General features: G+C 44.5%; 1 long non-coding RNA gene across 4 annotated transcripts; it reads left to right on the forward strand.

Moving 5' to 3' along the window:
• Window positions 1-26,404: 26,404 nt before the first annotated feature.
• LOC105068936 (uncharacterized) lies at window positions 26,405-42,931 on the forward strand. 4 transcript variants are annotated; one of them, XR_012501424.1, is made up of 7 exons: window positions 26,405-28,557; window positions 28,649-28,964; window positions 29,323-29,374; window positions 30,470-30,626; window positions 30,962-31,068; window positions 31,946-35,028; window positions 37,710-42,931. It is a non-coding gene; the product is annotated as an uncharacterized LOC105068936 (long non-coding RNA). The 4 variants fall into 4 exon arrangements; XR_012501422.1 differs by having other exon boundaries at window positions 28,649-30,626; window positions 37,710-37,847; window positions 38,132-42,931; XR_012501423.1 differs by having other exon boundaries at window positions 28,649-30,626; window positions 31,946-32,079; window positions 34,920-35,028.
• Window positions 42,932-72,089: the final 29,158 nt, after the last annotated feature.

The raw sequence follows: 72,089 nt of genomic DNA on the forward strand, positions 1-72,089 counted from the left end.
TAGAAGGGGAGGTCATGAGAGTGCCTTTGCTTTGAGGATTATAAAATCACATTTCCTACTTCCTACTAATGCCTTAAAGGAAAGGATGGAAAGACTAAGATAGTCCGGGAGGGGATCGAACAGGCTTTTTCTGTAAGATCTTCCCCTCAAGCACTTCTTGGCAAGAGCCTTTTAGCTCAGCCATAGAGCCTTCAGAAAAACTACGTGGGAAAGAAACGTGGACTCGTATGACTTGTTTTTTCACTTAAAAAGTTGCTGGATATTCCTCCCAGTCCTTCAATCTTACAAATTATATGAAAAAAGACAATAGCACAAGTAGAAATGCGCCTCTGTTTTGCCACGGACTAGCCATGCAACTTTGGGGAAATCACTTCCCACTTGTAAAATGAGTCCATCTCGTCTCAAAGCCCTCTGTTCTCTAAGCAGAGCTCTAGAAGGCTGACATCGCATGCCGGCTGGTGCAACTCTACAGCACCCTTCTGATCTGATGGGTCAGTGCACTCCAGAGACATCATCTGAGATGTGGTGAGACGTTCTGGGGCTTGCAGGACACCCACATGTTTGTGACTTCACTGAAGGGCTTTCACTATTTTCTTTCCTCCAAGGCACATGAATTTTCTGGCCTCTGACAACAAGCATCCTCAGACAGCATGGTGAAGAAGGCAGCAAGAAGGGCAATAAACAAACCCAAGGACAGAAAAGAAAAGGTCAGCATTCATAGAAAGAAGAGGAAGTGATCAACAAGAGGAAGTGAAACCCAGATGCTAGCTGGACAGCAGAACATGAAGCCGTGGAGGGAAGTCACCTTTGTAAACTGAAGGGCACAATGTAACTTTCTTGGTGGTATTAATATTAGGATGCTCCCTGAGATGAGAGCCTTAGCTCAGGTCTCTTAAAGAAAGTCTAGGACTTGGTGGCTCTTCAGGAGGCCTGTGTCATGAACCTTGTCACCAAACAGAGCTATTCATAGTCCCAAATTTGATGCCCCTTCTCAATCCGAACCCCATGGATTAGCTTGGGATCTTTCTAGAAATTGGATTCCTGGAAAAAGTACTGCAGTTGGTCAGAAAGTCTGAGTTGGAGTCTTAATTCTGCTGATCATAGGCAGACCACTTATATGCAGAGACTCAATTTCCTCACTTGTGAAATGGACAGATTAACACTACTCTGCCCGCTTCCCCGAGTGGCCTTGAGGATGAGCTGAGAATCCACTGAATGAAGGTGGAGGTTGTGCTGCAGGAACCAGGGCTAGCATCTCCCCATGCGCCAGTTGTAATGCTAGGCTCAGGGTGGCATTCTTACAGGTAAGTTAACAACCAGAGTGAATAAAACAAAGGCGGTGCCGCTCTCTACGTCTGTCATCAAGCAGTCAGTTTGCAAAACTGACTTTTTGCAAATTTTGCAAAATTTTGCTGACTTTGTTTTTGTACTGTTCCTTTAAGTTTCAAGGAACAGGATCCACAGATTCCTTTCCCTGCATTAATCCTGACACCCACTAGGTGCAAGCCTCGTACTCAGCACACACAGCCCTCGGAGGAACCTCTGACAGCCACTGCCAGCGTCATTACTGCTATCTTTTTTCTGCTCCATATACTCAATACAGCAACCAAAAAGCCTTCCTGTGCTTGATGAGGTGTTTTCCCAGCACCCAACACATGGGAGTGTGTGCACGGTGAAGGGCTGTTTGGGGTCTTGTGTGCTTATTAGTTTAGTAATTGGAATACACAACGTTCTTCGTGCCAAGTGTCCAAAGATGTGCCACTAAAGTCTTCCCATTGGGCACTGCTGGCTCAGGAGGGGAGTCCTGCTGGCACAGGGGGCTGGAGCGGAGGAGCTGGGGGTCACCCTGACCCCTGCTCCTAGGTCATCCCTTCCCTGTCCACAATCAGCGGACTTGCATTTCCATGTGAATGAGCCCAGGGAAGAGAGTGTTTCTGAGTTTTATGGGTCTCTCATTCTCTTCTTTTCTTTAAAAATTGGGCCAGAAACTCCAGTCCTTTCAGCCTTCTTCCTCTCCCTGGAGTCCCGCTGGTGCGCCTTCCCGCTAATGGGGCTTTGGATCTTGCCAACTCAAAATGAACAGCAGGTCCTCCGAGCTGCATCTGGGGCGTAATGAGGAGCCCTGAATGAAGACGAGAATCAAACACGCATTGAACATTTTCAGTGTTCAGCCAGCTGTCCCTGCCCCACCCCTCGCCATCTCCAGGTCCTGAGCCCAGTGCCAGCAGAAGGTGACCCGCCAAACTGATACCCTGTGTCGCCTGGGGAAGAGCACGCAGAGGGGACCCAGAAGTACACTCTGAACTCATTTTCTCTCTGCTCAGCAGCTGCCAGAACACGAGCTGAAGCACGGGTGCGAGTGGAAATGGGAGCAGGGTCCACGAAACTGAGCAGAATGAAAAGCCTGGGGGGTCGGGAGTGGGAAGTCTGGCACAGCGTGGGGGCCTGAACAGCCACCCACCGTTAGGAACTTCATTCTACTCTGCGGGCAGGGATTGGGAACGTTTATGAGCTTCCTTAGCAAGAAGAGAGCCGGGGAGGGTGAGTGGCAGAGAAAACATGGGCCCCCAAGTTGGGAGACGTGGTCCCCGGTCCTGCACTGGGACAAGTTTGCTGCAGGAATTTGCATAACTTCTCTCCGCACCTCAGCATCCTCCCTCACGTGGGAATCCAGGCTTTAGCTGCTGCACCAGCCCACGGTGAGGGCTCTGGGAGACACTGCCTGTGGAAGGGTTTTGTCAGCCGAGGCCCATCAAAGATGAGATATTGTTAGATGATGAAAGGTTTTTCCAGGCAAATGGATTGGTTACAAATCTGAAGGTAATACAAATCAAAAACAGATGCACAGACATAGAAAAACTATGGTTACCAAATGGGAAAGGGTGGGGAAGGGATAAATTAGGAGTTTGGGATTAACAAACACACATTACTATGTATAAAAGAGGTAAACAACAAGGACCTACTGTATAGCACAGGAAACTAGATTCAGTTTCTTATAATAACACATAATGGAAAAGAATCTGAAGAAAATACATATGTATGCATACGTATAACTGCATCACTTTGCTGTACACCTGAAACTAACATTGTAAATCAACTACACTTCAATAAAAAATAAATAAATAAAATTAAAAAGAAACAGCAGAGATGCCAGGTAGGGTTGAGGACCCAACTGGAAAAAAGAGAAAAGAAAGAATGAAATCTGGAGGTGGTAAATGTAGCTAAACAGCTGGGCGGGCATGAGAGCAGGAGCCCCTCAAACGTAGAGGGCTCAGCTAACGAAATCAACTCTCAGTATTTAAAAGGCAGGTTGTTCAGGACCAACTGAACAGAGTGATAGTAGTAACGTGATAGATACCCATGTTGTCAAAGAGCATGTTGACAAAGGCTCATCAGAGCTTGAAGGCCAGCAAACTGTGGCGCACAGACAGTGCGTAGCCAGACCTCCCCGGGAAAGTGGCAATGGAGCCATGGTGGCTCCATTCTCTTTGGACCCCACAGCTACTTCCTGCTTTGGTTTCAGTTTCACCAAACCTCCTTCTGATCACGTCCTGACTTGCCTGGGGATTTCTCACCAGGGACAAGTGTGCAGACCAAAGAATTCGACAATTTTCTGGAAGGCCAATATATTTTTTTCCTGTAATTATTTATCTGTCTGTCTCCTATGACTAATTCATATAAATCACTTCCCTCTGGGTGCAATTCGGGGCACTGAAACGACCTGGGGGAAGGCTGAAGCTCAGGTCCCCAAGGACCTGCCAACTTGGACAATTCCTGGGTGCCTAACTGGCATCTCCTGGACTACACCACCCCCCTCTAAATGACAGCAGCTTTGAAAACCCAAGAAACTGACCAGCACCAGGTCAGGCCCTAAAAAGCTGGAGAAATGGGAAAGGGGAGAGAGGTTTCAGAAAGGCCTTATCGATGATGTACATTTGAGTGGGCGTGAAGAAGCAAAAAGAAGTCGGGCATCAGTGATGTCTCCACGTGTTAGGAGCAGCAAACCAGGATGGGGGTAAGGAATTGTTCACATTATGGAGAGTTGTGCAGAGTGTAAGGCGGGCACAATGTTGGCAAATACCGCGTATAGGTTACTTGTCCTTCCTCCTGTGCTCATGGAGTTGTCACTAACCAGGGTTGCCTATCTTTCCTTTTGAGAAACCCAAAACATCCCAGGAACCACTCTGATAGGTCAGAGCTAGTACAAGAGGTGAAATCATGGCATGTCATCTCGGAGCTAATGGGTAAAGTAGGAAGTCACGACAGTCCCCGGTTAATCTCTGATAGTAACCTCGGGCAAAGGAGTTTAGGCAAATTCTGGACTCCAGAAAAAAAAAAAAGGCAGTTGACCTTCTCTGATATCTAATTTCCAATAAAGATCACAATAAAATGTGGAAAGTTCTGGTATTCCCCAGGTGTGCTGTGTCTGACCGTATTTCCTGTCTCATCTGTGAAGGAGGAGAGAAATTTTTTGATATGAGCCGAAGCTAGTGATAAGTTCAAATACATACAAGCACCTACCTGTTTGAAACCTAGTTGTCTTCTTAAGTTTAGACACCCAGGAAGCTATTACATGACTCTCTGATAGAGATACTTTCTTCTACTGCTTCCGTACACACATCCCCATCCTTGTCCACGCCATCTAAACAGACAGGGAGCTCTGAGTGTCCGCAGAGACTCCTGTTCAGGAAGGTGACCCCAGGTTTTCTTTCTGTCTGAATGGCTGTGGTTTATGTCATTTGTGGTGAGAGAGAGAGCCCGTTCTAGCTCATTACAATAGGAATGGAGCCCCAGTCAATGGCAATCAAGTGTGGGATGACTGTGATGAAAAACACTCCACTATGTGGTACCATGGGGAGAAACTCTACCCAGCGATGGTCCTTTCTATTGGACAGTGACAATGATTGACAACGATGCTCTTAGGGAGTATGCGAGCTGCTCACAGAGAAGGCAGGTCACAGGAGCCACTAAGTAACCTGAGTCATGTCAGACAGCTTTACGGCCACCCTGGGTCCAATCTAGACCTTCTGGACCAGGCTGTGGGACCCACAGTGACTGTGGGACAGCTGAGCACTCCTTACTTCCCTATAAATTCCCACAACAAACCTCCATTGCTTAAGGTGATTTACGTATGACTCTTTGTCGTAATCTGCAAGAGCCTGAATAATATACCATGTTGTGAAATTCAGAGCATTGAAAGATTTCAAAGGTGTTTTGAGATGTCATTTGAAAACCATAAAGTATTCTGATAATTCCACCCTACAAAATGCACCCAGTAGTTTAAACCTCATCTAAAGCATCACAGTATTTGGAAAATGAAGTAAATCACGAGAAACCTATAAATATTGGTATATAGACATGTATATGACACAATATTTCATGAACAAAGCGGTTTGGTGTTTTATCATTTTGAAGGATGAACAAAGGCTACTTAGGCCAAGATGAGCAGGTGGCAGGTGCTCAATATTTCAGATGTGTCCCAGACCTGTAGCTCCCTTTCCATCTGTACTGGTACAACCTGCTTCAGGATCTTGATGTTTTGTACCCCTATCTTACACTATAGACGTAGTGGCTAGTTTCCCTGAGTCTAGTCTATGTGTCCTCCAATTTGCCCTGCAGGCCAGGACAAGCCAGTCATCTTTTAGAATGACGTTCATGTCACTTCTTTGCTCAAAACCTCCGTGGCTCCCCATTTCCTATCATGGCTCATTTATAATCTTCTTTTGGGGTTAGTAGGAACTCTATCATTCAGCCTCACTCCCTACCATCCCATACCCTGGTCCATCCCAGTCCAGATGACTCTTCATAAGATGCTCTGTTTATTCCTTTGTCTCTGTCCCTACTCTTGGTGTTTTCTCCCCTTGGCATGGAGTCCCCCATTCATAAATCTATCCCATTCTATCCCAAGACTAGCAGATGTCCCATCTTGCTCAAGAAGCCTTCCCTGATCACCTCCAACCCTCCCCGGGCTCCCCCTCCAGGAACTTCACAGAGCTCATCCTTTTAGCTCACAAATCTACTCTGCCTTACAGAATCACTGCTTTTCTTTGTGGGCCAGTTTTAGCTCCTGGACGAGATAGTAAACTCTTTGATTCTGAGCATGAGGAAACGATTTTCTTATTGACACTAAACAAATATCCTGAGTGTCACCCACCACCCCCAGAGGCAGCTTCAGAAAACAAGACTGCAGTAAGAATCTCGTTTTACCAAAAGACAAAGGGAAAGGCTTGTTTCAATCTCCTCTAGTCAGCGTCCAGCTTGCTAAGTAAGAACTAGTGAGACAGCCCTTACCGCCTCTGGGCTTGCCGCAGCACTACGATCCTGGGTTTTGTTGCCATGCCTGGGTGTAATTCACACTAAGGTGGAAGGAAGCACATGGATAACTTAGAAAGTGACCTGGGCTATGCAGTCAATTTCAGAGTCCCACCAACCTTCAGCTCTTGGTCTCCCATCTGGCCAGAGAAGTAGCCTCCCCTGTAACCCACCAGGAGGCCTGACTTGACCCCACCCTTGGCTTTGGTATAATGTTTCCAAAGCACTGCCTAGTTCCTGTCAAACTTGCCAGTTGGCTTATAAGGTTTTGTTATGTATGTGCTTTCTTTTCCCTGGTTAACCTTGAAGTTGAACCCAATTTTGTTTTGCTACTTTTGTTCTCAGCTGATGCTTAAGACTCTTCGAGCCTTTTATTTAGCTGAACTTGGGTTGTTCTGTCCTAGGAGCTGTCAACACCCTGCTCCCCATGCCCCGTGTGGGCCATGGTCTCTCCTCCTTCCTTAGTGATGTTGCAGGACCGCTGTGAACTATAGGCAAGAGAACAGATGGTGTTCTACAGAGCTTAACTACCACAAGGAGGTTATTAGAGAAAGGGAGGGGCTGAATGGCTAGACATTAATTCAGCGGAGGTATTGTAAAATCTGGAACATCTTTTTTTCTTCTGTTTAGCATCCCCCAAAGCCATTTTCACCACAGTAACATGATTGACAAGCCTACTTCTCGAGCTTATAAAGTCTGCCTTGAAAGCCACCAGCAGGTCAGCTTCATGTGTGGACCTGCAGGCTGTTGAGGGACTGACCTGATAATGCCTCGGAGAGCACCAGGCATGAGGGTGCATCCTAATTTCAGGCATATCAGCTCCACTACTAACGTGGATTTGGAGACCCAAAGTTTAAAAAGTGCTCTTGAGAGGTGCCGCTGTGGGCCAGGCGCTCCTGCAATAGTAAACGTGGGCTCGCGGGACACTCTAGAAGAGCGCTAACTATCAATGAATGAATGACCCTGGCTTGACTTCTGTGACATAACGCATCTTCTTTGAATAAGGGATTCTCTTTACTAAAATAAAACCAGCCAAATAAATAAATGGAAGTAGACTCTCGCAGGCAAAATAAGTTGGTTGTCAGATAATGCTGATTAATAGTAAAACAATACTTCCTTCCTCTGACATTGGAGGGGGCTCTGCTGAAAATCACGCCTCGGGCATGTGAAGGGTTTGGTGTCAGTCATCTGTCCTCTTCCTGGGATGTGTATAATGAGACGCTTTCAATTCTTTCTTGGAAGAAAGTAGAGCTGAAAGAGAAGGGTGCCAGGTTGTAAGTCCCAAATCAATATAAGAACAACTTCCATTTCTTAAGTCTCTTCTACGTACTGAGCCCATTCACAAGCTTGAGGTGATTTGCATATATGTTTTTCAGTCCGCAGAACAGCCCTACAAGGTAGATGTCCCTGGCTCTGCTCTACTTATAAGAGAATTGATATCCCCAAGGTTGCAGAGTAAGTGTCAGATCTGGATCAGTCTGACTCCAAAGCCCTTGTCTTCACTACCTCCCAACCCCTAATTAAAAGAGCTCTCAATGCCCTGGTTGTGCTTCGCACTGCCATCTGGCACATTTTTAGAATTCTGAAGCCATTCTGCTTAGCTGCAGCAGCATTCACTATTCACACATTTACATTCTAAGAACAAAACCAACAAGACAATACAACGTGCCTCAGCAATGTAGTTCTGAGGGTTCTTAGACGATGTGTTGTGGTCTTTTAAGGTGTTTCAATGTCTCCTGCCACCAATGACCGCGTACTTCACCACTGACTGTGACCACAAGGACTCTCCACTCCCTCTGACCCCAGGTCCCTTCCCATCCAACAAACCTCTCTATACTGCCATGTTCCCCTCCTGGGGCAAGTCGGAACTCCTGAATCTGCTGACACCACCTACAAATCCCAGAACTGTGGGAACTGGAAATACTCAGGGAAGAAATAATTCCAATTATGTGTAAACAATTCCAGCAAATACTATATAGACAGATAACGCGGGGAAAGGCATCCTAGGTGGGAACAGCATGTGCAGAGGCACAAAGGTAGAGAAGAATACAGCGAATTTGGGACATTAGTGGTTAGTACAGCTGGAGCTCAGGAGATGTACTGGAGAGAAGTGGAAGACGGGGCTGGAAAATCAGGCAGAGGTAAATCTTTTTAAGCCCATGCTGATGTTTTGTTTCATCCTGTAAACAATTAGAATCCAATCAGAAGGTCACATCGGACCTGTACATACCTGCTAGGTGATCGTGAGATACCACTTAATATTTAAATAGGAAAAAATGTATCCAAAGAATAAAACAATACTAATATCAACTGAAAACCTTTTGCTAATATCTGAGGACCAATGAAGTTCCAGTGATGTCTACAAATGCCTTTAAAAGTTGTCTTAATCAAGTCCCCATGAGCATGCATATAAGCTAGAATGGCAGATACGCCGAGCCCAAGCTGCCTCACCCCTCCTTTGCCTGTAACATTTATTCTATTAACAGCTAATATTTATTGAGTATTCTGTGCCACATACATTGCTAAGCACTTGGCGTGAATTATCTCGAACAACCCTCATAATAATCCCATGAAGCAAGTGCTGTAATCTATCTGCATTTTACTAGTGCGAAACACACCCGAAAGTGATTAGGTAACTTGCCCAAGGTCACCCTGCTAAGTGGCAGAGACAGGACTCGAATTTCCATCTGATCACAACAGCCATGCTGTTAAGTACTCTGCGGTCCTGCCCGTGGCAGACATCACTAATCGATCACTGCATTCTTTCTCACTCAGCCCAGACTGGGCCTCCCCACTTCTTTTAGCACAGTGCTCTGGGAAACCCTTATAGATACATCAGAGTTGGCACATGGCAGGACTAATTGCTGCCCTTGGCCTCCACCCTCGCAATGTCATCTCAGATGGAGCCTCAGATTCTGATTCAGCACTTGTAAACCTGAACAACATCAAAAGCTGACCATAGATTGTATTCTAATAACTTTCATTGGAAGTTTTACATTAGAAAGCCCCCCTAGACTGCTAAGCCGTATTAGTCAATCTGTTCGTGTGGGAAAGTGACAGAAGGAATTCAAACTGTCCATACGATGCCAGCATGAGTTTGCTGCCTTTAATGAGAAAGTTGCAGAAGTGATTCCAGAAAGAGACTATGACTTTATGTGACATTTTCCTCCATCTAGATTGTTTGAACTAATGTAGAAACTAGAAGCATTGCTGAAGACTCAAGGTTTATTTGAATTTTGGAAAAGGTTAATACATTTTTAGGTATTTTCTATAACACCTTAAAGGCACCTTGTCATTCCATACAAAGTGGCAGGAAATTGAGCATCCACATTAATCTTATGGATCCCTTTAGGCAGACAGCCGTTAATGCACTACTTTCCTTTTCTCTCCAAACTCCACAATTTGCCCTCAAGTATTTACAATGCACAAAGGATGTGGTGGCTTGAGATGGCTCAGGAATGAAGAATGGTAAGTCCAGAGCTGGGAGGAGAGGAGAGGTCTGCCTGGACCAAGCAGGGGCCTGATCCCCCGTGATGAGAGGGAGCAGGAGGACTGATCCCCTGGAGTTGAGGCTGGTCCTGGAAGGGCAGCTGGGGGCTCCCGGAGTGGTGTCGTGGGTAGCACAGCCATTTCAGCCTCAGGGCTGCAGCAGGTGGGCAGGGAGAGGAGCCAGTCAAAGTCTGGAAGCCTGTGGTTACCAGGTAGGCAGAAGGTGATCCTGAAGATTTTCCATCATAGGCTAGAAACCCAACCAAGGCTGAGATGTGAGGTCCAGACCCTCATCCCGGGGAGGGATGATGGTTGTAGCTAAGTGAGGTACCAGGCTGGACACTCAAGGAAGTTCTCCTTAAAGAGAGACGACAAGGGAGAAGCCAACAACAGGGAGCTCAGGTCAGAATCCCAAACATGTGGACTAGGACAATGTGTGAGGGGCGGTGGGGCAGAGAGTGATAACCCGGCATTTGTTCCTAGGGTACTGGATCTTAGGAAGAGCTGACCGTGCCGCAGACTTTGGGACAACGTGGGAGCCCAGGAGCCATGCCTGCCTTCCTGGTCTGGCAGTCTGAGCTCACGCCCAGCTCCCACAGGATGACAGGCAATGGCTCTGATGAATATCTCATCTCTTCGAGGACTGTCTCAGCACCCAGGGGAAGACCTATTGTGTGGTAACAGGGAAAGGAACTGACATGTCATAAACCTGCCAGATGCTGAGTGTGAAATACCCCATCTTGTTTAATTCTCAAAATACCTCCAAAATGTTAAGATCTGCCCAAGATCACAACTAGCTGGTGATGTGCCCAAGATCTGACTTCACGTATAACTCCAAAGCCTTGGCTCTCTCTATTGCTTCAAGCTGCTTCAGGAAGGACCTGGCCACGCGCCGCTGGAAGGCAAGAGACATGACGACGAGGCAAAGGGATCTGATTCAGTCATCATCTTGGGGTTTTTAACCCTGGCTACACATCACACTTTTCCGGGAAGGTTTAAACATGCGCACACACACATGGGCACACACACACACACACACACACACTTCAGGACTATGCCCAGAGATTCTGATTTAACTGCTCTGTGATGGAGTCAGGAGATTGGTGTTTTTCTTTAGAAGCCCTCCCAGGGGTTCTAAGGTGCAACCAGGGCTGAGAACCATTGACTCCCCTCGCTCCTGGCCCTTCAAGGCAGTCAAACGCACCCAGGCCTGCTGGTCAGGGGAGGCAACCTGAAAACCCAGGGCTCAGTTCTTTCCCTGCCTGTTTCTTTTATTTTGTTCTTGTTCCTCTTGGCTCTCAGGGCCTGTGCTGCCTTCTCAGAAACACCTAGCCCCTGCTCCAGCTGGGGAAACCAAACCTTGTCCTCTGCTCTAGACAAGTAGGAGCCCGAGTTGCTGGACATGGGCGGGGTGCTGTGTCCTGGAAACTGGTGGTGCTGGGGCTCCGAGAACCTCACAGAGGGATGCAGGGCATGGAGGGGAGGGGAGGGGTTGGAGGGGAGAAGTGGAATTAAGCCTGGGAGAACATTTCAGAGAGCCATCATCAAGGCAGAGGACCTGGGCCAGGGGAACCTAGGAAAGAGATTCAGGGCAAACAGCACAGAGAGGGGAAGCGTTGGAGCTGAGGTCAGGAGGTAGAACCTGGAGAAATTCTTGGAGGTGGAGACACCACCTGCAGCTGCTGCTTACTTACCAGGAGCCTGAAACCGAGGGCCTGGCGCGGTCATCACGTGGCCTGGCCTGGACCTATCTGTTCACCTGCCGAAGCTCAAGGAATTTGTGTGCTGCCTCACCGTCGGACAAAAGATTGAGCTGAAGGGACAGTGCAGGTGGATAAGGGAGCCCAAAGCCAAATTCTGGAAATGAGCTAACGTGGAGACATCTGGTCTCTCAGCGTGTTGGTTCCCAGTTGATCCTGTTGAATTGCTAATGAGAGTTGCCTAGATCAGCTCCATCCAGACCTCACTGAGAACTTAGAAGAAATAGATAAACCTACTCTTTGCTTATTTTATTGCAAAAATGGGTCTTTCGCCAGCAGCTGTGAGCAGGTCAAGGAGGGGCCCACCACCGGAGGGCTCGGCCTGGCAATGCCCTTCCTGGGGCCAGGCCTGAAGTCCTTTCTCTGAGTTCACAGCTTCTTGCTGCCCTTCATCCTCTGTGGTTTGGTTGCCTTTCATTCCCAGCCACGTTTTAAGCTAAACAGACCCTTCCTTTCATGGAGCAGCCAGGCCCTGGAACAACAGAGACTCTTAAGAGGTATCTAGCCCAGTTCTTCCTAAACCTGCTTATCATCAGAGTCTTAGAGACACAGCAGATCCCTGTGTCTCAAGGGGGATTTACTGAGTATGAATCTCTGGGGGCTGTGCTCCCACGCATCTGGGGAATTTCTCCTCCAAACTGACACCCACCCCAACTAGCTTGAACAGAGGAGAATCCACCTTCTGTGTGTTGAATCCACAGCTGCCTTTCATGCCTCTAAATGTCACGTGATCTCTGATTCAGGTGCAAGTCTGGTGCGTGGAAGAGTCACAGCTCTGGTGGATACCTGGTGCACCGACAGTCATTTGCCTCTCTGTCTCCTAAATCAGAGTTTTTGACATCAACTATACAGTAGAAAAGTGATTAAAAGCATTTAACTACCCAGCTGCTGTGTCTGTCTCTAAGACAGCATCTTATTGGGCAGTAAAGAGTAAAGGGAAAAACACTGAATTTTGAATCAGAAGATCCAGGTGTTGAGTCCACACTTTCCCATCATTAGCGGATAACGCTGGGCCAATTATTTCTCTCTTCTGAACTTCAAATTTACCACACTCATCATAGAGTGAACATTTATAAGGCAGTTACTATATGCCAGGCACGATGCTAAGCACTTGACGGACAGCATTGGCTTTAACGTTCCCAAAGTACCACTACATAGAAGAGAAAACTGAGTCTCAGAAAGGCAGCCACTCTTGCTGAGTGACCACAGTGACGCCTGCCCTGGGTACCTCACGGGGTTACTGTGAAACCGTTGGGAGTTGAAGATGCGATGCTTGCCCTGGGTATGTTTCTGCCCCCAAACTGTCAGTTACTATAGTCAAGACCGTATCTTACTTGCCTTCTGCTCCATCACCCAGCACTGCACATAGCACATCTGTAGACAGTTGAATGAAAATGAATAAACGATTTTTAAAAAAACAAATTAACATTTGAATGAAGCACTATATAAATGAAGGCCCTGTGCTCAGCCTACTGCATCAGTGTGACAAAGGCCCCAGAGATACCTGTGCTGTATGTCCACTGTGGGCACCATGTCACCAGGGTGGCTGGTTGGGAGTCCTGTTTACACAAGATCTTGATAGGGCTCCTTGAAGGAACAGTAACCAGACATTTGGAGAGTGTTCAGCCCTGTGGATCTGGGCCAGCTCTGCAAGCTTTCGCCTTGCCCACCTGAACACATGCCCCGCAGCAGGCCCCTGATAAGAATCCCAACATCCTTGTCTTGGGTTTCTTTACAGTCTCCTCCCAGATCCCATCTGGCCTCCTCACACCCACCCTCATGCCTCTTCTCCTCCAAGGGTCATCTCTGGCCTGACCCTGCCTCTCTGGTTCTGACCTTGGCCGTCCTCCTGTTTTGCAGCAGGCATTCACCCTGCACAGTGCATCTGTGGCGGCTTCTCTGGAAAAACTCCCTTCTTGTTCAAGCTTGGCCTCCATGTCCATTGCTCATAAGGCTGATTTTCCCATTATGCTTGGTCAGGCTTCATGGATGGGAATCAGACACCAGACTGAGACTCCTGGTCAAAACTGGAGCAAAGTCTCACCTGTGTTCTCAGAGAGGGCTTCGGGGTGGTCTGGGGACTCACCCTGGGACTAAACAGAGCTGCTGTGCCCAGTCTCGGTCCCCAGACGTAGACGCTGATTGAGTCTTGGTGGGAGGGACAAATTCAGATGGGGTACAACATTGTATCACTCCCATAGAGTGAAATCACTCAGAAATACGCCCCTGTCCCAAACCCTTGGAGGGGGAGGGAGAAAAGGATTCCCTAGAACACTGAAAAGCATTCAAATGAAAAACTTGGCCCAGTGGCAAAATTGGAAGAATGGGAGTAAGATCTCCCCAATTTAGGGTCCCATGAAAATAACACTGGAGGTGCCTTAGTGCGAGGAAGCAGCAGAGAACCGGCAAAGGCTATGGTAATGTGGAAAGAGTGATAACGACGTGGAGATAAATGGCAGAGCGAAAGGACCTGCCTGCCTCACAAAGCGGAGCTAGGTGGCATGCATTTAGCTGCTATAAACCAGGAATTCTCGGCCAAGTCAGCCACGGATTAGCAGCCGAGGCCAGCAGGTGGCGTTAGAGTAGAGCACTTGAGCGGCGGCGCAGCCGTGGCGAGGCTCCCACAAGGGAAGCGGGGATCTGAGGGGCTGAGGGTCCAGCAGTTCCATGGGTGGCGGCCCAGAGGCGAGGGCATGAAGACATACTTTGGTCCTCACAGTGTTGAGTGTCCTGGCCCGAGCTGGAAGCTAACGGGGGGCATGCTGTTCTGGCTTCATAGTGACAAAATTCCCAGCAGGCCTCTAGTTACTATTTCAAACAACTGCCCTGATGTGATACCGGGGAACTCCAGGGTGTCGGCACCCTGGTGGGGGGTTGGGGGTGGGGAGGGGGCTGTTTGTTGAGAATTCCATACTGTGATCCCACACTGGGTGAAATACGTAAAAAAGAGCCTAGCATAGTGCCCTGCACCCAGTAAAGGTTAGTTTTCCTCCTAACGTCTGCCTCCAGACTCACACCCGGGTTGCTCGGTGCCCGGCAGAACTGCAGTGCTCCTGGCCCCACAAAGCCTGTAGCCCCTCTGGCCGGAGACCCTTTTGTCCCTGCGCCTTCGTTGTTCCAGATTTCTCACTGTAAGGCCTGGGCAGCTGCCAGGGGCCACCCCGGGAGCTGGAATCTCAGCTCACAAACAGTGCTACACGGCGGCCTTCAGCCCCCTCCCCGCTCGCTCCCTCGCTGGCCCCAGCCCCATTCCCTCCAGTCCTCCTGCCCTGCAAACTCCGGGCCCCCTGCCCCCCACCTCCTCTTCTGCAGCAATGTGTTTCTAATCTGCCCGGGAACAGTCACCACGCTCGGTATTCCTGCCCGCTCTAATCAGCTTCGCCTCTGGGCCTCGGCGTCCCGGGGTGTGTAACCCAGAGGCTTGCACGGAGGTGATCAGATTGCAGGGAACAGTTTGTTTTCCTCCCTGCCTCCGCTTGTTTTCTTCAGAGGCGAGGGCCAGCCCGCGGAGCTGTCTCCCCACCCTCGCGCACACGTGGTCCGCCTTCGGCGGGTGCGGTGAAATGCACAGCGCGCGTGCACAGGGCGCGTGCACAGCGCGCCGGGAGGGAGTCTGAGACCGAGGCCGGTCGGGTTTTCCAGGGAACGCGAGGTCGCTACCGCCTGAGGGAGAGTGGAGGAGGAAGGCGGGACAGGAATTCGTGCAGACCGGTTCTGGCCAGATCTCTTAAACTGTTTTGTTCTTGCTCTGCTGCTTCTGTCGTGGTTTTTTTTTCCCCTTCTGTATGCTGAGCTGTCATTTCTTACTGCAACCAGGTTCCTAAGAACTTCTGGTTCCTCTAGGCAGTAAACACCCGTTTCCCAGGCCACACTATGGCCCCTTTTCTTGTTTTCTTCCAACATGCAATTTTGAAAAATGAGAAAAGTGCAATGTCAGTGACAAGGGCAAGATTTAAATAAAAGGGCTATTAAATATGATGTTTCTTGAATCTGATACCTTCTTCAATTTTATTTTCTTTTTTCTTGTTCTTGGCAGCGTTAGACAAGAAATCAGCTGGGGGGCAATACCTAAAAAATGTTCACCCTTTTGGAGCAGTATTAAAATAAATATTTTTAATAAAAATATTAAACAGTTAATAATTAAAGCATGGGCATGTTTATCTGTAGAAGGGGTCATAGTTCTTTCTGGCTGCATTAAATTTTCCAACAAGAGTCGGGAACAAGGTGACTAGGAATGTGATACGTGAGACTGGCCTCCCAAAGGATCATGAGGTCAGCTGGGGGTGAGTTTGCCTCTGGTACCCCAGCCTCCAGGGTACTTGTCCAGGCAAATGTCAGCTCGCTGACCAGAGACGGCTGTGGCCTATGGCCAGCAAGCCTCAGGTCCACTAGCCTGCTTTGACCATGCCATGCACACTGGGGTTACACTGAATGCTTTATCACTTGGCTGGAAGCAGATTTTTTTTTTACTTAAATTATTTTTCTTCAGAAGAAAACTTTACAGGTTCCCTTTAAGTACAAAAGGAAGAACACTTCTGTAAATGAAAAAGGAAGCAGAAAAATAGAAAAATGACAACATGAAATCATGAAAACAGAGCAATGTTATTTTTAATACCTTGCATGTAGCAATAAATCTAATCAATTTATGCAAATAAGTTCCTCGATGAGAAAAATGGACTGGGTGGTAATCTTCCTGTAATAAAGGAATATTCAGCTCAATGTGCTAAGTTTTCACAGAGGATGTGGGGCTAGGTCTGCTAGCGGCAGTCCTGTGGGCGCAGCATGGATCTGAGCATGCCTGGGTCTGAGTCCCAGCTCCCCATTTAGGAGCTGGGAGACCACAGAGGGTCAGTCTCTCCACGTCCCTGTGCCTTAGTTCCTTGTTTGTCAAATAGGGCTAATAATAGCGCCGATCTCAGAGCTATGTCTGACGATTGCATGAGTTAATACATGAAAAACACTTACGAAACTGCCCAGCCTGGCACTTAGTAAGCGCTCAATGACTGTTAGCTATAATAATAATTAGTCGTCATAGTATTAGCATGAGCAGGATTCATGGACTTAAAATTCATACTCACTAGAGTATAGAGTCAGAAGGATTGAAAAAAATTTTTTTAAACTGTTCTCCCTGGCGAGATTGGTTACTAAAAGTCCATTTCTAACCAAGATGATGAAAGTGACTTTGCCCAACGAAATTCTCTTTTAATAAGGACTCTGAAGCAATCTCTAAAATCTTAGGATGTGTCAGGTTACCTGGTAATGTTTGGAAAGTGTTGGAAAATGGGTTCCTCATCTGTTCCCTGCTGCATCCCAGTCCTGAAAAATAGTTATAAAGATATTTTATTTCATCTTCCAAGGATCCGTATATAATATTCAAAACAATTTTCAGTTAGTTATTCAAATGAGTTTATAACCATTTGGTTCAGATAATGAAAATATCTTCTGGTATTTAAAATGAGTTGAATGCTTGGGTTAGCTTAGAAGACACCATCCCTGGGTCCTTGGTGTACTATCTGATGTCAGCTACAACCTACTGAGGATTAACTCTGTGTTGGGACAGAAGAAATTATTTAATTCTCTTAATAACTCAATGACATACATGTTCTTTCTCCATTTTACAGTTGAGTAAATTGAGGCTCAGAGAAGTCAAGTGACTTAAGATCAAACCATTAATGATGGGTTCAAGGCTGGGGTTCAGGTCTATTCCTGCTCTGCCTCCCGTGATTCCCCGCCTCAGTGGAATATCCCTTCCTTCCTTCCCTCTGCCCCTTCCTCTGTTTCTGGTAAAACCTGCCCTTCTGCTACAGCTCCCACCTTTCCTACCTCTTTTTGTTTTCCAGCAAAATCGTCTCTGCTGGTCTAGATGTCATATTTGGGAAAAATGGAACCAGCACATAGTAGGTCTCTAAGACATGCATGAATAAATGGTAAGTATAATTGGAAGTTTCTTTTGTTGTAAGTTCCTTTAGGGCAAAAACTTTGTCTGATTTCTCTCTATCTCACTAGAGCCTAGAATAGTGCCTAGCACATAGTAGATGCTTAAAGAGTCTTAGTTATTGAATGTTTGGTACAAAGGAGCAGAAGGAAAGCTCACGAAGAAGAAATGAATTTGGGTTTTATTTTTCATGCCAAGGTTCAAATGCATTTAAAAGGAAAAAAGTTGCACCAAATCCCAAATATTTTATTAAACCCCTAGGACGTCTCAGCCGTGGGAAGGTCTTCTTGTTACATCTCACTCCCTTCCTAGTCTTACCTCATTCTGGAAGTTCTTCAATTACTGGGAAAAGTTCTAAAGGCAGAGGACTGGTTGTAAGGAAATGGGCAGAGACAAGAGGCAGGAGTAGAATTAAAATAAGGGATGCAGCAAAGAAATACAAGAGTAAGGAACAGCCTCCATTTCTTCCCAGGGTGCCAAGGCGGACACCAGGTCCTACCCCCCGCCCTCCCCACCCTTGCTGGTGCCTTGGCTTAGTGAGGGGCTCCTGGGACCTGGGCTCTAAAGCTGGAGGAAGATTGAAAATTGGGATTATTATTGTCACTATCCAAGGTCACCTTTCTTTCTGACTGAATCTGATTTCTTTCAAGTCTTGACTCTTCCTGAGTGCTGGTGTTTCTTTTCAAAACTATTGGGATATGCAGAGTCAGGGGAAGCTTGGGGAGGACGCCTCTGAGGATGGCTGGGTTCGGTTTAAGAGGAAGATGCGAGGGGATGGGAGCACTTGGGGCTGGAAGGAGGTCTCTTTAGCAGTGCTCTCCCGGGCACTGGCGACAGAGGTCCTCATGGGGCAACTTATCCAGGGAGGGTGGATGCTGTTCTAAGAAATGAGCTCACAGTGGCCCCCGAGAGTCCTGAGGGGCCCCCGCTTCACGTTGCCATGGAGAGTCTCATTGCTCCATCACAACATTTCCCCAGACGTCATCTGACTTAGGACGAAGAGCTCTTAGAAGGGGAAGGAAGAGCTGGCTCCAGTCCTACTGCGTCACTGGGGTTTGTTTTTGCTCTCTGTCCACATTTCTTTAGAGATTTTCAGGACCTTTCCTCACAGCCTGTCTCGGAGTAAATTTGGGGTTATGGGATTCAGCTTTGCATACAGCGTTTCCAGATAGGGTCACGTGGTCCCTAGTCTTGGCCATGTCTCCAACCCACCCATTACTCACCTTGTTCTCCATGACTCTCAAGACTCTGTGCTTTGGTGTTTTTCCCCTGCAAGCAGTTTCAACTGTGTCTTCTTGCCGGACCAGCCACAACTCCCTGCTGTGTCACTCTCAGCTCAATATCACACCCACTCAGGCCTTGTTCTTTCAGCCTGGCCCTGACACTCCTCTCATAACTCATTTATTCAGCTTTCACCTCAAAAATCTCCAAGTCTCAGCCCAGCCCTGATTACAAGACAGGATTAGTCTTGTGTGGGTTTTTGAGCTTGACAATTGAAGACTTGGTGTACCGCAAATCAGATTCACATGTGGTCCGGGGCTCCCAACCCTGCAAGGACATGGGGTGACAGCCCTCAGGTGTATAGATGAGCACCTTACATGTAAAGCACACACCTTATGAAGGCAAGCTCTGATATATTTACTTACTCCTTTGAATCTCTCAATTCTTACCATCAGAAAGGTCACCCTGAGTCGGGCCCATGGTCCATCCAACTCAGGTCATAATGTTACAGCAGAGGGCAGGCAGATAGCTAGATATGAGCAGGGAAAGGGGGACACAGACCAAATGGCAAGAATTGGGCAGAAAGGAGGGGCACAGGCCAAATGCAGGGAACCATACATCATGGAAGCACCAGGGGTTCCTGGGCAAAGAAAGAAAAGCAGGAACCTCTGGGCTGATAAGTGGTCACAACTTTGGGAGTGATAAGTGGCCCAGAGGCCAACAAAGAAAAGTGACAAAAGGCAGGAGTCTCCAGGGTCCGAATGTAACCTTTTGCTCATTAGGCCCTCATTTCAATAAAATGAGCCTTGCAAATCAGAAGTACCCATCGTGCACTGACGCCATGACACTTCCGATCCAGACTAAATAAGGACAAAAATTCCTCCTCCCCTCAGGAAGGTGGAGTTGGGGTGAAAATCAGGGAACATGACCCCAAACCCTTCCTTCCCCAATGAATATTCCGCGAATTCATTTTTACACCCTATGTATCCAGCTTGCCAAAGAAACTCAGGGCAGCTGCTCACCTGAGCCTGCCCGCTCTCCCCTTGAGAGTATACGATCCATCCTTTAATAAATTCTCATTTTACTTTTTTAACCGCTACATCTTGTCTCTGAAATCTTTCTGGGATTGGACAAGAACCTGGAACACGGTTACATCCACTGGCAACGGTAGCTATTAACAGCCAACTTCTACTCCACAGTGCTGCGTTCTGTTAAGCCCTCCTCAAGTGTTTTCTTACTTAATGTGGCTGTTCTCGTCCCAGTCCATTTCCACCATTTTACAGATGAATCTGGAACCCGAGGAGACAAAGTAATTTGCCCAAAGTCACGTGTCTGGCATGCTACAGAACAGAGCTTGAACCCAGAGCTGTCTGAAGCCCAAACCCAAGCTTTTAACTGATTATTTTAACTCTGGGGCGGAGGCCTTTTAGGGAAAGAATCGTATTCTTTGGAAGGAACTAACCACATAAGATTGGAACTGGGCTCTACTGTTTAGTTCTCTCAACAACCATGGCAGTTTTATTATCTGTAAGTTAATTAAATTCCTCCTGAATCTCAATCTTCTGCTTGCACAATGTCTTGAGTAGAATGGTTTTAATCAGACTTGCCTCTACGTGCTTCCTCTTATTTGAACGAATGCTCCAATCTCCAGTCTAAAGAAGCCCTTACTTCGAGTACGCCAAGATCTGTAAATTCCAATTTTTGCCCCCTCATAGAAACTACTGATTTTCTTTAGATTTATTATATCATGTTTTAAGGGCTCATCTTCCCAGGCCCCAAAAGTCATTTTTTCAGTGTTTCTGTAAGGCAGCTCTCACGCGTCTCCTCCTGACCCCACGCTCCAGGCAAACCGACAGCTCCGGGCTATTCCCCGCCTAGGCCTGCAGGTTCCCGCGGCCCTTCAAGCTGAAGCGCCCTTCCCTTTCCCCCACCTGTTCCTCATTTCCTCACGGCCAAAATCTCTACCTGATGGCTGGCTCCAAGATGACCCTCCTCCTTGAAGTATTTTTTTAACGCCCCCAGATGGAAGTGATTTCACTCCTGTGTGAAATAACCACAGAACTGCATACCCTTCAGTCTTTCATATGGGACTCCTCTGTTTCTCTCTTGGATTTTGGTTACACTAAACATTCCATATTTCTCCTTTTAGATTATAGCCACTTGAGGGCAGGGTCCGTATCAATTTCCTAGGAACTTGTATGCAATTAGATTTCCTAGGAACTTGTGTGCAATACTCACGCATTGGTTCAATGCATGTATGCATCTATAAATCAGTGGTTTCGCTTGATTTCTTTTCTGGAACATTTCTCTTTCTTTATCAGATTTGATAGCCCAGCTGCCTGAAGCATTCCATGTGCTAGGTGGCTGTGGGTTTATACCCGGCTAAGACAAAAGTTTCTTAGTTCGCATCTGACGATCTCCAACATTTTATCGGTCATTTAAAATTTCAACAGCCCATTGAATCAAAGTGTTCTTGGAAATGCTGAGACCTTTCCTGGATCAGAATTGGGAGCTTTTTTCAAAATGGAGTGCAGCTTTTCCTCTTGTAAATGTATTACTTTGCTTACCTTTAATCTGAATGTACTTTACATACGTGATGAATATTGCACTGAGCACTCTTTCAAATTATGTCTTACACAGATATTATCATTCATTTCTTATGCCGTTACTACCAGCAAAATCTCAAAATTACAGGCACTTTGGTGGCCAAAGGAATTGAACATCCTAATTGGTATCCTCCCAAACTTAAACTCTGCAGTGAGCCGGCCTGAATCTCTGGCTAATGTTGGAACGCAGAACCATCAGCCATGGAGACAACACCGATGTGTACTGGCTAAACCTGCTCTCCCTGCACATACACCATGAATAGTCCGACTAATAGTATTCAGAGTGTTGTGTCCCCACGTGCAGCTCATGTACAGAATATTGAAAGGCGCAATCTGCAAGGAATTTAGAGTCCTAGGAGCTGCCTTTCAGACCAAAAATTGCTCCTTATAGAGCGATCTGAGGGTGTGCCAAATAGAAAAAGAAATCATGATTGTCTAATGGCTAAGCCACAATCATGTGATGTTACCTGTGTGAATACCTTCTTTTGAGGTGATCATAGTACTTGTCAAATAAGGGCTTTCAACTCATTTTAATTTCTAGTCTATCTTGTTACCATAGAGACGAAATTTCCCTGTGTCACATAAATCAGGATTCCAAAACCACTCCAGAAGCAGCAGAACCCAAAGGTTAATGTGCAAAAGGAATTGCCCAGGGGGCTTTTGTCAGAATACAGTCCCCAAGGCCCCACCTCAGATCCACTAATTCAGCATCTCTGGGGCTGAGGCCTCTAGTCTGTATTTTTAAAAATGCCCTTCTAGGATTCTGATCAGTGGTCCTGGGACCAGACTTTGAGAAAAAAAAAAAAATTGGAAATGATAACGGAGAAAGATTGTGAGGGGGTTATCTCAACATCCAGGGCTGACAGAACAGAAAGGTGCTTACTTTTCGTTAGTTGTGGGGTCAGCGCAGGGCCCTGCCGCCACCCTTCTCAACACCAGAGCTCCTTGCCTGGGCCAAAATGTATAATGGAAATGCCAAGGGCTGATGGCACAGGAAGACCGAGGTCCTTGTCCATCCAGCTGTGAGATTTTGAGAAAGTATTTTACTGCTCAGATCATCATTCGTGAAGTGAGAGGTGGACCTGGTTATCTCCACGGGTGCTCAGTTAGCCCAAGAGGTCATTCAGCAGAGGCCCAGGCAGTGCCTGGGGAGCTCTGCCATCCAACAAAGACGGACTACCAGCCACATGTTCAAGTGTCAATATCTAGTAGCCGTATTTCAAAAAGTAAAATTAATAATTAATTTTATTTAACCCCTCAAATACTATCATTTCAACATACAATCAATATAAAATCATTGAGAGATTTTATATTCCCTTTTGGTACTAAGTCTTGGAAATCTGGGTGTGTTTTACACTTCAGCACATTTCAGTACAGATCGACCACATCGTGAGTACTCAATAGCCATCCGTGAACGTGCAGCGATAGAGCAGGGGCCTGCAAACCATGCCCATGGACCACATCTTGTCTGCTGCTTGTTTTTTGTATGGCCGATTAGCCAAGAGTGGTTTTTATATGTTTAGTTATAGAAAGAAAAAAGTCCAAAGAAAATTATTTCATGATACATGAAAACTATATGAAATTTAAATTTCAGATCTACAAGTAAATGTTCATTGGAACATAGCCATGCCCGCTTGTTGACATATTGTCTATGGCTTTTTTGGTACAACAGCAGAGTTGAGTAGTTGTGACACAGACATATGACCTGCAAGGCCTGAATATTTGCAATTGGGTTCGTTACAGGAGAAGCTTGCAGGCCCCAAAGAGGAAGCATCAGAGCTGGCTCAAGAGGGCTGGCTGTGCCATTTGCATATAAGCAGGGCTTGGCTGGCTTGACTTAGCAAGCCCCAATCCAAAGAGATGGGGGCTGGGCGGTGGAGGTTCAGGGGATCAGCCAACAAAACAGAGCCCTGATGGAGATGCTGCAGCAGAAAGGAAAATCAGGCAGGCCTCGCACAGGGGCTTGGAATAAAGCAGGACATCCTAGAGGGTAGGATACTAGACAAAGGCCAGGGTTAGAAGTGGTACCCTATGGAAGAAGGGGCTCTGAAGAGGGACGTGAAAAACTTGAGAAGATTGACCCATTATCCTGTGGGAGGAATTGGGTTTGGGCCTTAACTGAAATGAGGACGTAAACCAGCAGCTGTCTGCTCTTACTATCCCTTTCTTGTCTTTAAAGGTCTGCTCTTATCTGGTGGTTAGCTTATTTAACCTCTTTCAAAGCCTGTAACTTGACGTGCATCCTCCGTTGACTGTCATGTCCGGCTCTGGATTTGAATTTGGCTGGTTGGTTGGCTGGCTGGTTGGTTTTCCTCTTGCCCTGGCTGGGTATCTGGATGACTGAGGGGCAGCCCACCCCAGGACCTTCAATTTAGGAAACCTTTCCAGGGCTGTAATTACCTGCGATGTAGCTCCATCAAAGGCATGTTTTGATCCATCGACCCCTCATCCTGGCCCAACCCTTTCAATTCCTGTAAGTCACCTTTGGGTAAAGTAAAGATAATATTTATTAATTTTTCTCTTTTAAACAATTGGAAAAATATGACCAAGCCTTTGGAGGGGGAGGAACCTTTCCCTGACCTCTTTGATCCACTTCCTTGTGAGTTATAAATTCCTGGTAGTCTTTCTTTAATGTGGTAGCATTTTTTTTTTTTTTTTGCTGTATTATTCCATAATTGCTCTGAACCCCTCTGACCCAATCATTTCTGCTTTCATTCATTTTTTAAAAAATTCTTTTCAAGCCCTTCCATTTCCATAAGCTTATTTTACTCTGAAAAAATAGACCAGTATTGTGTGGAGGGTGTTACCTGTTACATTTTGCAGATTCAGAAACTGAGGCCCAGAGATACCTAGAGCTTTGCTCAACTTTACACAGCCAGTTAGTGGCCAACATGAGCTAAATATAGTCTTTTGACTGCTGGGGTCATGAGCTTTCTGCTGCGGTTGACCAGCTGCCTATTATTCTTACTTTCTTTGTCTAAATAGTCCTTCCTCTCAGCTTGTTTTAACGTTTGTCCACTTTTTCTTCACCCCTCAAGTCATCTTCCTCCCTCCCAGCCACACATACATCATGTGGTCTCTGAAGCAGCCACGCCCGTCCCTGGCCCCCCTCAGCATCACTCTTTGCTGGACCAATGGGGCCACGTCATTGAGAGTCTCTCTTCTCCCCTTCATGCACTTGGCCCCACACTGTGCTCTTTCCCCACAATCTTTGGAGCCACAACTCATTTGATGATGTAGGAAAGAAGGTCGCCCTTGTCTCCTCTGGGAGAGGGCATCAACCTGAGATGCCCAGAGCTGAGGCTTCCAGCAGGGTTCTCTTCAGCCCTAGAGCACCCCCAGTGAGCTCCCAAGGTACTGGAAACTTTTCAAAGCATTCAAAGGTCAGTGTCAGTGACCTTGATTTATTTTTTAATCATAAAATGTTAAAGCTAGAAGATACTTGAGAGATGATCGCATCCATCCTTCTTATTACAGATGAGGAAACTGAGGTCCAAAGAGATGTCTGAAATTCACCCCCCATCTCATGTTTCATTTCATTTGGGAATGAGCGTCATGAAGTCCCTTAATGACAGGAACATCTCAGTTGTAAGGGTTGGGACTCCTTGGTTTATTTTATCTTTAAGACCTTACCAGATCTCCTCTTGCTTAGGTTCCTGGGGTATCTCCAGGTAAAATGCAGGACCTGGAAACATGAGAACCAAATTGCATAACATTTTTTTCTGAGACTGATCTTTGTCTCTTTTTGAAGTAGGTAGTAGTTCCACTCCAAGTTTTTTTGCGAGGGGTGGCGGGGCAGGCAGGGGAGGTAATGGGTTTGTTTGTTTGTTTGTTTATCTAATGGAGATACTGGACTGAACCCAGGACCTCATGCATGCTAAGTATGCACTCTACCACTGAGCTCTACCCTCCCCTCTCCACTCCAAGTTTTCTATACATCTCCTAAGATTACCTAGTCATTCATTCATTCATTCATTCATTTAACCAATATCGGTTAGGTTAGGCAATCTCTATGTGTCAGATATTTTTCTAGAAATGAAAGTGATAATTCTTCCCTTATAAAACTTACCATCTGCTTGAAGAAGAGGACACTCTAGCAGGAACCATTATACAACATGGAGAGGTAGACCTGGGGTGCAAGGGAACACTCAGGGCAGACACCCCACCAAGACCTGGGAGGTGAGCCTGTGAAGGGGTAGTCAGGAAAGATTTACACAAGGAGGCGATTGATTACCAGGTGGAATTTGGAAGGGTGGGTAGAAATGGGCTACTTTCATTTATTCAGTAAATATTGCACCAGGCAGCATAAGAAGGCATCCCAAATTCAGAGTTGACAGAAGTATGCAAAATCCCTGACTCACTACCCTCACAGTGTGGTCAGGAGTAAGACAATAAAAAATAAACAAATGTTGCAAAGTGTGACATGCTAGGGAGAAAGGAGAAGGGTGCTGATATAGAGAACAGGACGGGGCACGTTAGAGTGATCAAGAAAGGCCTCCCTGAAGAGCTGATGTTAGATAGGACCTGAAAGATAAGAAGGAATTAATCATGGGAAGCCAGGTAAGAGCTGCTAGACTGGGGGGCCTGGATGTGCAAAGGTCCTGCAGTAGAAAATGGCCAAGTCTGTATAGTAACTGCAAAAAGGCCTTTGTGTCTGGTGTAAGGAGAATATGAAAAGGAGAGGGGCATACTGTCCTGCTAGCGGGGAGAGCAGGGGCTGGTACATCCAGGGCTCGGTAAGCCAAAATAGAAGTGGGTGGCAAGGACTTTCCAAGCAGGGGTAACCCAGGTAAAAGGCCACAAATGGGAAAACAATGGCAGGGGAGGGATTGGTACGTGAACACGGCAGTCCACGGCGTGGGGGCGTAAACTCCCTACATGGCATGAGTTAGGCTCCTAGAGGCCTCTGTCATTCCTAAGTGGGTCTAATAAACCTTTCGAATAGACCAAAACCATCGGTCATCTCCAGGAATCATTTGAATGGTCATTGTTTGAGCCTTTCTCATCAGTGGCTGGAGGCAAAATTTCAGACAGCAAACTAGAGACAGCAGCTCACCCAGTGTACCGAGCTGGACAAAAACAAACTCTGCAGTCCCTGTGAGATAAGTAGGAATTCAGAACCGAGACTGACAAGGACAGCTGGCCAGCAGGGAGACAGGCAACTGGCCAATGCTCCGTGTTTGGATGACAAGGGAAGAAAGAATAAAATGCAAGCGAAAACAAGGACTCTCTCTTCAAAGAGTTGGGAAACACCCTCTGCTTCCCTTCACTTCCCAGCTGGGGAGGGCAGCGGCAGCAGGACAAGAGGTCAGGAGGAAGCATTCAGCCCCGGACACCCAGTCTGCTACCAGGAGACTTGGTGGGGCGGATGCCACCGGGCCGGATGCCGGAAACGGGACACACAGGATGCGGTGCCCAGGCCCCTGCTGATGCCAGGGCCTGCCCTAGAGAACTGGACGTCAGCAAACAGAAAACCATTCAGACCCTGCAGCCGGCGGAGTTCCCATGGCAACCAACTGGTCCCCAGCAGCTCCCCATCCCTTCTCTTCCTGGGCTAAACTTTCCATTTGATTACTTTGGGTAAAGTACAGGTTGGACAAGAGATGCTGGAAGGGGAATGGATATCGAAGTGGGTGTTGAGGGTGGGAAGATGAAATCTGATTTTCCCATTAAGTCTGAGAATGAAAAACTAGTAAATGTCTGGGCAAAGATATAATCAGGCTGTGTTTTTTGTTTTTGGGTTTTTTTTGTTGTTGTTGTTGTTGTTTTTTTTTTTTTTTGAGCCTGACTTTGCTTCTAGCTCTGGCACTTGCCCGAGGCTTTTTTTTATAGCTAAAGGCCACTGATCATTGCTTCCTCTTGGCCCTTCCCTAGCCATCAGTCTTGCCTGCTGGAAGGGATGCTCTGTTGCCCGAAATTGTTCTCAAGTCCGAGCTGGCTGAAGTCCCTCTGTTCTTTTTCAGTGGCTGACAGATTAAGGGAAAGGGAAAGGCAGCCTGAGAATGTTAAAGCAAGTCAACTCCAAGTTTAGGAGTCATTAAGCTTTCAGTGGATTTCCAGAATCTGCCCTTTTCACAAGCACCCGAGTCTGTGCGGGTTTTGATGGATGCTGGACATCCATTATAGAAACACTGTTCTCAGGGATCACCTAGACTGGAATATAGCCCAGGCCATGGGGTAAACACGCTTCCAAGCATATAGCTGGATTCAGGCTGCAGGGCGTGGTGTACTCCTCCGGCCGTTCGGAGCTGCCAAGTATCCTTCAGCACCTCTCAGCTGACACTAAAATTTTTCAAAAGAAGGAGGTTCTAGGTCTCCTCCTAGTGAAATGTGTGCTCCATTCCCTCTTCCAAAAGGAGTCCAGGGGCTCTAAGAACAGCAGGGTTCATGCAATGCTTGACTTAGATTTAAGTGGGTTCACTGGCTGTCATTTCTGATTCCAACAACCCAAATAAGACCCAGGGGAAGTCACGTGAAACGAACCAGAAAGGGAGCAGAAATGAGCATGACTGGAATGCTGGGAGGAAGCCCTCTCATGCTGGAAATGGAGGAAACGTTTGTGTTGACCTTGCTTTCCTCTCCAGTGCTGATTAGTTCTAAGTGGGGCTGTTTTTATTTTTGTGTGCAGTGAATATATTTTGCTTTGAGCCTCATCTGGCCCTTGGTTTCCCCACCATGTAAGGCAAAGAAATGAAAGAAATCTTTAAAGGAATATTTTAGTTCTTAAAAAAAACTGACTGAGAAGAAATACACAGTACGGAAGAAGTGGGACGTGATTGAATCTCTGCTCTGGAGACAAAGATGAGTGGTGACTTGTGGAGCAAATGTGCTGCCATCATGTATTAAAAGTTAATGTATAGAGATTCCCCTGAATGGACCATCCACTACGGGTTGGAAAACTAAACCCTTACTTTTATGTTACCCTGTATGGGTCAGGGGCTGCTTTGAACAAAGAATGATGATCATGTCACGTTTCTTCACATCCATTACAGTATTCAGCATAACGCTGGCCATCTAGTAAGTAGTCAAAAAGCCAGTGTTAATTGATGGGTTTTAAGAAGTAATTTTGATGGAGCGATACCCTCCTGTGATGCACGTAGTGAAGCGTTTAACAAGATTTGTAAGCAAATGTTTTTCGGAAACCAGTTGCTAACTGTGTTCTCTACAGTGTTCTTTCTGTGAAAGCAGGAGATACCTATTCTGTGATGTGGCCAGCGAAGTGTTAACAGGACAGGTAATAAAATGTTTCTTACAATCTTAAAAAAAAAAAAAAGAAAAAGAAAAAGTAATTGTGACGCTTCTAATGTGGGAATGGCTCTCTTCAGGCTACACCTACTGGATAATGCCCTGCGGATGAGACGACGAAGAAAGAGACCTGCAGTGTTTCTTCTGAGTATTGCTGCATGCTTGCAGCATCTGTAGTAACTCTCCGGAGATACTGGTCCAATAAGACCCTTCCGAGGCCTCTGCAAGACTGTGCCCGACCACAAGCTGGGCTTCTGAGTTGAAGGATTAAATGAGAGCAGTACGGAAGAGTGTGGAAGAGCGAAGGCTCCGGCCCCTCCCACCTCAGATGGAATCCCAGCTCTACCTTTTATTAGCTGTATGGCTTCATACAAACTGCTCAACTGGTCCTCACTGGTAAAATGGGGATCATAATAGAATGGGTCATAGGGTTATGGCTGAGGATTAAATGAGAGAATGCACTTAGAGCATTTAAGATGGCCTGCCCCATCATAGGAGTTCAATGATGTTAGTATGTTAGCATTGGTAAGTAGTGATCAGGGCTGGACTGGCTCACTAACTACAGCCACAGCTTAGACCCCCACAGACAACCCCGGGAGGGGTCCTACCTTGTCTACATCTCCCACCCAAACCACTTCCTACACCCAAGTTTGTCACTGAATCATTGAGTATAGTGACATCAGATACATAGGCATGAGGACTCATTGCCCTGTTTCTGCTCCAGTCTCATTTCTAACAATTCTGTTCTGTACAGATGTCCTATCCACAGTCTCTCTGAGCAGCCAGACCATCCAGAACCTGGACAAGTAAGGAAAAGAGGGGAGTGGCACGTAGCACAATGTCTGCTCTAGAAATCGCACTTAGATTAGATTAATGCAAATGGGGGCTTTTGAATGAGGGAAACAAAATAATTGAGAAACAGGCACATTCCCTTCTGTTTCCCACTAACAGATGGTAAAATGCAGCCCTGAGAGAGAGGAGTCAGCTTGCTTCCAAGGGAAGCTGGGTCCTATTTCTGGGGGTAAGGACCAAAGGAAACAGATCAATAGGTTTTGCAGTTTGGCATTACTTAAAAAAAAAAATTTCTAACCTTTTAAAACTTCCAGAGTCAGCAAAAGAGAGCCAGAGAAGTTAGCCACCAGACAGTTTTGGCTATAGGATTTTTGATCCACCGTCTCCAGGTCTTTTATGGACAATAGCTTTGTAGCCTTATTCTCTCTGCTGCTGGTCCAAAATGGGCATTATACAGAAAATGCCAGGGGTGAAACATAAATATTTACATATATTTAAAATAACATCTGAATGTATACATACAATGGAATATTATTAAGCCTTAAAAAGGAAGGAAAGTCTGACATACACTATGAGAAGGACGAACCTTGAAAACATGCAAAGTGAAATAAACCAATCTCAAAAGAACAAATATAATTTTCACTTGTATGAAGTCCCTGGAGTGGTCAAATCTGTAAAGACAGAAAGTAGAATGATGGTTGCCAGGGGCTGGAGGAAGGGGAGAATGAGAAATTGTTGTTTGATGGGTACAGAGTTTCTGTTTGAGAGGATGGAAAAGTTCTGGAGATGGATGGTGGGTGACAGTCGCACAACAATGCAAACGTACTTAATGCCGCTGAACGGTACAACTCAAAATGGTTAAAATGGTACATTTTATGCTGTGTACATTTCACCACAATAAGAAACCATGTGAAGCATGAAGAAAAATGATGTCCAGGTAGTGGGTGAGGTTTCTGCTCCCCGCTTTGCCGGGGCAGCTCTGCTCCAGGTCTATTGTATGATAGTTGCCTGTTTTCAGTCTTGCAGGCAGATGGTACAGCGAATGTTTTTCAGTGGATGTCGCTGGAGAGATGCAGAATCTGCTCTGACCTTCCGGTTTTCCTCACCAGTTCTGACGCCTGCTCCTCTTGAGGGCTCTGCTAAGACTGTGGAAGCAACAGAAGCGGGACAGGGTGGCTGTAGCACGCGTGTTTTCCTGCATAGCATCTAGCAGCGGACTTCCTAAGAGAGATGGAGGTTCTTGGAGTCACTGGGTTCCTGCAGCGGGTAACTAAAAGCATTTCTCTCCGATTGCCTAAATAAACAATAGACTCGTCACTTCCCCACGAGGTTTGGAGATTATGAAATCAAACTTCAACTTTACATTTCAGTAGCTTTCAAATCATTTTGATTGCAACCCCGCTGTAAGAAACGCCTTTTACATCAAGACATACTGTGCGCATTCGTATTGCTGAATTTAAATGACTGAAATGACAGTTTCACCAAATAATACTTGTCCTTGTCACACGCAAGGCACTGGAATGTTTCCCCTTCTCTCCTCAGTTCTTTTCTACTCCATTGCATTTTTAAAATGCTAATTGTACTCCATTAAATTTGTGCAGGGTCCTCTAATGAGTCTTGATCTGCAGTTGGAAAAATACTGCAATGTATCTGCCTCTCCAGCCATTGGGTTGATGCTAAATAACTTGCCCCGGGGAGCTAACCGCAGGTGAGACTCTGCTGCAAGAGGCGTCTTCCGGAGGTCAGTTTCTCTTTGGTCTCAGGGAAACAGCCTGATGTGGCAATACAGGAACCGACTGCAAAACAAGTGTGCATGAGCCCCCGGCCACAGGCAAGACTCAGTGGGAGAGGCTTGGATCATATGGGTGTTAGCAGAGCCCACCCTTCTCGGACACCACCACAAAGAATTATCAGATCAAATCTAATTTGGGTGAGCAGGGAAAAGGCAAAAACAGGAAACTCTGTGGAGTCTTGCCAAACGTGTCAGTAGGAGGAAGAGTCCACAAACTGTCCGCCAGCCTTTCAGAGGGAAGTTAAGAGTCAGGTAATGTTGGTGGGCACATATGGTGTCACTTGGATTTTTCAGAGCCTCCAAAACCCAATTACCATCCCGCTTCTGACTGCAGCTTTCTTGCTCTGTTGTCTAGGGATCTGGGAAACAGAATATTGCAAGCTTGTGTCTGTTTTGGGGGGCTTTTTCTGTGCATGTCGGAGAGCTCTGAAGGAAGGTAGCCCCACGGAGGGAGGGTGTGCTTACTACACACTTAAAGTCCAATCACAGATGAGAGGAATTGCCATTCACTGAGATCATGTGGGAAAGCACAGATAATGTTGTGATCATGAAGTACTGGGCGTCATAAAAACACCTCTTATTTTTGGCAGATTATGCTGAAATGACTCATCTTCCAGGGCTCGGAAACTAAACTAGCAATTTATTTTCCAGAAATGAAACAAAACAATGCCTGTCCATACAGACTCCAGAATACTCCCTAATGTGGTATAGAGGTTTACGAAAGTCATCCAACACGTGTTGCTTGCGGCATCCTCGGACTTCATCTGAAGTCCTCTTCTGTCTCCTCTTTCAGCTCCCCTGCGCACAGATGTGCCTGCTAATGTTAGAGGTGGACCCGTCTGTGCTGCCTTACACAGGAACTTGGAAAAGAACAAGATTGTGGCTCCCGGAATAGACCATGAAAATGACCACCATCAGAGTCCATGGGTAATATGGGTACCAGCCAGTTCAGGTTACCAGCTCCTTTAGTTTCAGTGATGGAATGTTCCAGTGGAACAACATTTCATCATCACGTTTTGCAGTTCCCTGGGTGCATCAGCAGCATCCGAGGCCACCTGGGGTGTGTGGGAATGGCCTTCGCTTCCCAGCCCACCTCCTCCACGTCACTCCCGCTCCTCCTTCCCGTTTTCTAAATTCCGATAAACAGAGCATCCTCAGAGTGCCACAACCCACTGCTCTCTGTTTTCTCCCTGTAGACAGTGTTCCGTGTTTCTACCTAGACCGCAGTTTCCCTCTTTGGCCTTCCCCTCACTCTCCCCTGGCACATGGCATTGGACTCTGACTGCTTGTTGACTGACCCCACAAAGTCTCTACTTAGTGTACGTTTGCTCAGACAGGGGAACAAGCTGGAGAAGGTGTCTCCGAAACTCCTCCAAAGACAAAGTTCAGCAAGAAGGGTGAAGTGTCCATTTCGGATGAGGAATCTGACCCCGTGAAAGAGACTTTGCCAACTTTTCCAAGATAGGGCCTGCAATTAGCAAAATGTGTTGGGTATGACACACTTAGCTCCTAAAAGAGGCAATGCTCACTCACGCAGGCTTCAACAGTATGAGTGTATTGCCTCACATAACAGTCTGGAGATAGGGCTTGGGATCCAGGCGGGAGATGGTTCAGTGCTGCTCAGTAATGCCACTAAGGATAGGGGTTGTTCCAGCCCTTCCACTCTGCCGTCCTCAGCCTTGGCGCCATTGGAAGGGTGGTTACTCTCACGGTAACCAGATGGCTGCCCCTGGAGATCAGGCTAGGTGCTCCTCGTTCACACCCAGCAGGAGAGAAATGAATGAAAGTAACTTCTGCCCAGAGGCCTCTCCTTTAGTCTGAGTGGGCCAGAGCAGGTCACATGTCCACCCCTGGCTCAGTGACAGTTGCCAGAATGCTGTAGGCTGATTGGCGCAGATCAAGGCTTCTTATAGCAGCACTACTGGTATCTTGGATGGACTGTTCTTTGTTGTCAGGCCACTATGTGCATCGTAAGACATTTAGCAGCATCCTTAGGCTTCATACTTCCCTATTAGAAGAAGATGAGGGTGTGTGTGGGTGTGTGAGTGTGTGAAGGGTGTGTGAGTGTACGTGTGTATGAGCAGTGTGTGTGAGTGTGTATGTGAGGTGTGTGTGAATGTCCGTGTGAGTGTGTGTGTGTGTGGAGGGAGGTTGTAGAAAGAAGCTAAAGTCTCTTCCTTACAATAGGAAGCTGAGTCAGCTCAGGCTGCCACAGCAAAACACCATGGACTGGCTGGCTTAAGCACAGACATTTATTCCTCACAGTTCTGGGGGCTGGAAAGTCTCAGATCAAGGTGTGGGCCAATTTGGTTCCTTGGTTGAGGACAGTCACCTTGTCACTGTGGTCTCATGTGGCCTGTCCTCTGTGCGTGCTCTGAGAGAGCACTCAAGTGTCTCTTCCGCATCCTGGAAGGGCACTAATCCTGTCAGATCAGGCACCACCCTTATGACCTCATTTAACCTTAATTATTGCATAAAGATTCTATCTCCAAATATAGCCACATAGAGAGCTGGGACTTCAAAAAATAAACTTTAGGGGGAAATGATTCATTGCTTAACAGAAGTCAATAGAGGATATGAAATGATAAAAACAAGAAGTAGCATATTTATTTAGAAAAATGGTGGTAAACATGAGAAATAGCTAAGAGAAGAGATTGCCCCAAGGGCAAAAAACAGAGGACTGAGCAAGGGAATATATGAAGTTGCTGATAATTATTATTATCAGCCTTTAAAACTCAATTCCTCCATAAAGTTTCATTTGACTGAAGTTTGACTGATTAAGGCTGGGAAGGAGAGGAAAGCAGGGTGCCTTGTCATTTATCTCCCAAGCTGGGGCACTTCTGAGAACGGAAGGGCTCACTGTTAATTACGTGGGGACAAGAGGTGCAGCTGGAACAACCCTGGATAAACTGGCATTTAAGACCAGTCTACTTATGAGGAAACTGAGGTCTGGCTTTGTTAAAAAATGGGGAAGGATCCTTTCAGCGCTACAGGGGCAGAAATAAGGCCGCCCTTCTGACATTTGTGGAGTGGTGGATAAACAGGTCATCTCAAGAGACACCCACTTGAGTGGCAGCATTCATGGAAGTGGTCCCTGACCCCCCCGCCAGACAAACCAGGACAGAATTCAGTGCCCCTCTATGCTTCCTAAATATCTTCTTTACACCTTTATTGCTGGTGTTCACTGAAGAGTTAGGTATTGTTCTGCTTATATTATTTTATCTTTGATGGGGACGAGAGTGAAATATTATGGCGAACACCAGTGCTAAAAATTTAGAAGTTAAAAAAAGTTACGCTATTGTAAACAACAGTGCAGCCATCTCATACGTATCTTTGTGAGCGAATGCTCAGTCTCAGGTGGAGTTGCTGGTTAAAGGGCATGTGTGTTTTTAAGGCTCTGCACGAGCTGTTCCTTCTGCCTGCAGTGATTTTTTGCCTTAGATCTTCCAAGGGCTTTCTCTTGTCATTCAGGTTTTAACTTAAATATTACTTGCTATCATGTCACTCTGTTTTCTCTTCATGAGAGAACCCCTTGCTCCCTGATATTTTATTGTCTGTCCAGTTTCCCACTAGAGGTGAGCTCCTTGACAGAGGTTAGAAAATCATTGTTGGAAAAACAAGTGAATGAATGAATGAGTGAGTGGTGAGTGAGTGTTAAATGTACAAACCAAAAACAAGGCTGCAAAATGTTCACTATGGTTCTTTTCTTTTTTTTTTTTCCTTTGCTGGAGGGGAGGTAATTAGGTTTATTTATTTACTTTTAACAGAGGGACTGGGGATTGAACCCAGGACCCCGTGAACGCTAGGCACGCACGGTACCACTGAGCGATCCCCTGCCTCCGCCCCACTCCTTGCTATGGTTACTTCTGTTCATAGGTAAGTTTATTTTATTCTTTATGCTTATCTGAATTTTTCAAATGTCTTTCCATAAAAATGTGTGCTTTTATAATAAGAAAAAAAAAAAACTGAAAAAAGTGTCCATGGCTGAACCCACACAGTGGTTGGGAGAACATAGAAAAAAAAATCAGATATCATACTTAAGGCTGGTTATGGAGAAAAGGTGTAACGGAGAATAATGTAGATTATTTATCGGATATGACTAGTTTTTAATTGTATTTTTAAATTGAGATGGCCTCACTTTGGTGATTTAGTGTTTTCTATAGATTGTACGAATAATGGCAGGGGAACTAACTTTAGACTTTATTATGGATCAAGTGTATGTAGTGATTCATAGCCAGTGTTTTGCTATTTAAATTGCAGAGATCATGCCTCACTTTTTAAAATCCACTGAAACTATTCTTTTTTTAAAAGAGAGAGAGAAAGAGAAAGAAAGAAAGAAAAAGCAAGCAAGCAAAGAAAGACAGAGGGAGGAAGGAGGGAGGGGGAAGAAAGGAAGGAAGAAAAGCCATTAGCATATACTAGCAAAACAGAAGTAAAAATATCTATAAAATACATTGTTCATCCTTGCTGACTTAATTTCTACCTTAAAGCGATGTTTTGTTGGAAATGCTGGTTGGTTGTTTTCTACTTTGACTCAGACTCATTTCTGAGATCCTCTGAGGCCAGCTCCTCCTCCAAGGTGACATGCCACAACCAGGGCACAGTGACTCCTGAGCAACTGTTGCTTCCATTGGAGTCGGGCAGCCGGCTTGTGGTTTCGTAGATTCCATAGACGCGCACCAGCACAGAAGCTTCTGATGCAATTTCAGATGTTTGAGGCGCAGGGATGGCAAGGAAGCTGGATCCATAGGGATCACTGGGGAAGCCAGAACTTGAACTCAGGGCCTGATAAGCCCACAGAGCCAGATTTAGGAGAGTAAGAATTCCTAGGGAAATCCAAATAGCACAAATTTAACTGGGATAAACTGATATTCTGGACAGGTTAAAGAAGAGAATCAAAGCTGGCCAACAGCTGGACTAAAATAGCTCTTACATTTATCTGCTGATGAATTACTGCACCCTGATTGATGTCATGGGGCTCCGCTGCATTTAAGCCCCTAGAATATTTTAAGATCTGGATATTCTCAATTATTTTAAAAGATCTTTTGGGTGTTGTTATAGATGATGTTTGTCTCCCCTCCAAATTCATATTCGAAGCCCTTACCCCCAGTGTGACTGTATTTGGAGGGTCTTTACAGAAGTAAATGAGGCCACAAAGGTAGGGCCTTGACCTGGTAGAATTAGTGTCCTTATAAGAAGGGGAAGAGAAACCAGAGCTCTCTCTCCCTGCGTGCGCACAGCAAGCACGGGTCACACGAGGTCACAGCGAGAAGGTAGCCATCTACGAGCCAGGGAGGGAGGCTTCACCAGGATCCAACCATACTGGCACCCTGATCTTGAACTTCCAGTCTCTAAAACTATGAGAAAATACCTTTCTGTGGCTGAAGTCACCCAGCCTGTGGTATTTTGCTATGGCAGCCCCAGGCAGCTAACACAAAGCGGGGGCAAAACTGCCCATTGGGATTGTTGTAGTCCCCAGAGCAAAAGTCCAAGGGAAAAAGTACCCAAGCTTAGTAAAGAACACATAAGGACATCACATCTACATTCACACACAGATCAGATTATAATGCTCCTCTGCTTAAAAACCTCCCCAGGCTCCCCGGGTCCTGCGGGACAAAGTTGAAACTCCTTATGTGGCTAATCTAGCCCAGCCTGACAGAGCCCACCTGTGGGCCTCGTCTCCTGCCACCCTCACCATGCCCTGACATGTCACTTTGGAGGAGGAGCTGGTCGCAGGGGACCCAAGAAATGAGTCTGAGTCACAGTAAAAAGCAACCGAGCAGCACTTCCGACAGAAGGTCACCCTAAGATGACTTCGTCTCCCCTGTCCCAGAACTTGGCCACAGCCAGTCACAGACATCTACGCATGTGCTCTGAAATTTCTGTTTTCCCACTTTGTTTCTGCTTTTCACTCTACATTTCAGGAAATAAGGGCTGATTACAGGTGGAATAAGATAAAGGCTGAGATATGGTTGCAAGGGATTGTTAAAATGGGACTGCCATTTTTTCATAGTGAGGTACTAAATACCTACAGGGAGCTTGCAAAGGAGGTGTCAGAATCTTTTTCAGACTATTAGTTGATCACGCTATACAAGGTGTTCAAAGAGGCTGAGAGAGAGGGGTCGTGTTTTTCAAGAGTCATCTTTGTACCACAAGTCACGGGGGGAGTGGAGGGAGAAAAGGAGATACTTTCCCTTATTTTATTCAAATCAAGTGAGAGGAACTTCAATGGAACCACCTGGAAAACTTGGTATGTGTCCTCTGTGGCTTGTCTGGCACAGAGGACTCTGTCACAGGCCTGAGGCATCTAAAGGCAGAAAGCTGTGGTCGGGAGGATCCTGGTCTGTGGGCAGAGCCAAACGAGGTGGCTGTGTTTGACAGTTTGCACTCCTGGGATTTGTCACGGCCAAGGATTAATGGGTGATTCCCTGAACCACGTGTGGGCCACAGGAGAGAGCCTGCTGGGTTCCTTTAACCCCACCCTAGGGCAGCCTCTTGGAGGCGAGAGGAGGTGGGGCTCCTAAGTGACCAGCTAAAGGATGTTTTTGTCCATTTAGGGCAACGGCAGGAGAGAGATTCCTGCAATGAAGACGTCAAAGGATCCACAAAGTGCCTCGACAGAGAGTCAGAGTGAAATACGTACCTGCTGTACCCAGAGAAAAGTGATGGTAGTTCATCACTGCTGGCCGAGTGAGGTCTTTCCTGAGTCCTACCTCTTCCCTGTTTCCTTACTCCAGTCTTCTGGGGACCAGAACCTGCAGCCGCCAAGTCTGGGGGTGGGACTAGAGAGGGCGGGGCAGTCAGCAGAGCCGAGGGAAGCCAAGCGCGGTCCCCTCCTCAGCCGGGCTTCCCGCCTGGAGCTGCCCAGAGCCCGGGGAGGGGGGAAGATGCAACCCTAAATAGAAGCTGGACATTTGAATATTGGAAATGATGCTGTTGGTGAAACTTAGAGTGACCAGAGGGTTTCTTATTATTTAAGATCATTCAGAAGAGCCATGGACCTCGTCTAGATTCATCCGAAAGCTATAGAAGAACTAGCCCCCGAGAGCAGGTTTGAAGGGCAGCTGGTGCCGGAGGAAGGGCGGATGGTTTGCACCTCTGCGTGATTAACACAGACCTTCCCAGAACAGTTCCGGGGGAGTAGCGGCCGCAGAAGCAGAAGCCAAACGACAGTGGGTTAGACTGAACTAGGAACTGAGAATGTAAATACTGCAAACAGAGATGCATGTTCGAGAAGTGTGTCTATGAACAGGAGAAGAGAGAGAAGGCAGTAGCTGGAGGATTATGCATGATAGAGGTTTTTTTTTTTTTTTTTTTTTTTTTTTTTTTTAATAAATGGGAGAGAAATTAGAGTTTGTGAAAAAACTAGTGGAAAGAAGCCAGCAGAAAGGATGCTGACCAACGTGCGGTCCCTGAGCAGACCAGAGGGGCAGGACTGGGCGCAGCGTCCGCCTCAGACAGGAGGAGTGGATGCCTCTTCTGTCACAATAGGAAGGAGAGGAAAAGGGCAGGCATGAGACAGGCAAGACGCGGAAGGAATCTTCATCTGGCGACTTCTCCGTGTCTTCTGTGAAGCAGGATGTGAAGGCAAAGCTGAGGGTTCACCACTGTGAGGAGGATGGAGAAGGTTTGGAAGAGCCACTTCACTTCGCTGTGGAGCAACATTGATGGCCCCGCTGTACTGAGAATTCTGCTGAGGCTGGAAAACAGGACTAATCGAAGATTCACCCCGACTATCTGCTAGAACCCTGGGCAAGACCCAACTTCAGCAGCCATCGCGGCAGAGTCTTCGCAGTTTGGGAATGTCTCTGTGAAAACGGAACACTGTGGTGGCCACTCTGATTCAGAGAAATTGCTGGTCTTCGAGAGCCTCTGTCCCACATGAATCCACCATCTCTGTTGTTTTGGGATGTGTTTTTAATGGATGGTGGCCCAAGGAAGCCTACAACCTGAGCCTGTGAAAAAGACACGAGAGATTTATCACCTGGTTACAGGCGGTAAGACACTGTGACTGATGTTTTCGTAGTTTTTGCCACTGGGGGTAGGGCTGTCCTCCGTCTCGTCTTTCCAAAAGTCAATGACAAAGAATTTTAAGGAAATAGACAATGACGCACAGGCCCCCTGCTCTCTAATCTACTGACAGACTGATCTATTGAAGCCAGATAAGGACTGTAACAGGGTGGAGGTGAGGGCGTGTGAAATGTGAAGAATAGAGAGGAATAAATATGTCACACTATTTTCCAAACGCACCGTCTCTGGTAAAGTTCTAATAGGCCAAATTAGATTTCACAGAGAATATGACCGAGTATTTTAAAATGGCATTGTCCAGAAAGATGTGAGTCATCTCTTTTATTCTCCATGGTCTCCCCATCACCTAGCACTGGGCCTGGTCCAGATGCTGGGGAGATAACTGTGTAATGAGTGAATGAATGGTGCTCCAGGGTGGGGAGCTGACCTGCTCATCTCAGGGTACCTGCCTCTGTGCTGCCCTAGGTGTCCACACGCGCACGTGCAAACACACGCACACACACACACACACACACACTCGTGAAAGTCTGCTTTTCTCCTCTAATATATACATGGGAGTTTGCATGTTGGAGAAAAATTAGCATTCTTGCTGGGGAGAATTTCTTAGCCTGATGACAATGAAATGAATAAAAGGTATATGTTGAGTTGAGGCAGGGGAGAGTGGATTCGGTGCAAGGACTGTAGATACAGTGAGGCAGGCAGGAGAGTTGGGAGCTTTAGGGGTTTGTAAATCAGCTGAAAATAATTTTGCCCCATGGTTACTCTCATTTGTCCGTGCTGATTTGGATGGTGAGCGGCTGATATGAACCTACGGGCGTGGTGACTGCTATCAGTAAGCTGCAAACAGGAATTCTCCCTGCAAGAAAATACAAGAAATACAGCCCTTACTAGCTGGAGAAGCCTTGGCAAACAAATTTAATGACTCATCCTGTGCTCTCGGGCTGTTTTGTCTTTGCTGGGATCCTTGGCGTACAACTACTGAAGGGTTTTTCTTAAACTTTACTTCCTTTTGTTTTAAATGGAATCCGGACCCAGCACTAATTGTCATCGATGCTCCAATCTTTGAAAAATTCATCACCTCACCTGTCTGTAATGAGTTTTTTTTTTCAATTAACTTGTTCTTTTTTTTTTTTCATTCTAAACTAATGGCCAAGCTGAAACGATAAGCCCCGCTCTTCTGCCATAGGAAAAAAGCAGTAAGTGAATATTAGTCACGTACTGTCTCTGAATTACAGTGGAAGGCAGTGCAAGATGGAACTGCATGAGCACGTTTAGCGCCTGAAGACTCCTGGGCACTGTCTGGGCTCCCCAGCGGGTGGTACACCTTGTTGCTGTTGAGGGTGGTACATGGGAAGAGGTTTGCAGGATTTGCCACATGGGATGGTTTGCACAAGTCAACTTGGTTAACCCAGAAGCATGTTTCACAGAACTCTCTCTATATGGTTCTGGGTTAGAGTTGCCCAAAAGAGAAATTTGCATGAGACTTAGAAGGCCGAAGTGAAGCAGGATGAAGACCTCTGAAGGTCATCGTGATTCAGTGTGACAGATAGAGACAGATTGGTAGATTCCAGTTTGTCCGTGCTGTCACTAGCTCCACATTCTGCTCTTCTTCCAATCCTGACCCTGCTGACCAGCAGCAGCTCCGGGGTCCAGGCCCAGCACCAGACCCTTGGCAGTGGCAGGTCAGTGTCCCATGGACCTCCCACGAGCTTCCCTTTGTGGTTTCTCTTCAGCTGTAGGACACGCTTAGCTAAGTGATTGGCTCTATCTCTGATCCTTAACTCCCCACCTGGGCCTTCACTTTCTCTGTTCCTCCCGTAATCATGTGAGATCTAACTTTTATAATAACCCCTTTGTCTATAGTACAGAGTGGTTCCCCTTCCCTGTTTGAATCCTGAGATACCTGGCGGGAGGAGATTACTAATTACTGGAGAGCTCCTGTTGGGAAAGGCATTACCACTCTAGAGGCAGAGATAACTGGGTACCAGTCTCAGTTCCACCACTACCAGCAAGTTGATCTTAACCAAGATATTTAATCTTTCGAGCTTTATGTTCTGGTAAAATGGAGCCAATAACATTAGCTACCTCACGGGGTCATTAGGAGGTTTAAATGACATATTGCATCACTTAGCCTAGTAAATGCTCAGCAAATGTTAGTATTATTGAAAGAGCTTGATAGCTGAAGGGAGCCTAGTATTAGGGCTTAAAACATGTGGAGAGAAGCAAATGATTGAGAGTAGGTGCTTTAGGACTTAGGGAGAGCTGAGGTTGGAGGGACAGATATGAACTGGCAATAGGGAGGCAAGAGGGAAGGGATGAACAGTTCAGGATTAAAGCTGTAAACAGTGAGGGTCTAGACATCAGGGGCAGACTCTGAAACTGCAGTTCAGAAAGGGCACTGCCCACCCTCTGCCTAAGGTCCCACTTGCTAGGTGGGGAGGCCAGGTCTCCCTGGGCCTAAGGTCCCACTTGCTAGGTGGGGAGGCCAGGTCTCCCTGGGCTCACTGTGTGCAAAGCTGCTCTGTAGGGTCTGAGGGATTTCCTGGGTCCCTCTGCTGGTGCACAGCCCTTACTCTGCTTCAGATACTGAAGTGAGCTTTTGTGGCACCAGAAGAAACTCAGGATGGCCTGAATCCACTTTGGTCCCCTCCTGGAGCGACAGAGTAGCCACAGGCGGGGGAAGGAGGAGTTAGGCCACACAGAACCTCGCTCCTCAACCTCAGTAAAAAAATCCTTCTTTGACAGGCTATTCTCCTACCTACCAAAAATGCCAACTGTTGGTGAGGACATGGAGAAACTAGATATGCTGCTGGTGGGCATGTAAAATGGTAGAGCCATTTTGGAAAACATATACACAAAGCCTTGTACACAAATGCAAGTTTATCCATCACGATCACAACCTGGAAACAACCCACATGTTCATCTACAGGTGAACAGATAGATAAAAGAAGCTGTGGTGTGTCCATACAATAGAATATTATTCAGCAAAAAAAAAAAAAAAAAGAACAAACAACAGGTATATACAACGACATGGATGAGGGAAATTCATCAAACACAGAAAAGGGCAAACTGTGTGACTCCTTCATGGGAAATTCCAGAATAGGTGAAAAAATGATAGAAGCCAGATCGGTGATTGCCTGGGACCCAAGACACGGGGCCGTAAAAAGGAATGAAGGAACTTCGTGGAGCAATGGAAGTGTGTTATATCTTGATTGTCGTAGTGATTACATGATGTATCTGTTGTTAAAACTTATCTAACTCCATCCCATAAATGAATGCATTTTGTTCTATATAAACTACACCTTGATAAATTCATTAATATTTTTCCTTGGAAGGATATGACCTGCCCTCCTGAGGAGACAAAATTCTTCCAGGAATTTCTTCCTGTCTAGCAGGAAGTGCTCCGGCTGCCATTGAGTTTCATTTCCTCTTACCCGGCCCTCAGTGGGGATGAATAATAACTCTTCAACACCCTTCAAGTTCTTCAAGGCACTTAGCCAAGAATGAACCAAGCCCTGAAAACTAGCCCTTCAGAAGGCTTCCCTAAGCTGTAACTTCTCCCTGCAAATATACCCATTCTCCTTATTGTGAAGAGCTCTAAATTGATCTCATTTGGAGAAGTGACCAAGGCAAGAGAAAAGCTTGAACTGCAGATCCAGAGGGAATTCTGATGAACTCATTCTAATGTGTTCCGCCTTCCTCCAAGCTGGAACTCACTTCAGTCAGGCAATTAAAAATGTTTATGATGTTCTGTGTGCTGTGCTTCAAGCTAATTACAATAATAAGCATCATTTATTCAGAGTTTACTATGTCCCTGGGGTGGGTTGAATACTTTATACAAATAATGCATAAGTTAATCTTCATAGCAACCTTATGAGATAGGTACTACTGTCATCCTCATTTTGTGGATGAGAAATTGAAGGCAGGGTGGTTAAGTGACTTCCCTGTTGTCAGTGGAGAACCAGGAATAGAACCCAGAGCTGTAGACTGTGGAGCATTTAACCGTTGTTGTGTTCTGCTGAGCCTTGTTCCCCCAGAGCTTTCAGCATGGTGGAAGGATGGCTTAGAAGCCTGAAACTAACCATAGTTAGTTTCCCTAGCCATAGTCAGGGAAGTGGGGCTTTAGCCTGTTCTAAAAGTCTCTAGAAAAAGCCTATCTCACTCTCTTTCCCTAATCTGTGCTTTTTTTTTTTTTTAAACCCAAGCCCCTGGGGGGCTTTGTGATTAAGCAGAATGATTCCAAAGCAAAAAAACTACATACCTTACTGAATTCCTGATTTATAGAGGAGACAGGATTGAGATGACAAAATTTTATAAAGTGTGTTTGGAGAAGGAAGCAAGATTACAGCATTCATTCATTCAAGCATTCATTGAGCATCATTTAAACAGCATGGGGCAGTTACTTAGCCAAGTGATTGTGTTGGTACCCGGGTACATAAGACAGATATGGATTCTACCCTCAAAGTCTAAAAGTTCTAACGATTATCCTCCCCTATCATGCTTTCCCTGTTGTTGGCCAGGTTCTACCTCCCAATCAGACCATTCATCACAGCCTGACAGCCAGCCCTGCCCGTGGGATGACCCTCTGAACGCTACTTCCCCAATGGGTGTAGGAAAGTAGGGCTCTCTGTGGATTGGCCAAACAATCACTCAGGAAAGGACCGTCTCCCCTTTCCTGCTCTCCCCCACCCTTCTCAGGAAGCTGTAAGGAAACGGCAAAATAACGAGCTGGGCTTAGCCCCAGGGCCCCTTAATAAACTGCTCCCACACACCCCTCTTACATTTTAAATGGAAAGAAAATGGGCGGGGTAGGTCTCTTGCACAATTGCAAAACGGAATTGAGTTTGATTCTATACAATAGACTCTCAGTTCCATCATAAATAATGGTATGGGGGCACAGAGATCGGAGCCAGAGAAACAGCCTTTCCTAAGAGTGAAAAATCCTGGTGTTGCAAACAAATATTAACAAATGAGCAGTTTGCTCCCCAGATGCTGGGAGGCTACCTTTCCCTGAAAAGGAGGAAGTCCTGGAAAGCAAAAGGCTGGCCAGAGGCTCGGGCTCATGTGAGTTGTGTGCGCAAAGTCTGGCACGTAGTAGGTACACTCTGTATGTGGTCTGCAGCTGTCCTGGTTGATGACATGTGATAGTTACACAGGGTACACGGTGCCCCAGTGTGCAGCACCGTGCCTGGCTTAGAGTAAGCATTCAGATTTGTTTTTCAGTAGATGAACAAGGTACACCGGGGGGAGGGGGGGGACCCTTGCTCCATATAAATGGAACAGTCCTATGTGATCATTTAAAAGGCACCACGTGACCCTGTCTGAAAAAACAAACAGACAAACCAATGAAACAAAGCTCTCCCACCAGCCGCAGAAGGTTTTACTACAATTTGCAAATGCACTGAACATTTACTGCATTTAGAGGATGATGTTATGGTAAGGACAACAAGGGGTAAGGAACAGCACCTGCCTTCTAGAAGCAAAATTTCATCACTCTAGCATACTGTTGGATTCTATTATTTTAGTGAGACTTCAAGATCAAGAGCCATGATACCCTATGGTAGCCCCGCCCACAAAAAAACCAATTGGATTTCTATCTATTACTTAAGAGGAAGTGGCTTTATTGGTCATTGCCTATTTTCTTGGCTGGAATGTAAGGACAGGAATCTTCCTCCCTTTTGTTAATTGATGTACCCCAAGATTCTAACAACAATGGGAGTTGAGTAAATAAATGAATACGATTTGCCTAAAGCAAGATTGCTGTCTTCCTGGTAGGTGACTCCGCCAGGCTTTCTCTGTTATTAGTGTTACAAATCCTCTGTGGGAAACAGTGAAACTCCTGTGGATAACTCCTTCTTCCGCGTTCTCACGGTGATTGAGAAAATACTGTCATTACATGGGGGCAATTATCTAGGTGGTAATCATCTCTGTTACTATATACATGTGTGACTCTTCCAGCACAATAGCACTTCCAAAAATCAGAGTCAATGTATTTTTTTTGTTTTGATGTTTATTTCCTTTTTAAAGTAGTATTTCATTTTTTTTTTTTATTACTTATTCTCTTGAATGCATCACATGGGGAAGACTTGTTTTTGGCTAGGCCTCTTAGCCCATTTGCCACAGGTGTGATGTCCAAGCATCCATTCCAAGTCTCATTCCGCTTGTATCCTCCGTCCTGGCAAAAGTTCAGACTCAGTAGATGTTTATCAAAGGAACAGTGTTGACTTTGCCTTTGAAAACCGGAGATCTGTCACTAAAGCTCAAAAGAACAAAAGCTGAATTTCCCCCTAAAACTCTGCCTCTCACACACATGTAGTAGCTTAGAGTCTTGGTTTTTGCCTTAGTCACCTGTCAAAGCTCATCTCTCTTAAAGAGGCTTAAGCAGGAGGCCAGCCCAAGACTTGATTTTGATGGAAGCTGTGTGTCTGATGAGGCTGACCGTGTCCTTGGCCTTGGCTGTCCTGTCTTGTGACTCGGAAATAACCTGAACTTCTCTGATGTCACAGGCTTTGAGAAGTTCTGCTAAACTGACAAATCTTTTCCAGGACAGCCTGAGACACCCAGACGCTGTTTAATTGGCACGTTGACAATAATGATCAAATTAAATAGCTTTCCTTGAGTTTCACTGTCACCAATGGCAGAGGTAATTCGGAAAACATGGGTCTTGAAAAAAACATGCTTGGAGTACACTCTGGCTTCTTGCTAGGGCATTATATTTCTAGTTTGCTAAAAGGCTTCAAGCTGCTGGCATAAGAAAATGTGCCACTATATTGCAGCCACTATGAAATAAACAGAAAGCTACAACACAAGAGGACAGGACACTCTGAACTAATTTTCCGTGGATGCTCCCTAGGGACCCAGGATTGCATAAAACTCAACTGGAAAAGACAGCCCAACTCCATCTAAATAAACCCTCTTTACCCAAGATAGAATTCTGTGATATTTGAGCTTGCCATTTGTTGCTTGCAGAATCAATCTACCATTCAGATGCTTCACAGAAAGTTTTTTTGGGGGGACACAAGACCTTCAGGGAGAATTGGAGGTCAGAGTGTTGTATGTTCTAGAAGCTTCTGTCTTGAACACTGGAGCCAACTGGTCAAAACACCGGGCAACATTTTCCCATTCAACTAAGGTTAAACCTTCAGGTGTTTTTTAGTATAGATGGAGTATACATTTATGTGTATATTTTGTATATATGTTTGTATTATGTATTCTGGGACACAGCCCTGTCTCAGAGGGCAAAGGGAAATGACAGTGCCTCCTAGTGGGAGAGAGTGGAAAATTGAGAGAAACAATCATTTAGAAGAGGCTGGAGGAATTGGGGAGGAGCTCAGACCCCAGATAAACATATCCCTCTCTGCCTTTTAAGAATCTGACTTTATGCAATGCAAGGGGTCCCTTTCAAAAATTCTATGCAGCCTCTCTTGGTAGCCCATTCGAACCCAGTGACCAACATTTTTTTTTTAAACTACTTCTTAAGTGCTTGAACATGTGACTAGAACCATAGAGGACACCAAGGAAATATGCGGCAGGGTTTTGCCCTCAGAAGATGTACGTATAATTCAGCAGGAGGGACCAGCTTGTATCTCCGAGCTATTAGGAATAAGCACGTTTTCATCCACGTGGCTCAGTTTATGTTGCAACAGCTTAAGCTTCCTTCGGCTCCCTTCATCTACTTTCAAAGACTTTCATAATCCAGTTTCCCACTTTGTCACATTTCTTGCCACTTCTCGCTTACATTCTATGTTTTAGCCCTCTTGAAGCTGGCTTAAGCCAATGCCCTCAGGGCGTCCATCTCTAGGGCTTTGTAACCTTAGATACTAAGGTACAGAGGACAGAACTGTCAGAACTCCTCCAGGAGAGGACCTTATGTGAGGTCCCGCGACCTCACTGCAGAATTTTGTTGAACGGAGTCAGGAGCCAAGGAATTGGTTTACTTGGGACGACCGAGAAGAGGAGCCACGTGCTGCCACTGGAGAGCCCTCCTTGCTTTCCTCTGAACAAAATGAAAGGAAGCCAGTTAGAAGGACACCGACTTATTAGTGGCCATGGGCTACTGAACGACCTGCAGTTCTCTGGGTTTCTCATGCTGTCTCTTTGCCCCTGTGCTTTTGGCAGATTTGCCCGGAACCACCCCATTGATTATTCTATACCAAGTTAATCTCAAAGCTCAACAAGAGCTAGTGTCTCTTCCAGAAAGCCTTCCCTGACTCCACACTACACTCTGGCCTAGCCCCGTGTGCATTGGGCGCCCAGCCTTTGAGCGCCCATAGCTCTCCCTCTGGTGTCAGGGCACTGGGTTCTAACAAGCTATTGGTGCATCTGACCCCTCCACTAGGCTGACAGCTCCCTGAGAGGTATGGGTCGGGTCTCATTTTTCTATATACTTCCCAACATCCCTCCTACCTCCTGGCCATTTCTGGTTTTAGTGCTTTTTTTTAAAAGACTAAGTGAAAGAGAGATCACTGGGAATGCCTGAGGAGTTGGATTCACAGAAAGGGTCATGGGTTGGATTTTGGCCAGTAGGTAAGTTGGATTTGAAAGGTCACGGGGGTATCCTTCCTGCTGGTAGAGTGACTCCGAGTGTGAGTACGTGAAACAAACAGTAAGGACACAAGGTGTGAGAGGCAAACGTTTTCCATATACCTAATGAAGATCTATTTCCTTTTTGTTCAAATCCTTCCCAGAATGTCAGAGAGATAAAAATACGGGGTAAATGTGCAATTGGAATTGTGAGCAGACAGAAACTTTGGTTGCCGTTCCAGCTTAGAGATCAAGTCTTTCCAGGAGCTGTATGAATTCAGAGGACAAGATCCTTCTCATCACATCCCCTTCCTCTGACTCCCCTCCTCAAAGTCCCTAAACAGAGAAGTCTTGCTCAGGTAGCATGACAACTCGAAGTCGAAATAGCTAGAGGTTGACCAGAAGTCCTTGACCTCTCGCCCCGCCTTCTCCCCCACAGGCCTCAGCTTCTTATTGGTGGTCTGTTCCTTGAACTCCCAGGTTGAAGATTATTTTACAGACAAGGTAAGGTTTACTTTAGAGACTTGCTACTTGGGGCTGTTATCCAGTTGAGTGGATGAAGGGAGGAAAGTATTGACTAATAGTTCCTTTACTGAGTTTTGACATTGTTATTCTGAAACAGAAAGATAGACTAGAGTTTTCTGTTTCTTGAGACTTTAGAAGAAGGGGAGAGAGTTGGGGGAAGAAAAAGAGAGATGTCCTGCTGCTAAGGAGAAAGAGTGAAGTAATAAATATGACATTGCTGTGAGACATTTTCTGGAAAAACAACTTTTGGACCATGTCTTAAGAGAGGAAGCATTATAGCCATACTCTTAAACTGCTTCACCTGCCTCTTCAGTGTCGAGCAGATAAAGATGTGTTTTTTTAAAAAACTTTAGTTTTACTGGTTTTGTTGTTGTTGTTGTTGTTGTTTGGGGGGAGGTAATTAGATTTATTTACTTATTTTTTGTTTTTAATGGAGGTACTGGAGATTGAACCCAGGACCCCATGCATGCTAAGCATGCACTCTATCAATCAAGCTATACCCTCCCCCCTGATAAAGATGTGCTTAGAAAGCTGACTCTAAGCTCTACACAAATCTTAACAATCAAAAAACAATGTCAATTAAATGGTTCCTAGGCCTAAATGTAAAAGCTAAAACTTCTAGAAGAAAACATAGATGAAAATTTTTGTGACCTTAGGTAAGGCCAAGATTTCTTAGATTCAACGCACACACAAAAAATAAGCCATGAAAGGAAAAATTGATGAATTGCATCAAAATTAAAAATTGTTCTTGGACAAAAATGTTAATTGCATTGATGAATTCATTCTAAATATTTATTAAATGTCTTTTATGTGCCAACACTCTTTTAGGTGCTAGATTATGGCAATGAAGTGGATTTCCTCCATTATACAGGACTGTTGCAGGAAAACATTTTAAAAAGGTTTCAACAAAGAAAAAACACAAAGCAAAGAAAATTTCATTAGCCAAAACACCCCTGCTATATGTTTTAAGTGTTTCATTTAAATACGTGGACAAGATACATGGAAAATTAGGAGAAAATACTAAGAAATAAGAGTATATGTTGTCATTTGGTATTTGTTGAATCTTGTACCATTTGAGCAAGAATCCTGGGAATGTGGATGCAGGACGAAGAATGTCAGAGCTTTGGAGGGTGGGCTGAAGCCACATTTCACTCCATGTTATTTATTGCACTGTGAGACGTTAGCGTTAAGCAACCACAGTTTTGTTGATTAGTTCCTTCCACCAACTGTGAGATTGCGGACTCTGATGGAAATGACAAACTTGTAGAGTTGTTGCAAGGATTAATGTGGTAATAAATGTAAAGTGCATTAAGTACACTTCAATAAATGGAAATTCACTGAATGATGATGATGATGGTAGTAAAATCCAATTAGTTTCCAAAAGTTGACCACAACTGAGACACTCACTTGTTTTATTTGAGAAATGTGTCTCCTCCCCCTTGATAACTTCAGGGTCTGTGGGAAGAATGGGGCACTTCCTTTCCTTGCCCCATCCTGTGTCCATGACAGGTACCACTAGCCAATCCACCGAGCACTCTTCAAGTAGCCCAGACTGGGCTTCTCAGTCCTCTCCAGGTGGACAAATCTGACCCACTGAGATCAGTGCTGGAGATAAATGCATCTACCATTTCCGATTTAAGGGTTCAGCTGACAACCAAAGAGTGACTATACATTAATGTTTCCTACGAAATTAAAGCCCCAAGTCAAGCCTAAGGAGGGATGACTAGGGATTCTAGAAGGTACTTGGCCACAAAATAGCACAGGTTTATTTCCTAAATAATCAGTCACTGGTTGATTTGTTTTTTATTTAGTGCAACTATGTTCTTCTGCTTGTTCTAAATTTGGAAGTAAACAATTAATTGTTTACTCAACCCTTGGGATTTCTTGAAAGTAGGTCTTTGACTTTTCAGAACCTAGACCCACATACCCCATCCCGTTGTATAGTTAGACAGGTTGTTCCCTGGGTTAAGAGGCCCTTGGGCTCTGTCTGGCAGGAAACAGCTCCATGAGGCAGGGGGAAAGCAAGCCTACCAGGGCAATCTTCTGCAGATCTGACTCAGCTAAGGCAGCGCTGCTCCAAGGGGCAGAGCCTCCCCAAGCCACAGTTCTCAGCCTTGGCTACTGTTTAGAATCCACTGAGCAGTTTTTAAAAATTCTGATAACCAGGCAGTGGTCCTGACATTAGAAGCTCTGCAGATGCTGCCCAAGTGTCAGTATTTGAGTTAAAGCTCTTCAGGTAATTTATACACAGCCAAGTTTGGGAACTATTGTCCTAAGGTGTTTTGGAAATGTATGAGGTATCCCTGGTCACAGAGGTTATTACTGGCATTTTTCTTGGCAGAGATATGGGTTAGATGTCATAATGTCTTATGGACAATTCCCTCCCAATAAAGAGAAAAATTGTCCCACTTTTTGAGTGTCCTACTTGATATTGATACAGTTAAAAAAAATCTTTTATGATCTGGAACTTAACTCCACCTTCCATATAAACACAAAGTATCATTTGCATGTTTTTAATTAATACACGATGAATTTCCCCAGGATGTAATCAACATATAAACCAAGGTAAAATTGTACTCTATTCTATTTAGAAATTTACCAGGAGTTGCCTACCTTGTCCATATCAAGTGGTATCTGAGTTGTCAGAATTTGTAGCTGTGGTTTTCGTGGTGATTCTGTAGATAGGTGCAAGCGTCTGATGACCTCATCATGCCTGAATGTTTCAATGTTGCAATATATACTACGTTATTATGACATACCTTCATTTCATGTGTCTTTATGGTAAGTACTGATTTTCAAATACAGTGTGTTGGGGTGGGTTATATAATCTGTGAATTTCACTTCAGGATAGTAAATGTGATGTTATAAAAGATGTATTATAATAAGGGACCTTAGGGCTGAACACTTCTAATCTAGGGATGCCCTTTGTGATCGGTAACAAGGTACTTTCAGTTTGTCTCTCTGTTTATCGAGCATGAAAGCCCCAGCAAACCTGTGACAGGGGTGTGAGTAACTTTGAGCAAGTTACTCAATGTCTCTAAGCTTCAGTTTCCTCATTCATGAAGATGGCATAACAATAGTGCTTACCTCATAGAGCTGTCAGGGGAATTAAAGGAGATTAACCAAGAGAAGCAAAGTTTCTGGCAGGTAGGAAGCACTGCTTTCATGATGATGATGGTGATGGTGATGGTGGTGGTGATGATGATGACGACAGTGATGATGGTGATGATGATACATTAAGTGGTACGATTTAGAAAGAGACCAAAGAGTCTTAAATCCCTTCCTCAGCCAAGCATCCTATTTCTACATTTTGCTTCTTTTCTCAGTGTTGAACACCGCCCAGAAGAGACCTCCAGAACACTCAGTCTTGCATGGAAACACCTTGCATGATCTCTGCTTCTTCATTCTTATAGTTGTTTTGAGTCGTATCCCTGATTGGAAACTCAGGATTTTTTTAATGGCTAGTTACAACTGGACACTCTTAGGGTCTTTCAAAATGGAGCCAGGCAGCACCTTTTTCTGTCTGTTTGGTTTTTCCACTCTCTTTTCACCTCACTATCACCCTTTTATCTCATCCCTGTCTCCATGTAAACTTAGGAGAGATCTGCCTTCTCTTTCGGAAAATCTAAACTAGATGTTCTATGTTCTTTTGGACAGAAGGACTAAAACTCTTCTTAAGGCTCTTGTCCATAAATCGTAAAGCCAGGACCATAGTGTTCCTTTCCCATTTTCCACCCAACCCTGACTTTGCACCTGGAGTATTTGCTAGTGAAGAGACTCCAGTCCCCTCATTCAGGAAGGGCACTCCCTTCTGTCACTGTCACCATCTATCCAATCTATGCCATATAAACATCTAGTTTTGTAAGCATAACAAGCCAGAGGTCTCTATCCAGAAGTAGTCTTTTATGTAATCTTTCACCATGGGGACCTTAAGTATCATAGTTGGAGGTATGAGGAGGGGTCCATAGCCAGCTGTGGATTTCCAGCTGAAGAAGCACTGAAAAAGGAACATGGCCATATTCGGGGTAGGGTGAACACAAGCCATTCCAGATAGAGGAGAATCCATCTAAATGTTAAGGACCCTCCAATGTGAGGTTTCCACAGTGAGCATCTAACGCATCTAGTAACAGCATCTCTGCTTACTTAAGGAGAATTAGTATTTACTGAGACCTTTTTAATAGCTGGGAATAATATTTGGCCTTTTACATTTATTGTCTTCACTAATTCTCCCAAATGTACTTGGAATTAGAAACCAAGACAGTTCATTTCACAAATGAGGAAACTGAAATTGAAAGAGGGTAAGTTACTTGACCAAGTTCAGTGGCAGAGTCTAGATAACACTAACATGTCTGGCTCCCAGGTTCAGAAGGTCGGCTCACAGCTGAGGCTGCACTGCCTGGCCCAGCGTGCTGTAGATGCTATGGCTTACACATACTCCCTCGTGTCTGCTCCTGGCCTATCCACTCGTTTCATTCAAAACCCTGTGTTTGACCAGAGCTCCCAAATAACCAGATCAACACTGTCCCCAGGAAATATAATGTCAGTCAAAAATATGAGCCACATTTGTCATTGTAATTTTTCTAGTAGCCACATTTTAAAAGATAAAAATAAGTAGGTGAAATTAACGTTAATAATATATTTTGTATAACCCAATATACCCAAAGTGTTACAATTTCAATATGAAATCAATATAAAAATGATTAGTGAAATAATTGACACTTTTTTTGGACCCTACGTTTGCGATGCGGTGGGTATTTACACTTTCAGCACATCTCATTTCAGACTACCCATGTTTCAGTTGCTCAATAGCCACCTGTGGCTAGAAGCTACTGGACTGGACATTGCCAAGTTTAGACTCAGATCCCAACCCTCTTAATAATCGTGGGGGCTCTGAAGAGAACAGAAAGGAAAGACTTGGCAAGATGAAGAGTATGTTTCTAGTTATTTGTTTGATTTAGTCCAAGAAAAAAAATAGAAGGAATAAACTCTACAATTTTCATTTACAACTAATGGTTGGCTTAGTTGCCTAAGAGCAGATAAGAAGCTGAGTGATGGAATCTACACCATTACATAACATGCTGTGAGAGGTGTGCTGGACACAAGATGATCAGGTGGCTCCAGATTCCCATCCAAAGGGTGGCCCATTTGGTAGGAATGTAGTTTGGTGCAGCCATTGTGGTAAAAGTATGTGGACTCCTTTAAAAACTGAAAATAGACTTTATGAGGTAGCAATCCCACTTCTGGGCATATATCCAGAGGGAACTCTAATTCAAAAAGATACATGTATCCCAGTTTTCATAGCAGCACTATATACAACAGCCAAGACATGGAAGCAAACTAAATGTCCATCAAAAGAAGAATGGATGAAGATGTGGTATATTTATACAATGGAATACTACTCAGCCATAAAAAAGAATGAAATAATGCCATTTGCAGCAACATAGGTGGACCTGGAGATCATCATTCTAAGTGCAGTAAGCCAGAAAGAGAAAGAAAAATACCATATGATATCACTTATATGTGGAATCTTTAAAAAAAAAAAAAAGGACCCAAATGAACTTATTTACAAAACAGAGAGAGACTCACAGACATAGAAAACAAACTTATAGTTACCAGGGGGAAAAGGGGGTGGAGAGAGATAAATTGGGAGTTTGGATTTGTAGATACTAATATATATATATATATATATATAGATATCTAATATATATATAGATAAATAACAAGGTCCTACTCTATAGCACAGGGAACTATATTCAATAGCTTGTAATGACCTATAATGAAAAAGAATATGAAAAGGAATATACTTATGTATAAATGAATCACTATGCTGTACACCAGAAATTAACACAATATCGTAAATCAATCGTATTTCAACCAATCAGTAATCAGTCAATCAATCAATAAAAACAAAGGGTGGCCCATGAAGCCAGCTCACTGAGGGCACTCGATAGCGTCGTCATCACCTCTCAGTCCTTCTCCTCACACTCACTCTTACACCTGCCCCAGCTTGAAAGGCAAGGTGCCTAACTCAGCCCCTAGGACCATGGCACAGGCTCCGTTCTCCTCACACTGACTCTGACATCTGGAGAGCGAAGGGAAACCTCAAACCTCCCTTCCTCCAGCCCCATGGAGAATCCTCTACTCTGGAGGTTTGCAGACTTTGGCACACATCAGTCTCACCTGGATGGCTTGTTAAAACTCAGATCGCTAGGCTTTAGCCCAAGAGTTTTTGATTCAATAGGTCTGGGCTAGGGCTTGAGAAGGTGCAGTTTCCAGCAAGTTTCCAGGTGACACTGCTGCTGCCGGTCAGGGGACCACACTTTAAGAATCAGTGCTCAATCCTAAAGAATCAGGGGGAAGGTATAGCTCAAGTGGTAGAGTGCATGCTTAGAATGCACAAAACCCTGGGTTCAATCCCCAGAACCTCCCCCCAAAATAAACAAACAAACCAAATACCCCACCCCCCCAAAAAAAGAATCAATACATAATTCAACAGCAGGAACAAAATCTAAAAGGCACAGGCACCGTTTTCACCCTTAATGAGACAACTGTGATATTTACATAATTGATGTGATTGGCTATTTCTCCCCTGCCCCCATTATTTCCTCTAATCTAGGCAGGGATGTGGTGATTGTGAAGAGGAGAAGAAACACAGAGGGAAGAAACTAAGAGGGCAGGCGGACTGGAGGGAAATAAGGAGCAGGACTGTGATAGATCACTGGGAGTTCAGGGTGGCAGAGAATCACATGCAGTGTGTACTCAGGAAGAAAAAGAGGAGCAAAGCTGCCCCCCAAGTCCCCTCAGCTGGGACAGATGCACAGGCTGGGCCACAAGGCATCTCAACAGAGATGAGTTTCCCCTTTGCTTTTTAAGAAGGGACGCTGTGTCTGAACTCTGTGTGACAGCAGGCAGTAGCAAACACATCAGGAGTCCGGGACACTGCCTTCTTCATCTCTAACCTTTTAGGACACCTGGATTTTAAAAGAGGGGCAGTGAGACTTGCTGAATTGCAAGCAGCTGGGAATTTGGAATGCCTCTCTGGAGATACACACTGAGCCTGGCTCAGAACTTCCAAGAAGACTCAGTGGGAGGGGAGGAAAAACAGTGCAATGACATGACGCCTTGTAGGGCCGCCTCGGCCTTGCTGAATCGCCCAGAGATTGCATTCCAGCTGCACTGCAGTGACCCAATGTTCCGGTAAACAAGGAAGGGATGGAATGGACAGACCTCAGATCAGGCTACACTGGAGCTTTTAAAATAGAACACAGGGGGCCAGCTGGGTGCGGCAGGAGTTGGGGGGGGGTGCCTTTGTGCATTTCCTGGATCGGGATGGTACACCCACACCACCCACCAGATACACATATGCATTCTCTCTTCCAGTGGGGCTTGGATAAATACCAAATACTTGGATGATGTAGTCTGCAGTGATCAGAAACTGGTAAGCTCCTTTAGGACACTTCCCAGGAAACCTGGAACAGGAGAGTGTGCAAAGGGGCCACTGAGTCAGGCCCAGCCAGGCTGCTGACTAATGCTGTCCACTCCCTAAGCAATACTTCTGCCTTCCAGAAAGACAATCAGAGCTGTAGCAGACAAGGACAGTCTTTCAGTCCATTTCGCCATCTGATTTCATGGTGTAAAACAACTGACCTATGGTTTCCTGGGCTTTTTCTACTCTCCCTGCCTCACCCCACACCCTCCCATTTTCTCCACTTGCATTTTACCAGCTGGCAAATGGGCTTAAGTGATTATCAGAGGCACTTAGTAAAAACATGAGGAAGAGCGCCCTGACTCAGAGAGCAAGGTTCTGGAAGTTTCGCCTCAGAGTGGCCATCTGCCTGGGAGTAATTCAGGGCTTTGTAGCATAGAGTATATATAGTTTCCCCTCCCACCACGTAACTGTGTGAGTGATATTCTGGGTTCCACATGATTACTAGATGACCAAAGAGTTTCTCATCCACACTGGGACATATCTGAGAATTAAGGGGGTGCTACTGAGAACAGTTCTAGGACAAAGCTATTACCCAGGACATGTAGTCACTTTCTGACTGGTGGGTCCATTTCTCATTCTACGTGTCCCAGTCGCACCCCACTTCCCAAGTGACCTTTTTTGCTTAGACTGATTTGTCCTTTCCCTTTCCTGGTTTTGACCTCCTCTTCCTTTACTTCCTTGGCTAACAGTGATTCTTCAGACAATAAATAATTGGATCTCTATTTTGAAGTGGGGGAAAGACAGGTTTTTAAAACTCCCCGTGTAGAAATCCGTATGACTCCTCCACCGAAGCTGTGAGTGCTGTGTTCCAGCAGTCTCCAGAAGCTGGTTTTCTATTCTAGAGACTTATTTCATTCTGAATTTTAGTGCCCAGTGAGTCTTGTCAGCTTTGACTCACCAAATGTTCACACCCCAATTTTCAGACAAGCATGAAAAATGGTGACGATCGTTTGAGTACTCACAGCAGAAAAAAAGCCTTTCTCATCCTATTTCCTTCAGGATAATGACGACAGACCCTGCCTCCTTTCTGTTTCTCCACTGTATTCCACGCACTCCAGTGTGCAGATTATTCCCAATATTTACAGCCACCCTGTGAAGTTCCAGTCATCCTCGTTTTTTTGACTGAGGCTGTACCTTGAAGCCAGAAAGGGGAAGTAGCCAAGAAGCATCGAAATCCAGATATACCTAGCCCCACTGCCCATGCCTGTGCTCCACCAAGCCATCCTGGGGCACCTGCCTTTGCAAACCCAACTTGACCTCCTTCCCCAGGGGCGGTGGGAGACTCTGTAGGTGGCGGCCTTCCTACCACGTCCAGGCCCTCCCTCATAATTGGCCAACCCTTCTCAGTCAGCTGACCAGCTTAGAATAACCCTTCAGAAATCCTTGCTTATGTCTTCAGAGACCCATTTTTCTTCCTTTTGCGTTATGGCTGGTGACAATTCCACACTCCTGCAAGCCCTACCTACTACACACCAAGACTCAGGCAGCCCCAGAAAAGTACTGGGCATGGTAGGGCTCGGGTTGGAGGGCTGGCAGTTTTGGCTGAAGTTCAGAGAGGTCAGAAAGTCTTGGATCCAGTAATAAGATAAGATTAAAAAAAAAAAAAAAAGATGAAAAGTTTAGTGACTTCAAGTTTAAGCAGCCCCTGTGAGCAAGACGGCACCAAGCCAGGCTCTCCCAGGCCAAGCTCCTGCCAGGGTGGCACTCTGTGTGTGGAAGTGAGGGATGCACCTGCGCAGACTTGGGGGCAAAGTGGTGGAGACTAGGACAAGGCTTTAATTACCTGGACTTCCGAGCACCCTCCTTATGCCAACTGACTTACCTCTGATGATTCTGCCAGGTGTATACCTTTCTCTAGCCTTAAATGACCATTTCTCACAATGCCTGCCCCCCTTCCTTCCCCTGCCTCCCCCAAAACATAGCGTGGTGGGCACATGTGCATGGGCTTGGAAATCAGATACCCCTGGGTCTGCTTCTATTGGCTGTGTGACTTTGGGCATGTTTCTAACTTCTGTGATCCTCGGTCTCATCACCTATAAAATAGGGATGAAAAGTAGAACCGAGTAGAAGGATCAAAATAAGTTAAGTTATGATTGACTTCATATGGGGAGGCACCCAGCAAAGTGGCCAGCGCTGCTATTACTGCACTGCTGTTGCTTCCGGTTGGTGTAAGTTCTTCCTCCAGAGTCAGCTGGTCCGGGCGCAACACGGATGGAGAGTACGCTAGAGCTCAAAGGACCCTGGCTTCCATCTGGTCCCAGTGCTTCGTCTGGGAAGGGACCTGAGGTTCAGAGGAGGCTTGTCCAAGGTTATATACCTGACTAGTTCCAACCGCCAGACAAGGAAGTTAACTTGTTGAAGCAGTAGAAAAAGCTTTGGCTTTGCATTCAGACAGATGAGACTTTGAATTCCGCTTGCCAGCTTGGAGGTCCTGGACCAATAACTCGACCCAATTCTGCCTCATTTCCTCATCTTTGGCATTGGGATGGCAGAGCCAGTCTCCCAGAATTGTGGGGAGGACTTACCGAGCTAATATACATCAGGCACCTGGTGGGCACCAGTTGCTTGGCTCCCCTCACATCACTAGAACATTCCAGGGCTGCTTAGAACAGGACAGCCCAGTATAAGGAACTGATTGCTGAGTGGAGGTGAAAAACAATGGGCTTGGCCTAAAAGTTGAAATTGGGACGTTTAGTAATGACTTTTGCTTTCAATCTGCAAATGCCCATTTTACAGCAAAGCTCGACACATTAATCAGCTAGTAATTCCTTCTGGTGAGGCCAAGAGCAAAAATTGGGAAGATGATCTGTGGGTTGACTTAGGACTCTAAAGTGAGGGGAAGTGAGGAGAAGTGGGGTGGGGGGAGGGGAGGAGGGTAGTCAGGAAAGATAATCCTGAGAGTTTTAAACTGACTTTCTAGAATATCTTCCAAAACAATTTTGAAAGCACCCTGGGTTCTAGACACAAATTATATTGTGAACTGGCAACACAAAGCTGGAGGGGGCTTTGAATTGCATGGCCACTTTTCAGAGCCAGTGGTTTTGAAATAAGAAGAACAGGCAAGCTTTGTGATGCAGAGTGAGTTTTGGTGTGGGTTTGTTCCAAGACGAGGATGGGGAAGGACACAGACTCTCCACAGCAGCTCAGCCCCTGAATGATCCAATTACAGGTTTTGAAATGGACCCAGGGGGAGAATTTGGAAACCTTAAAAGGGAAAGGCAGAAGACAAGCACTTTTGCAACCAGACAAATGACTGACTCTAAAAAGTCCTCTGGGGAGAAAAAAGGTTTGGAAAATACTGGGTAGGCCATTTCCAAATGCCCCAGGGGAGTTAGAATGCACTTTTCTAGGAACAATTAGGGTGAGGTTGATTGAATCTGAGAGAGGACTATGGTCCTTTGCTTGCAGTTCACCCAGATGACTGGCGTGGCCTGAGAGAAGCGACAAGTACCATCAGCAGAAGCAAAGCAGACGGTCCCACTTAACACACAAAAAAGTCAGCAGAGAAATCTGTCTGACCTGTAAACTTCTTAAGTACTGGGCCTAGGTTTTTGTCACCTTGTAGGCCTAGTGCCTGGCAGAGGGAATGCATTCAGTAAAGATTTAATTAATGCAATAATGGTTGGGCTGCCTTATAAGACAGTGAGTTCCCCAGCACACAAGGTATTCAAGCAGTAGTCTTTTGGCAAGAACTGTATAGATGTTTTCAAGATCTTTTGGGTGAAACTGATAATCATTAAGATTTTTAGCAACCCTAAGATCCTGGGCGTCTAGCATAGCACGATAATTCTCTGTGACAGTTGGATATGATTTGAACACTGGGGACTCAGCATTGACTAAGGGAAACAAATTAGAAGTACAGTGTTCTCCCAGTGGGAAAACTAGCCATTCTCTCCCTTTGTTTTCTCATCTAGCCTGTGGGCTAAAATCCTTTGGACAAGATTAGCTTTGCACACTCACTACTGCATGAGCACAGTTCATTCAAAGCATCCTAGCTGCCTCTCACGTCCACTATGGCTGAGGCCGCTGGCCGATCACAAACCAGTTCCCTCTTCTTCCTGGAAAAACAAAGTAGTCCCTGTCTCCTAGTCTCCCTTGAGTTCGATGTGGCCAAATACCTCAATTCTGACCGTGGAATGTGAGCAGAAGTGATACGTGCCACTTCCAGGCATGCTGATTAAAGCCTTCCACCTGCAATCTCCTGTGCTCTTTCCCCATCTGCTTGCTGGGTATTGACGCCCAGGGCAAGGCCAGCAGCCATAAACTGAAGATAGCAGAACCTCTAACTCCCTGGACTCCCCTCCTCCCACTCATAAGACTGTTAGGTGAGGTGTTAGCAAACAACATATCCAATAAGGGATCAATACTCAAAATATAAAAAGAACTCACACAACTCAATATAAAAAAAAAAAGATTAAAAAATGGGTTGAGGACTTGAATAGATGTTTTTCCAAAGGAGACTTACAGATGACCAACATGGACATGAAAGAATGCCCAACATCACTAAGCATCAGGGAAATTCAAATCAAAACCCCAACGAGATATCACATCACACCTGTTAGAACGGCAATCATCAAAAAGACAAGAAATAACAAATGTCGGAGAGGATGTGGGAAAAAGAAACCCTCGTGCGCTGTTGATGGGAATGTAGTTTGGTACAGCCACTATGGAAAACAGTATGGAGTTTTCTCAAAAAAATTAAAAATTGAACTACCATTTGACCCAGCAATTCCACTTCTGGGTATTTACTCAAAGAAAATAAAAGCATTAAGTTGAAAGGATATACACTCCCCAGTGTTCACTGTAGCATTATTTACAATAACTAAGATATGGAAGTGACCTAAGTGTCCATCGATAGACAAATGGATGAAGAAGATGTGATATATCTATCACAATGGAATATTATTCAGTCATAAAAGAAGGAATGAGATCTTACCATTTGGGACAACATGGATGAACCTAGAGGGTATTATGCTAAGTGAAATAAGTTAACAGAGAAAGACAAACACCACATCAGAGAATCATCTGCTCAAGGAGTTAAGAACGGTTGTCTGTGAGGAGGAAGATTAGAAAAGGGCAAGAATAGAACAGGAGATTATCAGTTTTAATTAGTAGCCCTTCTGTACTATTTAAATTTTTTACCATGTTCATGTGTTACTTTGATAAAATAAAAACATTTAAAAAATATAATTGCATAGAAAAAAAAAAACCCTACATTTGATAGATCTCCTTGTAGGTAGGTTTGGCCATAAGACTAAGTTCTTACCAGTGGAGTGTAGGCAGATGGCCAAGTGCCATCTTGAATCATAAGGTGACCTTGGCAATGGAAGCCATGCTGGACAAAGCGAAGAGACAGAAGGATCCTGGGTCCCTGAAATCCCATCCTAGTTACAGATGGCCAATCTCTAGACTTCCACATGAGAGAAAAACAATCTTTAAACTTAAGTCACCATTATTTATGGCTTTCTGTCACTTACAGCCAAGCTAATTCTAGTCAACAACTCTAGCCTCTGACATTCAAAGTTAACCTTCCTTCCTTCTCTCCTTCCTTCGTCTCATGTTTGCCTCCCCCGCTTCTTTCCTTCTCTCTTTTCTTTTAGAATCAAATGGTGTTCAAAATAGAAAGGATCTTAATTATTATCTCCTCTAAGCCTGTCACTTCACAGTAAGCTGGGGCCCCCAGAGAGCGGAGGCGTCTGGGCTGAGTAAGCCTGAACCAAGGTCCCAAGCCCAGGTCCGGTGACGCGCCAGCCAGGTGCTTTTGCTGCACCACCCACCCTGGCTCGGCCCCAGGAAGCTTCTCGTTCCTCATCAGCTCCCCAGACGGATACAGCTTATCTTTTATTTTTGATTCTTTTTCCTCCTGGTTGAATTTATACCAGAGATAAAATATCATTTACTTTTTCTAAAATGCAGTCTTGGTAAACAGAAAGATCTTAGCTTAAAATACAGTTCTTTTTTTCCCTTTAGTGTAAAAAACTGATTGTGTTCTATATTCCCAGGCTTCTGTGCCCTTTGTTTGCTTCTTGCCCTCAAAGAACACTTGTCCTAAGCCTGGTCACGGGCTGAGAGGCTCTTGGCAGGATTTGCGTGTCAGCCTCCAGCTGCCCTAAGCAGTCGGGCTGCTCTCGCTGCTCCAGGTCTGGGTGGCACCTGGACGACAGAAGTCCTGTCGGTTGAGCCCTGACCTGCCCTCCTGGCCGTCTGCCTCGCTAACAAGATGCTGCCCTGGACCTCATAGCCGGGCTCCCACCTGCCCCTCACTCACTGCGCCTGGAAGAAGGTGTTTTCCTGCAGCTGGCCTGCACGGCGTAGCAGAGGGGATGGTGGAGAGGAAAGGATGTTTGCTCTATAAAACAACAACAAAAAAAGTATTTTAAGCACAAAGTTTAACGGAGCAATCAAAATCATGGGAGCTAATATCATGACCCTATAAACCTTCACTCATTCTGTAAATATTTACTGAATTCCTGTCACCTGGGCATTCAGAACTGAGCAAAACAAACAGGCCTCTGACCTGGGAGTTGTCATCCACAGGTAACCTAAATTATTCAAATAAATGCCATCATTAAAATGGTGGTAAATGCTACAAAGGAGAAGCACAGGACACTCGGAGAGAGTACAACTAGAAGTCCATTTTGGAATGGGAGGTTAGGAGGGGACATTTAACCTAAGACCTGGAACAAGGGAGAATTAACCACAGGTGGAACATTCTGGTCGGCAGGAACAGTCCTGGTAAAAGCCCACTGATGGGAAAGAAGGCGAGAGAGCGTAGTAATACCGAGAACGTGGTACTTGGAGGGGGTGGCTGGAGAGGAAGGCGGAGCCAGCTTACACAGGCCGGAAGGGCCAAGTTGAGGCCTTTAGATTTCGCCTAACAGTGGCAGGAAGACAGGAAAGATTTCTGAGTGCAGGATGACTTTGGTATGGTTTACATTTTAAACTATCCCCCAGGACCAGTTTTAGAGAGGAGCCCCCAGTTAATGCAACCAGGCACTCAATCCATCAAAATATCTTCTTCTGAGTCTAGTTAATGTGAAGAATTAAGTCCTCCTAGTCACTGGCTGTGAACTAAGCCGTGGAAGCTTTCATTGTAGACCCCTGGGTGAGGCTGCAAAATCTGCATTCTAACTCCACTGCCAAAATCAGCAAGGCAGGAAAAGTTTCTAGAAATATCAGCCACTGTTGGAAATGGACAGCCCAAGTGCAAATGCAGACAGCCTGGCTTTATTACCCTAACCAGGAAAAAGAGCTAAACATTAACGACAGCAAAACAAGAAGAATTGTCCTTGGTTGGGGCAGACTCCAAGACTTGATTGGTTGATACCAACATCTCCTTTTGGTGAGTCAATCGTATAGTTTCCTAGGGCTTGTCTGTGGTTAATTCATTCCAGGGGCCAATGAGGAAGCCACATGACCTGAAACTAGACACTCCACCCAAGTCTTATAGAGGTTTTGTTCTGGCTATGATGACCTGACTTGAAATATTTCTACCTGGGGAATATGGGAGACTCTGTTACAGTCACAAATTCTAGTGGGTCACCTGTATTTGGAAGAGGTGTGGCTGCTTCCCTCTGCCCGAGACTGCTGGTAGCCTCCTCTATTGCCATAACAAAAGCTGACCTCCCCCACGCATTCATATGGTTTCCAAAACAGACACATTATGGTAATTAGCAGGACAGAACACCTTCCTGGAAGTCTAACCTCAAACATCAACTGTTATTAAAGACCTACTTGGTAGTTACCACATTTATTAAACATTTGGGTAAGAGGCTCTAAGAGGCAAGCCATCTGTCCGCACCTCTAAATATTCTTAACATCCCACAGAACTGCTTTTACTACATTCATGCTTCAGCATGGGTTTTTAAAAATTTTATTGAAAATTGTTATGAGAATGATAAATTCCACTTTATTCACTGTGATGTTGATATTGGGAACCTTGTATCACTTAATCCTTCCTCTTAGATAAAATGAATGATCCCGTTTCACTCCTTCTCTCCCTCTCTTTTCCTTTCTTCCTTTTTGTTTCTTTCTCTTTTTCTTTCCTTCACCCTTCAGTATGGCTGCCAGAAAGTCTTGATCAAGTTTTGTATTTCATCTCAGCCACCTCCTTGCCTGCTATGGTAGATGGAAACTGGGTTTCTGTTTCTTAATTCTGTGTCCCCATTTAGTGTCCTTATTTTGACAATCTGAATGTTGCTGTTTCATGAAAAAAAAAAGTGTCATAAAAAAGGATATGCGTAAACTCAATTAAATATGTATTTTTAAATTTTTTGATTTAAAAAATTTTTAAATTTATTTTATTTTATTGAGTTATAGTCAGTTTACAATGTTGTGTCAATTTCTGGTGTACAGCATAACTCTTCAGTCTAAATAAATTTTTTAATGTCCTTGCAGCTTTGGAAGATGAGCCAGACCCAGCCAAGGGAAAGTCAGGGTAAAAGGTCTGGCCATCACTGACTTATATCTGATTCAGAGAGACTTCTTAATGAACCTGCTCTGAATAAGGCAGACAGCGTTCTCTCTTAATAGATTTCTCCTTCGGGCAGGTAACTAAGAGCGTGCAAGGAGGAGTCAGCTTCCACAGATTCCAGTGCCAAGTGTCCTCTAAATAGCTATTAACATTGGGTGAGTCCCCCACCTTCCTGGGACTCAGTTTCCTCTGCAGAATCGGACTGGAGAAATACTGAATCTACTTTCAGATCTAACAACCTACGGTTCTCTAGCTTCTTCTATAAAAGGTACAGAGGAGTGTTTCCTGCCTTCAAGAAGCTTCGATTCTTTGCAGGGGATACAACATAAACCTGTCCCCCTTGGGAAGAATCATATATGTACCTATTGAAAGTCTGAGTTTGCCAATATGACACCTGGTTGAGATAGACAATACGTTCTCTTTTGTTTTCTTCCTTCAGGATGATGATCTAACATAATTTGAATAAAATTACAGTTTAATTAATGAATCACCTTTGCATGTTTATTCTCTGGTTAAAACAAACAAAACAACCTCTGTTGTCTCTGTTGTTGTCTGTGAGAATGTCCCGTATAATCTATAGGACGAGGAAGGTTAGCACTTGGGCAAATATTAATCTGAGTTCTTGATGAGATAATCTGTTAAAAGGATGACTTAGAATGGAAATATGCAGTTTGAAAAGTGTGAGGGAAATATACTCTCATACACTGGCCATGGAAACATAAATCTATATAAACTTTCAAAAGGAGAGATAGTGGAAACAGCAAAAGCCTTAAAAATGTTCATTGCTTGGGAATTTATCCTTCAGATTATCATAACCAAAGATGTAGCATAAGGTCGCTTCTCACATCTTTACAGAAATATGTTTAAACCTAAAAGTTCTAGATTAGGGAGATATTTAATGAATTGATTTAATTTAATTGTGTTATAACCATATGAATTTTATGCATCCATGTTTTACAGAAGAAAAATACTTGCAATCTATGAACTAGTAGTGGAAAAAGCAACTATAGGTTATGTACCATATAATTCCAAATACAAACTATTTGCTGTGTATGTAAAATAGCATACCAAAATGTTAGCAGAAGTTATCTTAGGCTGTGGGATTAAAAATGGTTTTCACTTTCTTCTGTGTATTTTTCTATTTTCCCCTCAAATTTTCTACATTGGACATGCATTTATTTTGTAATGGAAAACAAAAAAAAGGTAATAAAGTGTTATAACCTTATTGATTAATTTCTTTTTGTTAAACAATAATCAATGAAGTGCCAGGTTTCATATTCTGAGTTAGCGAGATTATAGGCTTGCAGAAGTTCACAACTACAAGGAGACAAGCTGACTCCTTAATGGGCCCAGCCATTCCACCTGTTTGCAGATGAGCAGGTGTCTGACTTAGGGAGAGTTACACAGCAAGACAGAATGAGCCTACAAAGAAGACACCTTCCCCGTGGGGCAGAGGAAATGGCAGGGATGGGGTGGATGACTTTCCATGTGGCTTTCATACCACATCCCTAGGCCCGGCTGAAGGTCAGTTTTGTTTACTTTACTGGCCAATCACCCACTCAGCAATTAGTGACTACTTCTGACCATTGTACTTGGCAACACACGGAGGGAGCCGCCACACGTCATGCTGGGTTCCCCTCCCTGTGAATGCTCAAGCCACATTTGGACAGCTGCCCATCAGGGCTGTTGTAGCCAACGTGGCACAGAGGGTGGCAATTAGAACAATGGGGCGTGTGGGATGATTTTAGGTGACACAAGGAATGACCTCTTAATGGTTAAGTATTTATTTTATTGTGAATTTTAAAAGATACTAATTTTCCATTTACGGTAGTAATACCAAGTTTTATTTTAAAATAAATTTAAGACAACTCATGTAGGTGGGGCTTGAATGAGTAAACTTTGGGGAAGTCCTGTGACAACAGAAATTTCTGTAGTGGGTGGACCAAGGTCTCTAAAGTTCTTTCAACTTTAAGATGCTCTTATCCCATGAGACTGGTGCCATTAGCAATGGTACTGGTTCCTTGGCTTCTAGAAGTTAACCTTCTATTTGGGGAGACAGGAAATGCATCTGAAAATATACCCAGTGTGGTAAGGCTGCGTGTATTAACATCTCCTATTTGTTCGCTCCACAGCAGTCACACCAGCTCCCTTGCTATTCCTGGTCCACCAAAGATCTTTCTGCCTCAGAAACTCATATTACATTGCTGGTCCTTTGGCAAGGAAGATTCTTTCCCCCAGCCATTGAATGGCACCTCCTCAGAGAGGTCCTCCCTGACTCTCTACCAGTCCTCACTCTTACCTTACTTTATTGTTTATCTCTCATCTGTTTGTCTCCTCAGAGAAGCTCCGCTGAGCATCAAAATTCTTATTCACCAGTGCTCCCCCAACATCTAAAACAACAGTAGGTACTCACATGTACTGTGCTAATACTGACCATATTAATTGGTAGAATTAATGGTTGTAATTGAATAATAGAAAAATGCGTACCTTAAAATTTCAGGAAAGAGAGAAAAAAATCGGTGCAGGAAAGCTTCATTGAGGAGAGGTGATACTAATTGAACAGAGAGGAGAACACAGTATTTGCACAGAGAGACCTTGGTCAGGGACAGGGAAGGCTGGGAAGCCAAGCGGACTCAGACTGGGCAGACCTGAGCACAAGATGCTGAGGGGAGCAGGAGTGGCCAGGGAGAGGCTTTATGTGAGGGGCAAGAGTGTGGCGTAACAGCCTTGAACCAGGCCCAGGTGTTTCAGCTTTATTCCACAGACAACAAAGAGCTATAAAAGATTTTTGATCAAGGAAGGAACACAGTGGTGGAGGTAAAATGGGGCTCTGAGTTCAAACTAGATTCATTGGAGTTTGAATCTACAGATGGTAAAAACCTGGCCAAGTGAAGCCAGAAGAACCAGAGAGAAAGGCCCAGGAGCCAAACTGGTGAAGGTGACAACTCTCAGTAAAGCCCCTAAAGACTTCCCAAGAACTTGGAACGTGAGTGTTTTTTGGTTCATCTCTGTTTCACATCAGCAGGTTAAGCCTCCTAAGAGCCCCGCACACTAGATGCGATGGGAACTTTTGATCTCTGCCTCTCAGCCACGAACAGTGCAATTCCATTATGGGGTAACACCAGCAACTGACACATTGCAACTGACTATACTTCAACAAAAACAAAGCAAACAAACAAGAAACAGTGCAATTCCCACCTTCCAAGGTCGCCGCACTCCATGTGGGGCCTGCCTTTGTTCCCTGGAGGTGGAGCCCCCAGGGTGGATGGAGTATTGCTGTCTGCCTGCAGCACCTCATTTTGTTCTTTTTGGGGGCCATGCACTCCCTTGCCAGTTGAACCAGGAGTGTGTGACTTGATTATTTCTAGTGTAAGGTCAGCCTTCTGCGTTTGTGGAAACCCAGGAAGTCCAACCCAGATGCAAGAAATAGAGTCAACCCGATTTCCCTGGCGTCTGGATCGCAGCCGAAAGACAGCATTGCACAACGTTCTCCAATCAGAGCAGCATCTTATCCAGAAGGAGCTGGGTAGGTCAAAGAAGGTCCCTTGCTCAGGGTCAGAATGGCACTCATAATCTGCCTTTGGGGATGGAATAATGAGTGAGTTCATGCAAAGCTTCCCTGTTTTGTACTTTGAATATGTCCCATTAAGGATATGCAGCCAGAATAATCATGTTCAAAATTTACATGAACTAATTCTTTTCTCTATGTAGTTTTATTATCAATTTCATTGGCAACTAATGGTTTCTGATAATATTCAATTTTTGAGTTTGTTTTTCTTCATCCATTTTGATTAAATTTTATTTTTTGATTATATAAAACATTTGCATGTTTCAAAAACCAAAGCCTGACTCTTCTCACCGTCCCAATCCTTTCCACACCCTAAAGGGAATCACTTTCATTAGTTTCTGGTTTACCCACTCTGAATTTCTTTTTGCAAAAATAAACAAATGCATTTTAAAAAATTCATATACACATACATGTATGTGTATTAGCTTCATGGGGCTTCCTTAACAAATCCCCCCCAAACCGGGTAGCTTAGAACAACAGAAATTTATTGTCTCAGTTCTGGAGGCTAGAAGTCTAAAATCAAGGCGCTGGCAGAGCTATGCTCCTGAAACCTACAGGAGAGAATCCTTGCCTTGTCTAGCTTCTGGAGTTTGCCTGCAATCCTTGGTGTACCTTGGTTTGTAGATACTTCGCTCAAATCTTTGTGTCTGATGTCACAGGGTTATCTTTTCTATGTGTATCTCTGTTTCCTCTTTTATAAGGACACAGTCACGATGGATTAAGGGTCCACCCTACTCCAGTATGACCTCATCTTAACTTTAATTACATCTACTATGACCTTATTTCCAAATAAGGTCACATTCAAAGGTACTGGGGATTAGAACAGATCTTTTGAAAGGTGTTATTTAATGCATAACACTAGGTATAAATACATTCTTTTTTTAAAATTTTCTGGACCTAATTTCTTTTTTTATCGAAGTATAGTTAATGTACAATATTATATAAGTTACAGGTGTGCAATATAGTGATTCACAATTTTTAAAGGTTATACTCCATTTATAGCTATTATAAAATATTGGCTGTATTCCCTATGTTGTACAATACATCTTTGTAGCTTATTTTATGCATAACAGTTTGTACCTTCTAATCTCCTACCCCTACATTGCTCTCTCCCCTTCCCTCTCCCCACTGATAACCGCTAGTCTGTTTTCTGTATCTGTGAGTCTGTTTCTTTTTTTGTTATATTCACTAGTTTGTTCTAATTTTAGATTCCACATATAAATGATATCATACAGTATTTGTCTTTCTCTGTCTGGTTTATTTCACTTAGCATAATACTCTCCAAGTCCATCTATGTTGTTGCATATGGCAAAATTTCATTATTTTTTATGGATGAGTAGTATTCCACTATATATATATGTATGTATGTATGTGTATATATATATATATACACACACACTACATCTTCTTTATCCTTTCATCTGTTTTTTTTTAAATTTTTATTTTTATTGAGTCATTTTACAATATTGCATCAAATTCCAGTGTAGAGCACAATTTTTCAGTTATACATGAACATACGTTCATTGTCGCATTCTCTTTGGCTGTGAGCCATATCCATTCATCTGTTAATAGACACCTAGGTTGCTTCCGTCTCTTGGCAACTGTAAATAATGCTGCTATGAACATTGGGGTGTGTGTATCTTTTTAAATTAGTTTTTTTATTTTCTTCAGATATATACCCAGAAGTGGAATTGGTGGATGATATGGTAGTTCTATTTTCAGTTTTTTGAGAAACTTCCATTTTGTTTCCACAGTAGCTGCACCAATTTACATTCCCCCCAACAGTGTGCAAGGGTTCCCTTTTCTCCACATCTCTGACAGCATTTGTTATTTGTTTTCTTTCTGATGATGGCCATTATGACAGGTGTGAGGTGACATCTCATTGTGATTTTGATTTGCATTTCCCTGATGATGAGGGATGTTGAGCACCTTTTCATTTGCCTACTGGCCATCTACATGTCCTCTTCGGAAAAATGTCTATTCAGGTCTTCTGCCCATTTTTCAATTGGGTTGTTTATTGATTGATTGATCGATTGATTGATTTGATGTTGACTTGTATGAGCTGTTTATGTATTTTGGATATTAACCCCTTATCAGTCATATCATTCACAAATATTTTCTCCCATTCAGTAGGTTGTCATTTCATGTTGTCAATAGTTTCCTTTGCTGTGCAAAAGCTTTTAAATTTAGTTAAGTCCCATTTGTTTGTTTTTGCTTTTGTATCCTTTACTTTAGGAGACAGATCCAAAAAAATTTATGATTTATGTCATGTCTAATATCTGTGTCATGTCAAAATACCTATGATTTATGTCAGAGTGTTCTGTCTATGTTTTCCTCTGGGAGTTTTGTGGTTTCTGATCTTACATTCAGGTCTTTAATCCATTTTGAGTTTATAAAAATAAATAATGTTCTAATTTCATTCTTTTACATGTACCTGTCCAGTTTTCCCAGTGAGACTTATTGAAGAGACTGTATTTTTTCCATTCTATGTTCTTGCCTCCTTTGTCATAGATTGATTGACTATAAGTATGTGGGTTTGTTTCTGGGCTCTATTCTGTTTCATTGACCTATGTGTCTGTTTTTGTGCCATACCATACTCTTTTGATCACTGAAGCTTTGTAGTAGTCTGAAGTCAGGGAGCATGATTCCTCCAGCTCTGATCTTTTTCAAGACTGCTATTTAGGGTCTTTTGTGTTTCCACAGAAATTTTAGATTTATTTGTTCTAGTTTTCTGAAAAATGCCATTGGTATTTTGGTAGGGATTGCATTAAATCTGTAGATTGCCTTGAATAGTATGGTCATTTTAACAAGATTAATTTTTCCAATCCAAGAACATGGTATATATTTCCATCTGTTTATGTCATCTTTAATTTCTTTCATCAGTGTCTTGCAGTTTTCCAAGTACAAGTCTTTTACCTCCTTAGGTAGGTTTATTCCTAGGTATTTTATTCTTTTTGGCACAATGGTAAATAGTATTATTTCCTTAATTTTTCTTTCTGATAGTTTGTTGGTAGTGTATAGAAATAAAACAGATTTCAGTATATTAATTTTGTATCTTGCAACTTTACCAAATTCATTAATGAGCTCTAGTAGTTTTCCGGTGGTGTCTTTAGGATTTTCTATGTTTAGTATCATATCATCTGCAAACAGAGACAGTTTCATTTCTTCCTTTTCAATTTGGATTCCTTTTATTTCTTTTTCTTGTCTAATTGCTATGGCTAGGACTTTCAATACTATGTTGAATAAAAGTCAGCATCCTTGTCTTTTTCCTGATCTTAGAGGAAATGCTTTCAACTTTTCACCAATGAGTATGATGTTAGCTCTGGATTTGTCATGTTGTCATGGTCTTATAATGGTGCGGTATGTTCCCTCTATGCCCACTTTCTGGAGAATTTTTATCAAATGGATGTTAAATAGAAATATGTATTCTTACTTACTCTTCTTTCTTGTACAAAAGTTTGTTTCTTGTTTTCCAGTTAACAGTATATCCTGTAAATTCATAAAAGATCATAGAGATTTTCCTTTGTTGTTGTTGCTTTATTTTGTTTTGTGTACTGGCTGCATAAAATAACTGGATCATTGTGTGGATGTATCATAGCTTATTTAAGTAGCCTCCAATGGATGGACATTCTGGTTGTTTCCAATATGTTGCTATTAAAAATGACATAATGTGTGTATGCTGTTTCATATTGGTGGAGCTGTACCTTCAAGGTAAATTCCTAAAAGTGGGATTGCTGAGACAAAGGAAAAGTGAATATATCGTTTTATTAGATGTTGCAAACCTCGGACAGGTTATTATATAATGTTTGTAGTCCCACCACAATATTTTCCCCTAGACTTGCCAAAACTGTTTTCAAATTTCTGAAAATTTTCCAATCTAGTAGATGAGAAATGGCATGATAGTGTAATTTTTATTTCTGTTTTTTTGCAATGAGTGAAGCTGACCATTTTTTCCTTCATCTTTTCTGTCAACTGTTTATTTACATTTCTTTTCCATTTAGACTTTTAAAAAATTTGTCTTAACTAGATTTTATGAGCTCTTTATATATTAAGGAAATGAATCCTTGAGCTGTGATGTAAGTTGCAAATATCTTCTCCCATTTGATCCTTTATCTTTTCACTTTATTTATTTATTTTTTTTCTGGGTAAAGGCTTTTTATTTGCAAGTAGTGAACAATTTTTTTCTTTCATTGTTCCTGGATTTTGGGTCACAATTACAAATGTTTTTCCACACTCCACTTATAAAGTAATATTTCATCTTTGATTTTTCATATTTATGTCACTGATTCATTTGGAATTTTTTTGTTTGCTTGCTTGTTTGTTTGCGGTGC

This window comes from Camelus bactrianus, chromosome 21, assembly GCF_048773025.1.
Source record: "Camelus bactrianus isolate YW-2024 breed Bactrian camel chromosome 21, ASM4877302v1, whole genome shotgun sequence".
In the NCBI taxonomy this organism is placed as follows: Eukaryota; Metazoa; Chordata; class Mammalia; order Artiodactyla; family Camelidae; genus Camelus; species Camelus bactrianus.